The 70,598-nt window shown below is 46.1% G+C and overlaps 6 protein-coding genes and 1 long non-coding RNA gene across 7 annotated transcripts in view; 6 read left to right on the forward strand and 1 right to left on the reverse strand.

Annotated features, from left to right (window-relative positions):
- The window catches only part of LOC129590836 (thioester-containing protein 1 allele R1-like), a 3,957-nt gene extending 3 nt beyond the window's left edge, over positions 1-3,954 (forward strand). The window contains exons 1-11 of the mRNA XM_055486259.1: positions 1-190; positions 272-344; positions 766-1,044; positions 1,138-1,189; positions 1,254-1,363; positions 1,507-1,609; positions 1,670-1,760; positions 2,162-3,019; positions 3,080-3,392; positions 3,469-3,629; positions 3,709-3,954. The exon at positions 1-190 is cut by the window's left edge and continues 3 nt beyond it. Coding sequence (XP_055342234.1) covers positions 12-190; positions 272-344; positions 766-1,044; positions 1,138-1,189; positions 1,254-1,363; positions 1,507-1,609; positions 1,670-1,760; positions 2,162-2,321 — 1,047 coding nt within the window. The 5' untranslated portion in view covers positions 1-11 and the 3' untranslated portion in view covers positions 2,322-3,019; positions 3,080-3,392; positions 3,469-3,629; positions 3,709-3,954. The remainder of the gene's footprint in view (positions 191-271; positions 345-765; positions 1,045-1,137; positions 1,190-1,253; positions 1,364-1,506; positions 1,610-1,669; positions 1,761-2,161; positions 3,020-3,079; positions 3,393-3,468; positions 3,630-3,708) is intronic.
- Positions 3,955-21,335: 17,381 nt separating this feature from the next.
- Positions 21,336-23,369, forward strand: LOC129590839 (uncharacterized). Its single transcript, XM_055486262.1, has 2 exons — positions 21,336-21,422; positions 21,612-23,369. The coding sequence occupies exons 1-2, from the start codon at positions 21,354-21,356 to the stop codon at positions 23,073-23,075; spliced, it is 1,533 nt and encodes a 510-aa protein (XP_055342237.1). The 5' UTR covers positions 21,336-21,353; the 3' UTR covers positions 23,076-23,369.
- A 1,330-nt stretch (positions 23,370-24,699) lies between these two features.
- Positions 24,700-29,815, forward strand: LOC129590840 (uncharacterized). The gene is made up of 8 exons (XM_055486263.1): positions 24,700-25,286; positions 25,367-25,439; positions 25,843-26,121; positions 26,191-26,242; positions 26,448-26,557; positions 26,724-26,823; positions 26,895-26,985; positions 28,258-29,815. The coding sequence occupies exons 1-8, from the start codon at positions 25,267-25,269 to the stop codon at positions 28,286-28,288; spliced, it is 756 nt and encodes a 251-aa protein (XP_055342238.1). The 5' UTR covers positions 24,700-25,266; the 3' UTR covers positions 28,289-29,815.
- LOC129590778 (uncharacterized) lies at positions 28,715-31,232 on the forward strand. Its single transcript, XM_055486151.1, has 8 exons — positions 28,715-28,831; positions 29,265-29,285; positions 29,977-30,132; positions 30,198-30,263; positions 30,369-30,445; positions 30,665-30,801; positions 30,893-31,009; positions 31,067-31,232. The coding sequence occupies exons 1-7, from the start codon at positions 28,715-28,717 to the stop codon at positions 30,913-30,915; spliced, it is 597 nt and encodes a 198-aa protein (XP_055342126.1). The 3' UTR covers positions 30,916-31,009; positions 31,067-31,232.
- A 1,534-nt stretch (positions 31,233-32,766) lies between these two features.
- LOC129590850 (CD109 antigen-like) lies at positions 32,767-34,909 on the forward strand. The gene is made up of 4 exons (XM_055486277.1): positions 32,767-33,992; positions 34,062-34,390; positions 34,470-34,640; positions 34,777-34,909. The coding sequence occupies exons 1-3, from the start codon at positions 32,916-32,918 to the stop codon at positions 34,621-34,623; spliced, it is 1,560 nt and encodes a 519-aa protein (XP_055342252.1). The 5' UTR covers positions 32,767-32,915; the 3' UTR covers positions 34,624-34,640; positions 34,777-34,909.
- A 1,541-nt stretch (positions 34,910-36,450) lies between these two features.
- LOC129590858 (uncharacterized) lies at positions 36,451-37,388 on the forward strand. The gene is made up of 4 exons (XR_008690779.1): positions 36,451-36,512; positions 36,589-36,671; positions 37,054-37,174; positions 37,261-37,388. It is a non-coding gene; the product is annotated as an uncharacterized LOC129590858 (long non-coding RNA).
- Positions 37,389-47,949: 10,561 nt separating this feature from the next.
- On the reverse strand, positions 47,950-51,181 carry LOC129590822 (uncharacterized). The gene is made up of 3 exons (XM_055486230.1): positions 50,822-51,181; positions 49,163-49,356; positions 47,950-48,966 (listed from the first exon to the last, which is right to left on the reverse strand). The coding sequence occupies exons 1-3, from the start codon at positions 50,952-50,954 to the stop codon at positions 48,307-48,309; spliced, it is 987 nt and encodes a 328-aa protein (XP_055342205.1). The 5' UTR covers positions 50,955-51,181; the 3' UTR covers positions 47,950-48,306.
- Positions 51,182-70,598: the final 19,417 nt, after the last annotated feature.

Below are 70,598 nucleotides of genomic sequence, written 5' to 3' on the forward strand. Positions count from 1 at the left end.
AGCTCCAAACAATGCCGGCTGTGCGTATACTCGTCATCGTGCTTGGTCTTTGCTCGGGTTTCGTAAGCGGACTCGATTATGTCATTCTGGGACTGGGTGGCGTTGAACCTGGCAGACCATTTCCCGTCTCAATTTTGGTTTTCCATGCTACGTCGGATGTGAAGATTGACATGGCTCTAGTCGGACAGCGGTATCCGAAAACTTCTCTTTCTATTAACTGCTTGGTGCTTACGGGTTGCTAATGGAAACAACAATGTTTTTTTGAAAACAGGCACGCCGGCCAATTGGTGTTCTCCTCTTCCGCCCTAATACAGGACGAACGTTTGACCACGCTAGAGATCAGTGTACGTGATTGTGTGATTAATAAGTATTTCATCAGATATAACCGACTCGCATACCTCCCTTTGTTCGTTCGTGTAACGATTAACAACATACGCTAAATCTGCATATTTCTACAATGTTGAACAATAATGAGCTTGACCCTTGCGCAGTGCGCAAGCGAGCGTTCAATATTATAAATTAGAAAAAATCAGAACTCGCATATAAAGCGTACGGAATCTACGGATACGCGACAAGCGGTGTCGCACCATTGTCGCAACTGCTCAGTAAACCGGTTTATTTATGCAGTTATCGTACTTCATATGTTCAGTCAATTATTGGTTTCCTAGAACAGCCTGCACTGCATCGTACTTGCCACGCGCCATGCAACTTCAACCGTACCGCACATCTTCATTTCTGCTTACGAAAAGTGTTTCCTTTATTTAGGTGGGTGATCTCTCCGCTATGACAGCCGATAATATGACGCTATACATTAACGGAGCTGACTCGTCGGCAGCCTTTTCCGCCGCATATCCAAATATTTACTGGAACGCTGCAGTGCGCAAACCTGTAGAAGACCGGGACGCATTGTTCCCGAAAATTCTCATACAAACGGACCAGCCGCAGTGCCAAGCAGGAGATACAGTGCGCTTTCGCGTTGTGTCCGCCAGAAGCGTGGACGATCGGCAACAGCCTATGTTTGTGCGGCTTAACGTCCAGATTGTGGTACGTACTAGGGTTACTAGTTAGTACTATGGTTAACGAGCGATAGTAACTAGGCATAGCGTCCACTATGTTATCTTTTTTGGCTTGTGACAGGATCCGCTTGATAACGTGGTTAAAGAGTTCAACAACGACAACGGCTCCGAAGGTTGATAGTTTGAGCTGGATCAACATGAAATTCACTTGCAAGTTTGGCTTTCTCCTTTTGCTAGCTACTGGTTATTTTGCCGGCGAGATGTCATTATCCGCGGATCCCCTGTTGGGCGAGTGGAGAGTTCGCGTGGTGAACGCTTCCGTTGGTGAATGTCCAGCTCCGGAACCGGTAAAAGGCAGATTCTTGTTTTATACGGTTGTATCCATCATTTTTCCTTAGAACATGCAAATTTTCTTTTTGTTTCGTACATTTTCATTTTTCGTGCAAATTTAGAACCACATGAAATGTTATAAAAATGCTTGACGTTATAGACAACACCGGCACCATCTGATTGTATGAACATCTTCGGATGCTTCATTCCTTATAACAAGAATCCCATTCTGGCCATCAAACCATTCTTCGTTTACGAATTCAGTAAAGTTTATGTAATTAGCCGTCATTCCTTGGATCAGCTAAAACTTTAAATTATTTTAGTTTCCTCGCGATTTGAAGTTACAATTACCGACGCCAAAACCAACATCGTTCCGTCGGTGGATAAGGAAATTCGTTTCAAAGTATCGGCAAAGTAAGTTTCCGTGTCCTGGTTGCCGGCCGCTCCTTAGGTTACGGCTTTGAAACTCTAATTTAACTCTCGATAAAATAGTGGATCCTTTGGTAGTTCTGTGTTGTCCTATAGCTGGTCTCGGATACCTATAGGCGAAAATTACGGTTTATGCAACGCAAAAGCAAAGCTGCAGTCATAGTTGATACGGTATACACATGTTTGTGTCCTGATTGCTATATCACATGATTGTTTGTGTCCATATTACCGGCAGTTGCGCACGCACTGTACGTAAGCTAAAAGGCACTCTTTGGACAAAAGCAATGGTTAGCGGGTTACCAAATAATATAAGAACGAACCGCAATATTGTCGTACTTTGCCTAGCAAAAATTATTGTATTGATAGCTAACTTCGAATTTTACAAGGTACTCATCTGGCAAGCCTGTCAAAGGAATTTTTGATGTTGCGATTGTCGTTTGGCATCGCAACTACAGTCATACCACATCAGAATTCGACGTTCAATACGTTATATGGCTGAAAGGATTCATTCCAGTTGGTCGGACGCCAATTCAGATTTTGCTGTAACCTTAACGCGCACGTCACCAACATTTTCCGGCATTATGTTAAAGATAGCGACTGCTGGTACTTCTGGCTGAGAAGCGACATGTTGCATGAAGGACGCTGTGGTGTTGTCCGGATAGTGCATCTCCAGCATAACAGTGACATTTTGGTTTTTTGCCATGAAGTTATACATGACCACCTCGATAGTATGGTTCTGCCGGCGTACGATGGTGGACGGTAGGTAACATCGCGGACGATCACAATGACTTGTGACGTATTTCTGGAACCGCCATCGTCGTTATTTCGTTTCTGCAGTACAACAGTACTCAGCCGCCGGCAGCATTGAACTGGATAAGACCTTGCAAAAGGCAGTCAAGTACCTGGAACTGCAACTGGAATTTATTAAAAACGATTCGTACACGTTGGCTGTTACCAGCGATGCCCTGACTCAAGCCAACAGTCCAAAAAGGGCCGATGCACTGAGCCTGTTAAAACAGCGGATGGTGCATAATGAGTCTAGTAATCACTGGACTACCAACGGAGCTAACAATGATGTCGATAAAGACGCAGCGAATTCATATTCTACCAGTTCGAAAGATGTCGAAGCTACAGCTTATGCTCTCCTTACATTTCTAGCCAATAAGGAACTGGACGCGTCATTGAAAATTGCAGCCTGGCTCGCGCCGAAGCAGAACGCCGAAGGTGGATTCTTTTTCGTCACGGTGAGCATATTTGAAGCAGTATTTAGAAAGATTTACTGTTTACGACAACATTCTTTGTAGGATACTCCCCTCGCACTGGAAGCACTCTCCAAATTTGCACAGGTTCTGCATGGTTTGCCGTCATTAGAAATCGAAGTGATAAATGGCATTCAAAAAAGCGATTTTAGTATCACAGCAGAGACAGCTTTGCTGGTGCAGAGCATGAAATTTGCGGAAAAGCCACAAGAAATTGCTATAAATGTCAAAGGAAGCGGGTTGGCCGTGGCAGATGGACGTTTAATACGCTGCAGCCCAAAGAGTATGGAACCTTTGTCATCAACGCCACTCTAATTCCATCTTCTTCCAAGAAATCGCGTCTGGATCTGTGCATTAAGTAAGGACGATGCTATATCACCGAGTGTGTCACTTTTCGGTTTACCACTTGTTAAAAACGTTTTTAATGTATTCAGATAGGAGAAATATGGCGCGAGTACGACGGTTGTCGAGGTCAATGCACTCTCTGGATACGAATTTAACGGGGAAGCAATATCCATCTTCGTCGAACTGTGGAAGAATTGCGGAAAACCCAACTGGAAAAAACGAACACCGTACTGAATCTGTATTCCAGGAGGTACTAAGTTACCAACTAAGTTCTACCGCGTGCTCATATGCTAATTCAGTAACTTCAGTTCGACTTCATTCTTTTGCAGACAACTTCGAAGACAAAGTGCTTCATTCTCAGCATGTACCGCGTTTACCGAGTGGAGCATTTGAGAATGCAGAGCATTGTCGTTTACGATTACTACAGTTCTCAAGAACGCCGCACAGTGTTGTATGAACCACGACAATCTCGCGAGTCTGCTTATGCGGCACCCTTCACAACGAGCGAATAACTCACAAAGCTTTTCTCGTTACGATACCGCCACAAAGATGTTAGTTGAAGTGTTCCGAATGCTGTAATTTAATGTTGGTGTTAATAAAGCGTTGAGGTTTTGATACACGCAAGTACTGTTAATTAGCGTTCGGAAGTTAAAAGGGTTGACAGCTTAATTCTAATAACTTCCGCAACCACGATCACCCGGATATCTGCAGCTAACGCGTTGGTAATTAAAGTGACGTCAAAACATATATCGCTTTATTGCTACCGAATGATTGATAAATGTTCTTGCCATTTCGATGAAATGCTGTCCTCTAGCAAGTTGTCTCATGCATGCTTTCTTACCGTTGACCCCTTTGAGTGAATGTATTTTACCGATTTTGCGATAATTAAGTATTTGAAACTGCGGTACAACCGCAATACTATTATATCACGGTGTCAAGTAATGAATATATGAAAATGGGATCACAAATTAATCACAATCATATCAATAATAAGAATGTTTTCTGTTTTCACCAAGTACGTAATACACATTTGTGACTGTGTCAGCCCCATTAGTCAGTCCACTAAATTAATTATAGGTAGTTGTCGCAAGTTCTGCCAGTGGTGCAGCAATTCATTATTTTCGTGTTACCGGAACTGTGATGTATGTGAAAGTAGTATGTATGTACTGCATCGCGAAGTGCAGGGTATACACGATATACATCACATTCCTGATTTACTGTTAACCACCAAGGAGCAGAAGAAAAAATCAACAAAGCGTTCGCCAAACAAAATTGTGTGCCCAATGGGGATTCGCTGGAACGGAATGAGCCGCTTTTACCTGCTCGATAGCAAACATTAAACTGATGCCACATATGACCCTAATCATATTATGTCAAAGATGAGTAGTGTCAGAGTGCTGCGCATATAGCACAGGATATTGGCACATGCGCCTCACCATCATTGGCTCGGCTTGCCATCCGCCAGCTTCTCAAACACGACTGATCGTGTTTGCCATTCGAGTGCCAGCTTCGGAACCGTTAACATCGATTCCTAGCATATTTTGGTTTCATGCCTTTTTTCCCTTTATTTCGATGTTGATTAGCTTTTATTTCGGTGAAATAAAGCGATTATTTCGAGGAGATGTTGTTTCCGTTGTCGTTTCTCTGTACAGCGTAGACGCTTCTCCGAGATGGTGGAGATGCCTCAAGATTCCTGTCATCCTCTTTAGCTTTTCGCACTCGATAACGGCGTTACACTGAACACGCCATAACACGGAAGTTTGCGCGATCGCGCTGGGTTTCCTCACCTCCAGTGGAGACCACGGTCCATCAGCGATAGCCAGCAAAGAGCAGCAAAAGCAGGAGAACTCTCCCACAGAACCGAAGCACGAAGCGTCGCTGGTTCGGAAGGCACGCGGCCGCCAGCAAGGAGAAGAACCCAGGAACAATTCGATATTGTAAGCATACTGTGTTATACAGTACGGATATCACATGTAGATTATTTCTACAATAACCTAGACGTCCACGTTTCTGTAAAATAACGAGTTTCTCCCGTATAAGGGAAGGATATAAATCTGGTTAGATTATTGCCATAAACTTTGGAAGGTTGCCCTGTAAAGAGAATTATTTCTCGTAAATTGTCCTTCTTTAGGGGTCATTAGAATTGCAGTGGTATTTGAACGGTTGTTCTAATATTCCTTTTAATGGAACGACAATGACGGAACCCGCGATAATTGTCGTTTTTGTGCAACCATTAGTCCGGTATATTGACGATATTCTAGTTGTGACGGAACGACCGTTCCGCAATCGGAAAAGTCAAAACACTCGCTGATTTTATCAGCAGATATTTTCTTCGAAAGAGAGAGGAGGAGAACAATAGAGCCGAGCCGAGCAGGCTATTCATAGCCGCCCAGGCCAAATTTTGGTTACAGGCTGCAAAGCAGCGACACGTTGAGATACATTGACCCACAATGCAGTGGGGATAGTGCGTAAACTTGCTCGGAAATAAGTCTAGAATTTAACCCTGAGTTCTACCTTTTAATAGAGATAGATGTTAACGGCATAATGCCCGTAAATCGTTCACCGCCAAGAAAACAACCAGCTATTGATCGGCTGAAACAGGGCGTAGAGGACGTCCTAAAATCAGCTAGTAAAGTACTGAAAGGGATAACCCACGATCCAGCAAAGGCTGGCACGAGCGATACTGTACAACAAGACAAAGTTACCCGCAGCAAAACAAATCAGTTGAAAGGAGCAGGTGTGGAAATCACCCATAAAGTCCTTGAAGATAAACCTCGTAAACCGAGGAAAGCTACCGTAATGGATCAAGGAGATAATCTCCTTGACACACCATTAATGCAACCGCCGGAACAATTGTTCTTTAGGCCGTTAACTCCAGATAAAGTCCGACAGGTTAATCCCGATAATCGGGAAGAGGAACGCGCAGCAGCGCCAGAGCGATCAGATAGTACAACAGAATCGACGGCCACAACGGGGTCGTTCTCTCAAGTAAGCGAAAGTGAGCTCAATAAGTCCGCAACGACGGAAGAAGAAGACGAACCCGTGACAGTAATACCGAGTACATTGCGTAAGGCGCAATCATATACTGCTGATTTAAACGAATTGTGTGGAAATCACCCATAAAGTCCTTGAAGATAAACCTCGTAAACCGAGGAAAGCTACCGTAATGGATCAAGGAGATAATCTCCTTGACACACCATTAATGCAACCGCCGGAACAATTGTTCTTTAGGCCGTTAACTCCAGATAAAGTCCGACAGGTTAATCCCGATAATCGGGAAGAGGAACGCGCAGCAGCGCCAGAGCGATCAGATAGTACAACAGAATCGACGGCCACAACGGGGTCGTTCTCTCAAGTAAGCGAAAGTGAGCTCAATAAGTCCGCAACGACGGAAGAAGAAGACGAACCCGTGACAGTAATACCGAGTACATTGCGTAAGGCGCAATCATATACTGCTGATTTAAACGAATTGTTGAACTCTGCGGCTAAGTCGACAACAGGTTCCCGTATTGTAGAATTGAAGCAAGCGACCGAAACTATTACGGCGAATCCAGTGTTGATCAAAGATCTGCAAAGGAAGTTAGAAGTAGCCGAAGATGAGGCACAACACCATAAGAATCAGTATCAACACGCTCATAATTCCTTTAAAAATATGGAGAAGATCGTACTGGGCTTACGAGCCTTAATAGGCAAAAAGGATACGGCGATCGCCGAATTAAAGGAAAAAACAGATGAATTGCGCGCTAGAAATTCCGATTTGAATCAGCAATTAGCTGAAAAAGATACAGCCCTAGACCAAACGTGGAAGGAATATCAAAGGGTGAAAACTGACAATTTTCATCAAAAAGGGGAGATAACCCATCTGCAGTCTATGCTGCACGAGAGCCAGACCGAACATAAATCCCTAATTGGGAAATTTAACTCTCTAGCAAAGGATTATCGAACGTTATACGATCGACAAATGAACCCAGAAGCCGTAGAATACGGCGAGCGACCACTTAGCAGGGCATACGCCGCAAATACCGAAGAGACGCAATTGTCTCGGGCACAGCATACACCCTCGGCAATGAACGAGAGTGGTTCCCGGGAAATGCCGAGTGCTGATAAACAGCAATATCTCCGCAGTATTTTGCGGGAAGAGATTCAACGAGCAGGCATCGCACAAAGCAGGACGGTAAGTCCTGTGAGGAAATCGGACTTGGCTGAAGTGATGCGACAGCCCGTGCCGCGCCCGAGCTACAATGCGAGCAAAGAAGACATCGATAGTTTTATAATTAAATTTGATCATGCAGCCACCGCTAATCGGTGGACTACAGATGAGAGAAAAATAACGGAGTTGGCATATTGCTTGAAAGATGAAGCCATTGTGTGGTACAACGGGTTGATCACTTCAAACGCTGCACCCACAACATACCGTGAATGGAAACAGCAATTAATCGCCAGATTTGGCGATTCTAAAAGATCGGTTAACGCGTTAGCAGAGCTAACAAATCGTAACTACCGCCCTGGCCAGGAAACCCTGGAAAGCTACTATCAGGCCATGATGACTTTACGCGATCGCGCTGGGTTTAATGGCACGCCTGAACAATTCGTGTCATTTTTTATGCGCGGATTAAAATCACATGAAAAGCTTCACGATAAAATGGAAGTCATGCGACCTGATACCCCCGAGAGATTTCTCGAGATATTACGGTATTTGTCGTCTAATAATCCGGAAAAATACGTCATCCCAGTCGGGAATGTCCGACGCAAACAGGATAGAGATGCCGATGTAGTCAATGTGCAAAACTGCACAAGTCCAACCAAAATCGTACGCGGCAGCGGCGGCTAGCCCGCCGCGGCCAAGCAGTAAGAACAGTGGGAAACCGAGTTATGGTAACCGTAACAATAATACCGGCAATATTCGTAGTAATATCCGCAAAGCTGAGAACAGCGATAGCCGAAATAACGGGGAAGATAATCGTGCGCCGTCTCGTAAAGAGCAGTGGGCGAACAATATCAGTAGAATCCAGGAAGCGACCGATCGGTCACCGGCCTTGCAGAAAACTTTGCGCGGCAACAGAGTAGTGAAGTACTGCCAGCACTGTGATTTGTGCGGGCATTACTTCCGTGAATGTCAGTTTCGCGATAAACCGCGATGTGAGAACCCAACCTACCTAGCCTATCACGATCCGAAGACTGGAAATCGGCGATATGCCGCCGATTTCTACCAGCGCCGTAATAGCAGCCAGTCAGGTAGCGAACCTAATTCGCCGGCAAGGCAGAGAAGTAGTTCTCGCCAGAGTACCGGCCCAGTAGAAGATCGGATACGTCCGACACCTGGATCACCGTTGCCGGATAATAATCCGTTCTCGGGCCTGGCCGATCAGGAAAACGAGGAGGGGCGGTAAATTCCGGCTTTACCGACCCGATTCCGCCCAAACCGCCGGACAAAATTGAAACAGTCGCAATCAACGGATTGCGCATCGTTGAATCTGATGAATCATCAGATAGTAGCAACGCTACGATTAACTTTTGCAGTGCTGTAATAAAAACAGCCGAACCTAGACGCGCACGTCCATTAATGTTGGACGCAACTGTAAATGGGCACGAAGTACCCGTGATGATCGACACCGGGGCGGAAACATCACTAATATCTAGTGAATTCGCCAGCGAAATAAAAACAGCTAAAATACCGCTGGTTAAATCGCTCCACATCCGCGGCATTGGCGGGGTGAGAGGATTTCTGGTGACACATTACTGTAGAATAATCGTAAGTATCCGAGATTTCGAAGCCATACATTCAGTTTATATTAAGCCTACAACCGACGAAATCAAAGTGTTATTGGGGCAAGATTTTTTGCAAGATACTTTTTTTGCAGTACGAAACAACAAGTTACGCTATCTAGAATATCAGCCAGAAGGGCAACCGGGAACAGTGATTTTTAATAAATCAGTTTCTCCCTTTGTTCAAACTGCCGAAGCTATAGAAGTAATTAGTTTACCAGTACCTGCGACGGCAGGAGAAATAGAAATAGACGAACCAGTGGAATTCCCACAAATGGACGATGAGAGTGACACCCTGTCAGAGGGAAGTGAAATCTTCCCGATACCCGTGGCAACGGGAGAATTACAGGCTAGTGAGCCAACCGAGTTATTAAAGAGTGCTAAAACTATACCGAAGGGAAGCAAAGTCTTCCCGATACCCGTGGCACCGGAGGGAAGCGGACCGGTCCCATTAGTTGGGGAAAATCTAAAAATAAATGTAGTGAGATCCAACGAAACTAAAGCTTTTAAATCAGTCTTAAAGAAGTCGATAAAAAGCCGATTGGCTACAAAATCGACAATTCGTCGCTTGTGGGGCGAATACAGAATATTGGTTAAGGAGATTCAGGAATTGGTTAAAGCCAAAGAAAATGGTACAAACGTGATGCATCTATTTATGGACGATTCAGCACCAGTACCTGGTATTGACTCTGCAAAGGCAGAGGAAATTGTCCGCAATTTAGCGAAACAATATAAAGAAGAATATCTCGCCCTGGAAGAGAAACAGCGCCATTTGAATGAGATATTCAAGTATTTTAAAATACCATTGCCGTATGTATTACGTACATCCTTGCGCGTATTAGCGCAATTAAAACGGCGACAGCTACCAGTATTACCGTATCAATTAGCGGAGTGCAAACCGCTAGATAACTTTGTAAATTGGACAATTCCCAAAACACTTGCGACTCACAATCGGTCAGTAAGTTTTGCGCCAATGGCGCGTGTAGTTGAATTCATAACAGACGATCCGCCTACCGTAGTGAGAAAATCTCTTAATACTGCCACTACTAACGAGACTAATAATAATTTAGTTAATCAAACTAGCATCGAAGTAGTACCGGATCCTAGCAATTTAATTATCGTAAATGCAGAATTGGTAGGGCCCACTGATTCTGCCGAGATCACTAATGAATCTTCGACTTGGGAGTTTTCCCAGTCCCCGAGCATTAACCCTTCTTACCGCGGTACACGCGCTAAGCCTATCAAAGTCTTCGCCGGCGATAAACTATTAATTAATCCGGGTACTAATTGGGCGACAGTGAATGTCCATTTCGATGCAGACGAGCAATTCGATACTGACAAATTTTTATTTCTTCCTAGTCCGCATATGTACATTGAGCGGCGTATACGGCCGATGGAAGGAGTGGTTAAACCACTGAATAATAAATTTGATATGGTATTTGTCAACTTTCAACACCAGCGGCAGTCAATTAAGAAAGGCCAATTTATTGGCTATTTAGAACCATACGAGGAAATTCCTGATATAAATATCCAAGTTAATGCCACAATGTTGGCAGAAATGGCACCAGAAGAACAGGAAACTATTAGAAAAGCCGTAGATGAGTTGAAAATCAACCCTAATTTAACTGAACAAGAAATTAAGGAAATCAAGGAAATTTTCCTTGAATATCCTGGCTTATTTGCTACAAAAAATTGCCCATTTGGCGATGTACAAATCGTAAAACATCAGATCGATACTGGCGATATAGCGCCAATTAAATCTAAGCCGCACAGAACTTCGTGGCGCGGCCGTGAAATCATCCAAGAACATGTCAATGACATGTTGGCCAAAAAATAATTCGAAAATCGAATTCTCCTTGGTGTTTCCCGGTCGTACTCGCAAGCAAAAAGAATCCCGATGGGACAATTGGTACGCGGTTTTGTGTAAATTACATAAAGTTAAATGATGCTACAAAGAAGAATAATTATCCGCTTCCAAACCCGGACAAGCTTTTACAAGCCGTCGCGGATAATAAGTATTATTGCGGCTTTGACTGCAATGCAGGATTCTGGCAGGTGCAAATGCACGAAGACTCTATAGAAAAAACTGCGTTTATTACGCAGGACGGACTGTATGAGTTTTTGAGAATGCCGTTCGGTGTTTGTAATGGCCCTGCAACGTTTCAGGAAGCCATGAATAGGACATTGTCGGACGTTCATTGCGAAAATATTTTCGCTTATTTAGACGACATTATTGCCGCCGCTAAAGACTTTGAAGATCTTAAACGTAAAATACGTTTAATGTGCGAGTGTCTTTTGAAAACGGGTTTCACGTTGAAACCGAGTAAGTGCCATATTGGCGAGACGGAACTGCATTTCCTTGGACATATTGTGTCTAAGGAAGGAATAAAAACAGATCCCGATAAAATAGCGGCTATTGAGAAATACCCAAAGCCGGAGACTGAAAAGGATTTGAGGTCATTCCTCGGACTCTGTAATTATTACCGTAAATTCGTTAAAGATTTTGCCGGTAGAACGCGCCGTCTATACGGTTTATTAAAAGGGGAAATTGATGTGAGAGCGAACTGGTCGATTGACCATGACAGTGAATTTGCTGATTTAAAATCAGCAATAATTAATGCACCAGTATTAGCCAAGTTTGATCCCAGTAAACCAACCGTGATTGAATGCGATGCATCGACAATAGGAATTGGTGCTATATTACACCAAGATGGACATCCGATTATTTATGCGAGCAAAATGCTCACTGATGCTGAGAAAAAGTACCCAATTACAGAATTGGAATGTATGGCAGTAGTTTTTGCGTGTCGGAAATTTCGACACTTTATCGAATACTCCCATTTCTCAGTACAAACTGATCATCAGGCCTTGACTAATTTATTGAGATCAGTTTCCCGCAAAGAGGGATTGAATGGCCGTTTGACACGCTGGGCACTCCAGCTTAGTAGTCGCAAAATGACGATACTGTATAGACCGGGAAAACAGTGTGACAACGCTGACGCATTGAGTAGACACCCGGTGGGAGAAGCTACTGAATGCCCAGACGATGACTGGGATGAGTTCAAAGATTCAAAATTCAGTACTCCGTCCATTCGTGTAGTAACGATAAGGGACGAAGCCGAGCATGACGAAGAAGAAGACAGTTTTAAGTTCTATAGAGTAGAACAAGAAAAAGACCCGAATATCGAGCGAATAATACACGCGTTAGAAGGACGCGTGGAAAGCGTCCATTTGCTTAAACGCCCCGGTTATTCCGGTTATGAATTGTGGAATGGTGTACTGCATAAAATATCGGAAAAAGACGGCCGAATTAATCGTCGGTTCGTTGGGCCAAAGCACATGCGCGTATCATGCATGCAATGCATGATGCACCAGCTAGCGGTCACCAAGGCCGCGCTAAAACTTATCAGGCGATCGCCTTGCGATATTTCTGGGAGAATATGGTCCCTCAGATAATTAAGTATGTTGATCATTGTTTTGCATGCCAGCATCGCAAGACACTGCGCAAAGCGCCACCCGGCAAACTACAGCAGATTGCTATCGGTGAGCCGTGGTTTAGAATGCAAGTGGATTTGAAAGGGCCATTGCCCAAGACAGTACGCGGAAATACTTATATCGCTGTGGCGATAGACGAACTTACAAAATTTGTAATTGCTAAACCGATATCAGACGCAAAAGCGGAAACTGTCGCTAATTTCTTAATATATGATGTGTTCCTGCCGTACGGAACTCCGCAAATTTTAAATACGGATAGAGGAACGCATTTTCATAATTATTTAATGGAAGCAATAAATAAGAGACTAAGAATACAACACCATTTCGGTGCTGCGTATCATCAGATAGGACGCGGCCTCGTTGAACGGCAAATGCAAACGATTGCCGACTCACTCGCAATGTACGCCAATGATGGCCGGGAGCGTAATTGGGACAAAGTCCTGCCGTTTGTAATTGCCGGAAAAAACCGTGTGGCAAATAAGACGACGAATATGTCGCCGTATTTTATGCTGTACGGTAGAGAACAGGTTATTCCTGCGGATACAGAGACAAAAACCAATTTGCCGTCAGACCACGCGACAATTCGCGAATATATGGAGGAACTGCGCTACAATTTGAATCGCGCCCACGATATAGCAGAGTTGCATATTCGCAACGAATTTGAGAAAAATGCCGAGCGTTTCGAAAAGGGTCGATCGGAGGACAATTTTAACATTGGGGATCTGGTGATCGTTAAAATAGAAAAGAAGAAAGGAGAGACGGAGTCATTTCGTCGCAGGTTCGAAATTGAACCATGGGAAATCATCGGATTCCCATATACTAACGCCGTAGAAATCAAACGGATAAACTTCGATAAAACGGAGGAAATACGCATCGTTAATTGCGAACGGATAAAACCTTATCGCACTACCGAGGAAGATAGGAAAAACGAAACCCTATTAATTAGGGATTTATTAGAGAATAACAATCTTAATGAACTTCCTGACAAACAGGATGTGCAAGCAGTTGCAGATAATTCTGCGAATAATTTCCCCACTACCGATGTGGTCCGTACCTCCGCAGACAACGCTGCCAATAATTCCCCCGCAACCGACACGGAGGAATGGGAAACAGTAAACGAGGATGGAAGTAACAATAAGCGCATTGGCGCTAATAAACCAGTGCCCAAAAAGCGATTTCGGCTCAAGCTACGCAAAAGCGCTAATGGATACACTAGAATTAATCGTCTAGTCGTAGAAATACCGCGCAAAGCGCACAAATAATAAGTCTAAATAAACGCCGTATTTGTCGATAGATTTAATCGAATAAATAAATCGATACCGGAAAATACCGTACAAAAATCCACAATTATATTGTGTATTTTTTTTCCCATTGCAGATATTTCCGCAATGGACTGCAATCAGCGACCGACCCGACCAATTGGCCGAGGTAATCCTCGATTCTTCGCCCCACCCGTAGCGGGAAGTCAGGCATATCGCCCGACGCAGCGATTTGCTGCCCCGAATGTCCAGAACGTTCAAATCGCCGGTAATTTGCCCAATGTGGCACCAGAAGTAATCCCAGTGACTATGTCACGTAGCACGCAAACTGATCCCGTAATAGTAGCGTGATAGGCTCCATATGAGATCAGTAACCCCTTAATGTCCAAGCGTACGCATTTTTGCGCAGCCTACAACACTGCTACTGTAGAACATCAGAAAACGGGTGTACTGCTCTGATTAGTGATGCAATGCACTTGACCCCGTTGTGCCCTTGGCGAACACTGCGAACGCTGCGATTATAGGAAAACGACCTGCCACATATAGTAGTGCAAAAATTATGTCTATCCTTTGCACTGTAGGACACAATTTGTAGGACATAATATTGTAGACGCTCTTGGCAAACCGCAGCAATGTTGGCTTCGTAGTACGTGAGAACTTGAGCGTTTTGGCCGTACAAAAAATTTTTATTACTAATTGTTATTACTAACATTAATATAAGTACTTATCAGTTATTCATTGATACGACCACCGTGCTGTTGTGCATCTGCTACAGACTACTTTAGTACGCAGTTTACACATATTTGTTATAATGGGATTTAGTTTACGCTATCATACTGTTTGTATAATCGTTATTTAATTTTATATCTTGTTTATTTTCCGAATTATGCGGTGATACATACTTAGGCTATTTAAAGTATTATTGCTCATTGCTTTAATCCCTACTCAGCATGATTATTTAAAAATTAGTACCAAGCAATTCAATAATTACAAATATATTCGTATTACTTTGTATTAACTGTAGCAGTGGCAGTACTAGTACTAAGTACATACGCTAATGTCACATAAACTACTGTCCTAACCAGTATTCCAATATTCGCACGTATTCGCCAGATTCGCCAAGTTCAAATAAAGGTTACAACTTACAATGTATCCAGGATACGATAACATTATTACACATTTGGTACTCGTACGTAAATACGTCTAACCAATTTACTAACAGATCAATTTATTGATTAACCACGTCAAATACAGGTTTCGAAAGAAAATCCGCACAAATTTTTATAACTGGATCAGCAGTAAAAGGCAGTGCTGAATTAGCAATAAACAGCAGTTAGCAGCCACCTTGGCGAGATGTCCGAATGCTGCGAATATGGGAAAATCAAACCGGTATATCTACACTGACTTTAAGTGTCACCTTGGCGAACTGTGTGAATGCTGCGAATATGGGGTAATCAAAACCGGCATAAATTCAGTGACCTTCGCAGCCTCCTTGGCGAACTATGCGAATGCTGCGAATATGGGAACATTAAACGCGGTATATCTACACTGACCTCAAGTGCCACCTTGGCGAACTGTGCGAATGCTGCGAATATGGGAAAATCAAAACCGGCATATATTGAGTGAACTCAACAGCCTCCTTGGCGAACTGTGCGAATGCTGCGAATATGGGAAAATCAAACGCGGCATGTCTACAATGACCTCAAGTGCCACCTTGGCGAACTGTGCGAATGCTGCGAATATGGGGAAATCAAACGCGGCATATCTCCACTGACTTCAAGTGCCACCATGGCGAACTGTGCGAATGCTGCGAATATGGGGAAATCAAAACCAGCATGCATTCAGTGAACTCAACAGCCTCCTTGATGAACTGTGCGAATGCTGCGAATATGGGAAAATCGAAACCGGCATACATTGAGTGACTTCAACAGTGACTTTAACAGCCTCCTTGGCGAACTATGCGAATGCTGCGAATATGGGAACATTAAACGCGGCATATCTACACTGACCTCAAGTGCCACCTTGGCGAACTGTGCGAATGCTGCGAATATGGGGAAATCAAAACCATCATGCATTCAGTGAACTCAACAGCCTCCTTGACGAACTGTGCGAATGCTGCGAATATGGGAAAATCAAACGCGGCATGTCTACACTGACCTGACTATGCTCCACTGACTTTAAGTGCCACCATGGCGAACTGTGCGAAGGCTGCGAATATGGGGAAATCAAAACCATCATGCATTCAGTGAACTCAACAGCCTCCTTGACGAACTGTGCGAATGCTGCGAATATGGGAAAATCAAACGCGGCATGTCTACACTGACCTCAAGTGCCACCTTGGCGAACTGTGCGAATGCTGCGAGTATGGGAAAATCAAACGCGGCATATCTACACTGACCTCAAGTGCCTCCTTGGCGAACTATGCGAATGCTGCGAATATGGGAAAATCAAACGCGGCATATCTATGCTAATCTCAAGTGCCACCTTGGCGAACTGTGCGAATGCTGCGAATATGGGAAAATCAAACCCGGTATATCTACACTGACTTTAAGTGCCACCATGGCGAACTGTGCGAATGCTGCGAATATGGGGAAATCAAAACCGGCATACATTCAGTGATCTCCGCAGCCTCTTTGGCGAACTGTGCGAATGCTGCGAATATGGGAAAATCAAACGCGGCATATCTACACTGACCTCAAGTGCCACCTAGGAGAACTGTGCGAATGCTGCGAATATGGGGAAATCAAAACCGGCATACATTCAGTGATCTCCGCAGCCTCCTTGGTGAACTGTGCGAATGCTGCGAATATGGGAAAATCAAACGCGGCATATCTACACTGACCTCAAGTGCCACCTTGGCGAACTGTGCGAATGCTGCAAATATGATAAAATCAAAACCGGCATACATTGAGTGACTTCAACAGCCTCCTTGACGAACTGTGCGAATGCTATTCTGATGGCTGCAGGCATCATTGCATTATATCGACGACGCCGAATAATTTAAGCGCTAAGAAATGCTCGAGTAAGGCCGCCCACATAAGGCACCAATTACGATCCAGTGTTGAAACATTAAGAATAATTAATACCCTTTATTATGTACTGCGGTAAAATAAAGGGTGACACTATAGGCACCCTAAAAACCCCCGTTTACTATAGGCACCCCTTTTCCGCACCCCGTTAATTAAAGGCACCCTTATCTTATTAATTGATTCTTTCGTGCACCCTGTCTTTTATAGGCACCCCTATGAAACTTTAGCATATTATACTGTAATTGTAGTGTTAGAACCTAGAGTAGGGTAGATACGGTAATGTTGAAAACTACTGCTTGTACGCTGTTGTTGTGCAAGATCGCCACGGGAAAGGTCGACCAGTTGCACTTTGTTTTATGCCATACGAAAGAAACCACTATATCGACGCGTTTTTCACCGCTTTTAAAAACTGCCACAAAGACTGGGGGTAAGGGAAAACTTTGGTGTCCGAAAAGAACCCAAGGAGGCCACCTGGTGTCCGAAAAGAACCGACAGAAAACCGGCTTCCAAAATTACAATTGCGAAACGAAACATCAAACTTACCGCCGACGATGCCATCCTCATTAGATCTAAGATAGCAGATTAGCCTCACCGCCCATTCATCGAATGGAAAGCCTGATTCTGTCTGTATGCGAGTATCTGTATGAGACTGACGCACGTACAGTACATGAAATCATTTTCGAGTTCTGTATCCGAAATATGCTATTAAAGGGTGCCTATAAAATACACTGACAGGGCGTTTCTATTTAATAAACAGAAAAGGGTGTCTATAAATTACGGGGTGCGAGAAGGGGTGCCTATAATAAACGAAGGTGTAAGGGGGTGCCTAATCCTATAGTGATTTCCTAAAATAAAACTTAACGTAAGCAATTATTATACGTACGTATGAAGTACTAGACTCGTGCATCACCAACAACATAGCCTAGATATCGTCAAATACTCTTTGCAGGTATTACAAGTACATAATCGTAAGCGTGATAAATACGACCGTTTTCTGGAAGTACATGCCATATGCGTTAACATATGGCACGTATCCGTACACGAGTATCGGACTTTCCATCCAACCCTTCCGAAGAGGATATCGGACTTTCCATCCAACCCTTCCGAAGAGGATACCCGTTGCAAGAGTGAAGAATCTTCACCGACCCTGCCCTTTCAAAGGACCTGATTTCGATCGCTTTCCTATAATTCACGAAGAGGATGTAATAACAGGTTATGCCTTATAATACCTAACAATGTGTTAGGAAAATGTGAAAATCAGATCTGGCGTGCCGTTGCGTTTGCTACTAAGATTTACCTTTGAAGCGATCTTGGCGAACGCTGCGAATGCTGCGAATATGGGAAAATTAGACCCAGCACGCAGTTCGGTATGTTAACTAAGATTATTCTTTGAAGCGCTCTTGGCGAACGCTGCGAATGCTGCGAATATGGAAAATTAGACGCAGCACGCAGTTCGGTATGTTTACTAAGACTGACCTTTGAAGCGCCCTTGGCGAACGCTGCGAATATGGTAAATTCAGACCAGGTATGCCGTTGTGTATGTTTACAAAGGCTGACCTTTGAAGCGCCCTTGGCGAGCGCTGCGAATGTTGCGAATATGGGAAATCAGTTCCGGCATGCCCTTTGGTATGCTTGCTAATACTACCTTTCAAAGCACCCTTGGCGAGCGCCGCAAATGCTGGGAATATTTAAAAATCAAATCTGGCATATCTACATTTCACAGTAACCTCAAAAGCCGCCTTGGATAACTGTGCGTATGCTGCGAATATGGAAAAGCCATACCTGGCATACCTGAAGAGACTTAAACAGCAGCCTTGACGGACTGTGCAAATACTGCAGAGTCTTGATTAATTTAAGGTCTGACTGCCAAACTCATCTCAACAGTTCAACTCATCTAAAGAAACTCACCGCGCAACTGGCAAGCGCCAAAACTGCCGTCAGCCATTGACATTGTTAATGGCTGAGTATAAACCGAAAGACTCATTTACACTACTACCTTTTTCCAGATAAACGCGGATTAGCTCTCAAGAGATGCACTGCTGGCGCTGCTACTGCAACTTGTGTTACAAATTGCGTACGTAAATTGCGTACGCTACCTATATGGGGTTACTGATCTCATTCTTTACCGCGTGATATGCTGAATATGAGCTTCTGTTGCGAAGTAATCGGGAACGCGACTTGGCATCGTATAGACACTCACTGGCAGCGACGGCTGCCCCACCAGAGGAGATAGCAGCAGTTGATCAACTGCATCTCCGGAAATTCCGGAACCAAAGCCAGATGGATCCCCGAAGACACCGAGTATTTGCTCGCCAGTTCCTAGAATGTCGCCATTCCCAGTAAAGACTGGACCGTCGCAACCACTGAAACCGGTGCCTAGTGAAAAGATAGCTGAAGCAACGGCTGTGACTCTGGACATTATAAATGATGTCCGGAAAAAGGATAAGATGGCAGCATTTGCCCATCTGTTACAGAGATATAGGCAGATTATAGCCCCGCGATATATCGACACCGAAGAATATGGGACGATAGTTAAAGTTGCCGCAGAACGCGGTACATTAGTAGAAGTGTACGAAAACTGGATACCGACAATGAAATACGCGATAACCGCGACTCGTAAAAGCCGATATGTCGGACTGAAAATAACGAACATGCAGGAGATGGTAGAAGCAGCGACAATCGCTATCAGGGACATCCACAACGTTCGTGGATCGACTATTGACGAGATTGTTAGGTATATGTACCTAACAATGCCGTTAGATTCAGTTAATCCCGAGCAGCGTTATTCCGATGTTAACGCCGCAGTTAATGAGGCAATAGCCACAGGAATAATCGTAGATGCGGCGTTGGCCGGGAATAGTGGGCGATACGCCTTAGCGGAGACAAACCGCAAAAGAATTGCTGAATTAACCGGTCAGCATATTGAAGAAATACCGTATTTACCCGCAAAGCGCGTTCCATTCGGGCGGAAGCCTATAGCAGTTGATGAGCCAAAAACCTTGTTGGCACAACCGTCGCGTAATGAGTTGGCAGTTGCCATTTATAAAATTGAACAGAGAGGGAAAAATCCCACTGCACAGCGGATAAGTGAATACTTCAGCACTTATCAGCCATATGCAGTACAGTCTATGCTTCGTACGATGTACGAAGACGCACAGGTAACCCGTCGATATAATGGTGAAACCTCACCTTCTTATTATTTCGGACGCAAAGGACTTTCTTTTCTACAAAGAGTACAGTTTGACAAGGTCCCGCAGTGGGACGAGATCGTTGTGAAAACGATCGTGGAAATTGGTGATCCCTCGGGATCGTCGCCTGACGAAATCATACAGTATATCAGGACTGTATGTCCAGCAATAGCTGACCAAGTGGATGATGCCGTGACTTTGGCGATAAGTCGCCTAATTACTGATCCGAGAATAATCGGATTGAATGACCCGCATCGCGGGATGGTATTATCCGTGGTTTTAGACCACATCATTGAAGAAGATAATTAATTACAGTATCTCCGACGTGGTAGATGCGTATAAATACGCAGTCAATCGAAATGCCGTAATTACTGCATAATTTAATTATTTTAAATTAATTGCAGATAACATGGAAGAATTACCGTATGCCTATGCGCCAATGCGCTCCTGTAGAAGGTGCCAGCATAACACCAATAACCGGAAATGTGTGGAATGCACACTTGGACCGAATTTCCGATCGGAAAATCCGCAGATTACCGTATCCCGTCTGTACGACGAAGTACTGCTGCGCAGTCTGGATGCCTACCGTACTGTTACATTGCCGGAATATTGGACAATAGTCTGTGCAACACCGTATTACTATCGGGGTATTTTCGATAGTGCTGTGCAGTTTATCAGCGAGGACAACGATGCGTGGGCCTACGCGGTCCATCCCGAGAATTACGGGCGATGCACAGCGGATCTGATGAAGCGCATAAGTGCGCCACCAAATCAGGTAAATTTACCTGTTATTAGTGAATGTGGGAATTTTGAAATATTCCCTTTGAATAGTAATATTCAGTACTTACCGGGCAGGGATAATTCCCATAATTTACAGAGTTGCTCGACGAGTACCAGCGGACAGCAAATGTCGTATCAGCCGCAACAAGGCCAAAGGCAACCGCCGGTCATGTTTCAGCCGCGACCATATCAGCAGCAAAGTCTGCCAACAACGGGATATCAGCAGCAAATGCAACCGCCTATCCGTTATTCGAATATGGCATTGCAAGTGCCGTCGGGTGCTTTGCCACCGGAGCATATTGCTCACCTTCAACAGAGCCTTCCCAGTGGAAGTTACCAATACGATCCGGAAACGCGGATGATAACTTCGTGTCCCTGGCCAGCTGGGACAGCACCGAAAGAACCACAACAACGGCAATCCAACCCGTTGTTAGCGAATCTTCCGCCGTTGACCAGGATGGGACCAGCGAGTCAAACGCCGTATCCACAACAAACGTTGCAAGTACAGCCTACGACTTCCAGAGCCGTAAGTGAACCAGTTGCAAATTCAGAACCGAATTCAGGTGCTAGTTATTCTAGCAACACTAGCAATGCTAGTGGTACAACACGGCATAAGATTACTTATCATTCACCGAACGTGGGGAAAACCCCAGATAACTCGTTCGTAGAAGGTGATATAATGCCTGGTAAATTGAATGTGGCTGCTAAATTTCAGAAGAAAGCAGCAAATTGGAACGTTCGCGCAACGCATGATAAACTAGCACAGTATAAGCCAGATGCATCTGTATTACTGATGCCAGAGCGACAGACATATCCGCAGCGTATCCGCCGCGATATCGACGCCATCCGTCAAGACCTGGATCAATACATTGATCGTGTTGCGTCGGTAATTGGCACCGTTAATGCTGATCAGAGAACCGAAATTGGCAAAGCCATTACTGATACCTTGGACTTGTTACATACCGTCGGGTATGATCTACGTATTCGGAATTCGATCAATATGTATAAGATCGATCTGTTTCGGCAAATGGAAGTCCGGCGATACGAGACGCCGCGTCGTAATGGACTGCGTAGTGCGCTGGATATCTCCCAGCTTAAAGAGAAACTTATTGAAATCACCGTGGTGGACTGGGAATTAATTTCCCAGTTTAAAATTCTATTCACCGAAAATCCGGAGGAATTCCTCCTTCAGTTTATACTACCGGACACGGATCCAACAAAGTTCTGGTTTTTCTGCCGTGCCGCATGTGCGCTTCAGCGTAAAATCGCCCCCATGAAAATTACGTGGGATGCGATTAGTATCGGATGGGGATTAAAGCAATATGTTTTGGTTATCCTATCCGCGTTGATGGGTAATTGCCATGCCCATCACTGGGCCCGGACTTATAGGCAGGTTGAGCAAAATCGCCGTCTGAAAAGTTATGTTAATCGCTTGGGTGAGCCACTTAATGAGGAACAACAAGCAAAAGTGCTGAACGATCTTTTGCATGTGATGCAAGTCGATGGACTTCAAACCGATTCCATCTGTAATGGACATTATGATGGGATCTACGATCTCGTCAAACGATTTGCGGAACGTCAGGGCCAGGGGAAGCGCAAGGTCGCTCCAAATTCACCTGATACTCCGACAACGAGCCAGACAGTACAGCCAGAACCGAAAAAAACGGTAGTGTCAATGGACACTGAAGAAACTGAGGAAACGCCGGAGACAGCTAATGCTGCACCAATCGCAGTTAACACTGCAACCGCAGCGCCGGCTGCGAATACCGAATCTGCAGTGATCACTGCGCCGCCTGGCGAAATTCCGCGAACGGATGTCGTGGCGTCGGTGGAATCACTGACAATTTCGGGGAGTGCGCAGAAACTCCTTGAAGAGGCAGTAATGGAGACGGACGAGAAGCCGTCCATAGAGAATAATTTCCTCTATCCATCTCGACAAGCCCTGCGGGATAGACAGTACGAACTGGAAGCAATGGGCCAGGACTCGACTTTTACCGATGTGGACCATCTGATTTTTGCGGTGCACATTCCGGATAATGAGACCGACCCGTTGTATTATCCGGGAGGAAACGGAGGAGTGGATATGTTGGACGATAGTACCGAAGTTAAGACTACGTCTGCCGTATTGAGCGACGCTGTTAATGCATTAAATGAAGAACCGCAGATAGAATTGCCGTAAAAGCATTAAATGCTAAAATTTAACCGCCGTAGTACACAACGTGTATACCGATATTTAATCGCCGTAAAAGCATTACATGCTAAAATTTAATCGCCGTAGTACACAACGTGTATACCGATATTTAATCGCCGCAAAAGCATTACATGCTGAAATTTAATCGCCGTAGTACACAACGAGTGCACTTAATTAATCGCCGTAAAAAGCCCAACGAGCGCATCAGATTGAATTTATTACAATCATTACAAAAAATGAATTGCCGTAGTGCATTAATTGCATAAAGACAGATGAGTAGAATTGCCGTAGATGCATTAAGCTGCAACGATGTCGTGGATCGACGCAACAATGCGTATGACTGGAGGAAAACTCCGGAATGGATCGGAAAACCTGCAGAATAACAAGGATTAACATGCGGGATTGGATTTAACCGGATTGGAAATTTACCGGAATAATTTTACCGGATTTTGTTGCGAGTTTAACTCGTTTGATTAATTTTACGCCGCATTTAGCAGCGTGTGTTCTCACTAACCTGTGATGGAATAATTGGCACATTTTTTTTTAAATAAGAATTGCTCGCTATGTTGCATTTAACATGCATTTTCTCATTTCTTTTTTTTTCATTCCTGTTTTGAGCCTCAAGGGGCTTCGGCATCCCGTCCCGTGGCATGTCAGAGTGCTGCGCATATAGCACAGGATATTGGCACATGCGCCTCACCATCATTGGCTCGGCTTGCCATCCGCCAGCTTCTCAAACACGACTGATCGTGTTTGCCATTCGAGTGCCAGCTTCGGAACCGTTAACATCGATTCCTAGCATATTTTGGTTTCATGCCTTTTTTTCCCTTTATTTCGATGTTGATTAGCTTTTATTTCGGTGAAATAAAGCGATTATTTCGAGGAGATGTTGTTTCCGTTGTCGTTTCTCTGTACAGCGTAGACGCTTCTCCGAGAGTACGGATGACATCCCTCGTTTGTGTGGGGATCGCTAGAATGGCGTCCTACCCCATGTTGACGACGCTAATTTTTAAGTCGCAGCTGCGACCTCCCGGGGGTTCGGAGAGAATCAGGTGATATACATCCCGAGACAGTACTGGATGTTAAAAAGTTTTGCCTTGTCACCGATTAGCTAAGGGATGACGTCGATTTTTAAACGAATTTTGGGCGCACGGATGGCGACCACGGTAGACGGGTCGGGAGGTACAGCGAAGCAGGTGGCGTTCCAGTTCTGGTGTAACTTGTCAAAAAATGCTTACTTATTCTCAATCTTGGGTTCAGATGATGCAGGAAAGGAATTGTGATCATGGTAAAATTAAATAAAAATTCTAAAGTCTGTTGGAAATTTTTAATAAATCATTAAAGTTTTGGTGACAACTTATCGTGTGCACCCTGTACATGAATTGTAGTACTGTACCCGCGCGAGTTTAAGGGACAGTAAATTCCCCTGGACCGCCCGCACTAGATGTCAGTTTCTTTGATGTCAAAGAAGCCGACGCCTAGTGCGGGCGGTCTGGGGCAGATTTCTGTCCCTTAAACTCGCGCGGGTATGCAGTAACTGCATCATAGCGTTGCCATGACTATGCATATAAATGCAGCTACGCTGGCGTTGCTAGGTCGGTAAAATTACAGAATCTCGAGAATCTCGTGTACATATGTACATGTCGTAAGTACACTCGTACATCACAGAAACAAAACAATAAGCACGTACGTACAGTGCTATTCGTGTACAGTGTCAATGGTCAATGGTCTTAAGCGGTTCCGGTTTCCACAGCTTTTCTCGGTTCATCATGTTGTTCATTTATCAACCTTAACCGGTTTTTAGGGTGACTAAGATGTGCTAAACTGCTAATGCACAGAGACGGAAGAGTAACGCTAAACACGTACCGGATGTCATACCGGAAGTTGAATGCGCCTTTTACTGCTAGACTTCAATCAGAAAGAATCAGAAAGAATTTTTCCGAGTCAGCGTTTATAAGGCGGCTGCAGAGCGTTCAATCTGTTAGAGAATGGCAGCCGCAAATCTGTGCTGTTTATCTGAGTTGAGAGCAATGCTTGGGTTTATAGTTCTGATTGCTCTTGGCGCCGGTTGCGTGGACGGACTCGACTACGTCATCCTGGGATTGGGCGGCGTTAAACCCGGCAGCGCGTTTCCCGTCTCTATTTGGTTTATCATGCCACATCGAATGTTAAGATTGACATGGCCCTAGTCGGACAACGGTATGTGTGCAATCTTCCTTATACCAACTGTGAACTTACCGATTTTTAGTGTAAACCCGGTTCATTTTTTTTTGCAACAGACGCATCGACCAGTTGGTGTTTTCCTCGTCGGCCTTTATCCAGCCTGAACGTGTTACCAGACTTGAAATTCATGTACGTTAATTGACTGTTGCCCACATGATCAATTGAACAAACCCTAAATTCCGAATTTAACATCCGTATGGTTTAAACGCCCCCTTTCGTAAGTCCGATATAACAGACGCCCCCCCCCCCACCACCGAAATTGTTGTCCTGGGGCGCAAAATAGTTTCTAACAGATCTCTTGGTGAATAAAATGACAGTTAAGAGTTAGCAGAAATTAAATTATCCCTGAATGCGCGTTCCCTGTACTCACCGGCACCGGCGCTGCTCCGTGTGCATATTGCTAGCTTTCTGCATATTGCCCCTAGTTTTCTGCTGCATCATTCTAACGCTCGTTTACATATACTTTACTTCGTATTTCTTACTCCCTGCTGGTTTTTCTTTTCGCGTTTACCACCCAATAGTTTTTCATTAGGTGGGTGATCTATCCAGTTTGACAGCCGATAATATGGCGCTATACATTACCGGAGCTGACTCTTCGGCTGCTTTTTCCGCCGCATATCCAGGAATTTTCTGGAACAATGCAATGTGGAAATGGGAAGACGACCGGCAGGCACTGTTTCCGCAAATTCTCATCCAGACCGAGCAGCCGCAATACCATGCAAAAGACACAGTAGGCTTCCACGTCGTATCCACGAGAAGGGCGGTAGATCGGCTACAGCCGATAATTGTGCCGTTCAACGTCCAGATTGTGGTACGCAGCAATGTTCCTAAAAAGCGTTCCCAAAAATTTTAATTATTCAACATTCTCGGTTTTGTGGAGGATCCGCTAGAAAACGTGGTTAAAGAGTTTAGCAACCCTAACGGCTCCGAAGGTTAGTGGTTTAAGCGACCATCTATGTAGTGTTGTCATGTTGTACTTAGCAACAGTTGTTTGTAGTAGCTGTATCTCCTGCTGTTTTGTACTCAGTTCTCATACTGCCTGGCCAGCGTTCATGTGGTATTAAAATCCCTATTATTTTGTAATACGTGACGAATCTACATGTATAAATGTACTTACAAGTTTGCACTTCTCTCTAGTTACTGGTTATTTTGCCGGCGAGATGGCGTTATCCACGGATCCACTTTTGGGCAAGTGGACGGTTCGCGTAGTAAATGCATCCGTTGGTGAATATCCAGCTCCGGAAACGGTAAAGACAGATGTTCATCTTTATAATATGGTTGCATCCACTACAGTACTTTCATGCATTCAGAACCCTAATGTGCTCCTGATTTGGTTTGCTGCTGGTGACTACATACTGACAATAATCACGTAACTTGTGATACATATACTTGACGTTATTTTGTGCGTTAAAGAATACACCAACACGATTTGCCCGTTGTATCTTCGGATGCTTGTCCCCTTACAACATGGGTCCCGTTCTGGCCAGCAGACAGTTCTCGGTTTCTGAATCCAGTAAGCTCATATACTGTAGTTATATGAGACATTGTGTCCGACTATCAGTTGTAAAGGTCTATTTGCTTCAGTTACACCGCGATTCGAAGTCAGGATCATTAACGCTAAGGAAAATATCGTTCCATCGGTGGATGACGAAATCTGTTTCAATGTGTCCGCAAAGTAAGCTTCGTGGTGCTTGTATCAGAAGGCTGGGATGACGTTGTGGGTAAAACCACTTATGTACCTCCGTTCCATAGCTGTAAAAAAAGGAGAAAGTTACTGCCTGTCAAGTATTCACTACTGCTTATTAAATAAATGAACTAAAAACCGGTTACTGTCAAAAGCCCCGTCTGTGGCATTATACCGGCAATCCGAACTGTACAAAATTCGCTTCCCCTTGGAACTGGAAACCTTCCAGCCTGGGAATCCTTTCACAGTTAACGCACGAATAATAGAAGTGAATGGTCATCCGCCGCCGACCAACCACCGCGCAGCGCTACTCATGGTGCGTTTTTACGGTTATGTTCCATCTCGAAAGGGACTGTATTCAGAATGGGGAACGTGGAAGCCACTATCGGCCAGTGGTCATGCGACCTGCTCGAGGCACGCAAAGACGAACGAGGATACATGGTCTGGTCCCCCTTACAGTAACAAGTTTGGCGATCGTTATGGCGCCGAGTTGACATCTGAAGACGGCTGCGAAGCGGACGCGGCTGTCATGATGCCGGTGGATGTCGCGGACGCTGGGACGATCAAGGTCGCTGTCGACACTCCCAAGCAAGCCGACGCATTGGTCGTCAGTATTTCTTACATGAATTTGACAAGAATCGACGCTCCGGTCCACGGGAAATACTCTCCGTCGGGGAGCTTCTTGGAAATCAGGCAGTTGGCGATTGAACTATAAACCATGGCCGAATTTGACATTATCACTACAGCCCGATCCAACGAACCTATTTATCTTGTGGTACGCGAAACTATATAATGATGGCGTTGCCAACATAGTTTTTTCATGATCTTAGTTCATATCTTGTCTTACTTACTCTTTATTTATTTTTCTTTATTTATTTCTATGGATGTTTAGATTTTACAATTTCGTTTAGCATTTAAATGTTATGTAAGGGCGGGACGCCCCGCCCTCCTGAGTAGCTATTCGCTGTTTCTGGGGATTTCCACCCCGCACATTGCTGCGCTGTTTTGACGGACCTGCAGCACAGTTGCACTGGCTGCAGGATCCTTCCTCATGAGTCTGGTGTTGCTGCGCCACGGTGCGCATTAGATTCGGCAATAAAGCCTCATCCGGGTTCACCGCTGTTCGCTGTCGAGGATACGCGTGGCGCCCATACGGCCCCGCGTCATATGGTCGCAGATCATGGTTGCGAGCCAGGCCGTGCGCGCTGCCCGCGCGCACGGCTCCTCTGATTATTTGAGCCAATTTAACCCCCATGTGTGCAGCTACAAATGCCCCCATTCCCGCGGAACGTGATGGATTCCTCTCCCAACTGACGGAGATGGACGCCTCCCCGCGCCGGATGCCTCCCAAACTGGACGGAGATGCCGCGGAGCGAGAAACGCCTCCTGCGATGCCGTGGAGCGAGAATTGCCTCCTGCGATGCCGACGGCGAACGCGACCCGGACCAGCGGGAAACCAGAACGGATACACCGCCAACAGCAGCACCAACTCCGATCCCAACGGCACGGATCGACCACCAGCATCACGCCGAAGAATTCCCCCACCATAACACTGCCCGAACTTCCTGGGACGGCGACCTCCCCCCGGACGGAGCAGTGGATTTCACCGCGGATTTGCGTGCGTGTCACTTCGTGACCGAAACATTTCATGACCAAGTCGGAACTTCTATTCCGCACTTAAAGAAAAGTTAAGTTTTGTAGATGTTAAGTTTTGTAGATGATGTCGACAAGCTCCGACAAGAGCAACTACATGTGGAGTGACTCGATCTTTGCACTTGGTTCGCGCGTTACGGCCACTGTGCCCATTAGTGAATCCGTCCCGGGATTATCATACAAGGCAATCAAACGTTGGAGATTGTTTCGTTTATGTAGAACAAAATTAACGCTTTAATATTCTACGTTGAGGTTGGCCATATGACCTTGGGGCAGATTTTCCTCGAGTTAAATTTTACCGGTGAATGAGTACTATGCAGGTATCCGGGTACTCCGGCGCAGATATCCTGTTGAGACCCAAAACGCAATCCGCCTCTGCATTCAAATATTTCTTGCTGTTTGCAAATAAGTAGTTCATATGCAGATAGTCTGAGATAAAGCAGCATAACGTCAAAAACGGCAAGCCAAGCACAATGCAACGCGATCATATCCTTATTATTGCTGCTGATAATTACTGCGATATAGGCAAAAGTAAAAAATAAATTACGACGAAAAAGATATCGGGAGACGGCTAAGCGATCACAGTTAATGTTTACTTGATCCTGTGGCTGGTTTAGATGATCATCAAGAAGCTACAGGTATGTGAAAAGGGTCTTTACTCTTTATACAACGTGGTTGCCAAAAAAATAGCACAACTGTAATTTTTTTATCTAAATTGCTTTTGTGGTATGGATGGTTTATGTCGGCGTTCATATCGGTTTATATGCGACATTAATACGCCACAATTCTTAGCGTATAATAATGCACGATTTCAACAAAAAGATTAATATTGGTTTTTTTACGTGTTTTATATAAATTTCTGAAATTTGCAGCGGCTAAAACGGATAATTTTGTCTAGGGTTTGTCTGCTCAACGATTAGACTAAATTAAACCAAACTACGAATTCAAAATGTTGCTGTCGGTCATGAAGTGTTACGGTTGTGAAAAGTTCTGGTCATGAAATGTTGTGGTTGCGAAATGTTGTGGTCATGAAACGTTACGGTTGTGAAATGTTGCGGTCATGAAATGTTACGGTCATGAAATGTACGTTGTGAAACGTTACGTTGTGAAATGTCGAGTTATGAAATGTCGTGTAACGGATAGGTCACCCACAAATGTAAGTCACGCAAAGACGGGCGGTCAAAGAAATTGAACGGTCTAGTGTATACTCAGTATACTGCACATTATTATCGCCGCAGCAGTACAGTAATCGCTGGTTTTGTAAACGAGTTGACCAGTTATAATGCTTAGTTACTACATAATTATAATACTTAATTACTTACGGCATAGGTTGCACTGTCGGTCGCGCCCAAGGGAAATGTGTCCTACGTTCGGCCGGGCGACGAGATCTCATTACGGGCGCACACCGCTCCCTCGGCGCTGGTAACTTTTCTGGGGAACGTCGATAACAGTCTGGGGAAATCCAGCGACGATATAACTGGCACCGTATGTGACAACATGAGCATCCAACAGATTTATGGGCTGATACGGACTGATCGAGTGTATTGCAGAGTACCTTGCGAACTACCGCCAAAACGGATCCCGTGTTCTTGCTGTCGGCGGGGGACTATTTCTTCGTATGTTGTTATTACATATGTGATATCTGTACACTGCACAGCCTTCACAAAGTCGATTCAACACACGCTTGGTAATTTATGTAAGAAAGCATTCACTTTTCTCAGTACCCCGCGAATGACGCTCGGGCACAACACTTTATCCTCACCAACACCAAGCTGGAACCATCTATTTTGGCCTACAGGTTTGTTATCAGTTAAGACATCCGTCCGCTGGATGTTTAAGCCGCTTTACCGGCAAAGCTACCCGGTTACCATACGAAAGTTTGAGTAGGGACGCGAAATGTTAAGGACCTAGAGAAATAAATTTTTCGGAAATCAGTGTTGATTCACGGAGGGTTTAGCCAACTGTAACGACCACTGTGCCGTTTTAAAAGCTACCCTTTTTGCCCGGTTATTTACAGGACCTATAAGGACAGGACGATGAATACTGGGAAAGCACCATTGAGCATCGTACCAGCGATAGAGGGTCTACTCATCTACCCGATCCAATCCGCAAAGATTCGCGACAAAGTGTCTTTTTTGGCACCGTTCGGGCAGAGTAAGTGAGGCACTGCATGCACTGCTAAATTATATTTAGCGCAATAGCTTCAACTTATTACTTAATACTAAAGCAAGATTAAATTTAACAGCCGAAATGGTGATGTCCAACTGAAAGGCAGACTGCCGGATGCAATGGCAACATGGCAAATTTCGCCATCAGCCTCAGTGATAACAGCGGATTAACTGTCTCCACCACACCGCTCCTGGTGGGTGCATCTGGCTTCGCCAGAGCAAAATCAGTTACTGATCTTGTGCTAATGCAGGTGGAAGCGTTTCAACCGCTGCGAGTGTCAGTACTGTTACCATACAGTGTTATCCGCTCCGAAAACCTCACTGCGAAGGTTTTGGTTAGCAACCGGATACCGCATCAGCAGAATGTCACTGTCACCTTGTCGGGAGTACGTACGTACCGGTACGTATAGTGCTTTTCGTTCATGTTTTGCCCTTAGGGCCTTTTTCATTCATATTTATACGTATGTTGTTCATTCATTTGTCGGTTGTTCTGGTTTTTTGCTCATTAAAAGTATTTAGTTTATTTTCATTTCGTTCGCTCTCGTCGATTTCCCATCAACGAAGCGTGTCGTAGCGCTTCCTACGACATTTGGAGGTCGTACCGCACAAAGGTCACGGTTCTCAACTTCGATTGTGCCCCTACCATAATCCCTTAGCAACCCGCTTTGCTATATTTTACGTCCGCAACAATCCCATCGCCCGTATTTACCGTAACTGCCCAATTGTCCCGGCATTCGGTGAGTGCAACCTGGCGCCTAAACCGCGCACAACGCATAATAGTGCCGATACACGCAGCACCAAGAATATTTTTGAACACGCGTACGAACAAGAACAAGAGGTTAAGAAAGCGCGAGAGGAAGCATTAGCAAGGAAGCGTAGCAAGGTTAACGCTCAGTCACAGACTGCAGAATCAGATACCGATTTAAGTGGTTTGGATTCCCCGATAAATCAGTCGGTAGAAGGTTTTGTCTCAAACCGGTAGTCAGCAACACACAGCTGCTAATATCATGGACGCGGACCAGTTTAATACGATGATTAAGACCATTACTGATGCCAGTAGTACGGCAAATACGGCAACTAATAACCTGCTCGATAAACTGGTGGAACAGGCTAATAAAACCGCAAAGTTGCAAATAAAAGATTTACCAACGTATCATGCGTATCCGCACGAAGATGCCGTTGAATTTATTGGCCGTTTTGAGGGAGTACGTGCGTACGTACAATGGACGACAAAAAGAAGTTGAACCGACCAGTCGGTCCGCGGTTCAAAAATAATCTCGCAACGACACGCCACCAGTAAAACTTCGACGCTTACTTCTTTCGTTGCACGTTACTTTCAAACGCTCGCGCTCCGTGAATTTTGGAATGCAACTATACAAATTGCATATCAAAAGGCGCAGAAAAAAATTCAAAACTTTTTGATACTATACGTGTGGCTGTTTATGGCAAATAACACAAATTCTAGCCATTCTGCCTTCTCGTAGGCACAGCAAAGAAACTGTGCGCAAAATCGTTTGGCTTTCGACCTATGCTTAAGTCAATGAGAAAAACAAACACTGATAATTTGTTCTGTTTCCCATGAATTGCTACTTATTTGGAATCAGAAATTTTGTAATTTTTTTCTGGATCTTTTGAGATATTGGCTGGGCAATTTTATTTCGCAGTTCATGAGAAATGGTTGGTAGAACAGACTGTACGACGCGCTCGCCTGCACTGGGCCTGAACAGAGAAGCGCTTGTTTGCGCAATATATTTTAAAAACCAGCCATCAACTTCTTTTTGTCGTACATTGTATAGTGCTTTTCGTTCATGTTTTGCCCTTAGGGCCTTTTTCATTCATATTTATACGTATGTTGTTCATTCATTTGTCGGTTGTTCTGGTTGTTTGCTCATTAAAAGCATTTAGTTTATTTTCATTTCGTTCGCTCTCGTCGATTTCCCATCAACGAAGCGTGTCGTAGCGCTTCCTACGACAACCTTGAAGTTTACCAATCCCGACAACACCACTTCGACTTACGTTAAAACGGACGTTTTTGTTAATTTAGATGACACTATAGCAGTATCATTCGAGACTACTCCGCAGCAGATTGGGGAACTAAAGATGTCTGCCACCGCACAGTCCAAGTTTGCATACGCTCAGATGGAGGCAAGCTTGCTCGTGAAAGCGGAAGGCGTTGAGCAGTATCGTACGCAAGCCGTCTTTATCGATTTGCGCAATCTGCCAATGCCGCCGACGAAATTCCTGCTTCAGCGGGATCCACTTGGGAAGGTCACTGGTTCGGATAAAATAGACATAAGCATCACTGGCGATATTTTGGGCCTTTCCATCCAGAACTTGGAAAAACTAATTAAACTGCCGTACGCTTCCAGTGAAAGCAGCATAGCCCTGACGGCTTCTAATGTGGCAATTCTGAAATATCTCACACGGACCAACAAACTAATCGATTCGCTAAAGAAACGGTTGATCAACAATACCGAACGTGGATACCAACGGGTTCTGGAATACCGGCACGCCGATGCCTCGTTTAGTAAATGGGGAAGCGCTGAAACAAACGGCTCCACATGGGTAACTGCGCACGTGGCCAAAGCTCTCTCCGCAGCTTCCGTCTTCACTCCCACTATCAATAACAATGTCATCCGAAAAGCGTTCCGCTTCTTAAGAAGTCAGCGAAACGCAGATGGATCTTTCCAAGAAAATGAGGATACGAATCGATATGGGGATTTACAACGCGTTTCCGTAACTGCCGTCGCTGCGCTTTCGTTTCTACAATACAATAGTACATCAGCAGCCGGCAGCGAGGAGCTGGATAAGACCTTGCGAAAAGCAGTCAATTATCTGGAAGATCAACTAGAATTGATTCAAAACGATTCGTATGTGCTGGCCATGACAGCCTATGCATTGACCAAAGCGAACAGTCCAAAGAAAATCGATGCACTGAGCCTGTTAAAAAAGCGGATGGTGCACGGTCAGTCCAGCATACACTGGACTGTTGATGAAACTGTCAAAGATGGATACCAGATGGCAGAAAATTCCTATTCAACGAGTTCAAAAGATGTGGAGGCTACAGCTTACGCACTTTTGAATTTCCTGGCCAACAAAGATCTCGATACTTCTATGCAAATTGTATCATGGCTTATATCGAAGCAGAATGCCGAAGGGGGCTTTTTCTCTGCACCGGTGCGTGCTCCAGTTTTACAGTTTGACCTTCAGTAATGCCAGACCTTACGGCGTTGTTGGTTTATTTAGGATACTTCTGTCGCTCTGGAAGCTCTTGCTGCATCTGCAAAAACTCTTACCAGTCCGCCCTCGCTTCAAGGAGAGGTTGCAGATGGCACAGATGGCATGCGGAAATACAAGTTCACAATCACCCCGGAAAGCTCCTTATCGGTGCAGGATATGATATTTGCGGAGAAACCAGACGAACTCAGTGTACATGCAGAAGGAAGCGGGGTGGCAGTAGCTTATCTGAGCTCCACATGCCATGTACTGCAGCCCAGAGAGAAGGTCTCCTTCGACGTTAACGTCACCGTCAAAACGTTTTCACTCAAGAAAAGTCGATTGGATATTTGCGTTAGGTCAGCTAGTTGTTTCCGACCTTTTGCTGAATTTTATTATTCTCCACTGTTGTTTGTTGAATGATGTGCAAATATTCAGGTATCAGAAAGATGGCGCAAGCGGGACGACGGTTGCTGAAGTCAATACACTTAACTTTCCGGATACCAACTTGATGAAGAAGAAATTAAAGATCTGCCTCGTTCGATTGAAGGACTGCGGAAAACCCAACGTGACAGAAAGAACACCAGACTGAATCTGTATTTTGACGAGGTAATGCTTGACTAATCACTACATATTTTTGGCTAATTCCGTTTTGCTGGTGTTCGATTGTCGCTATTGCAACACAATACTGCATTGCCAGCAGTACGTTTGCACTTTCCAACCTAATTTTGTGCTGCTCTTGCAGATGACCCCGACGATGAAATGCTTCAGCCTGAATATGTATCGCGTTTACAGAGTGGAGAATTTGAAGGAGCAAAGCGTTGTCGTCTATGATTACGACGATCCCAAAGAGCGACGAACGGTCTTCTATGCGCTGCAGCTGTATGGCTCATTCTCTGATGCGGTATTCTCAGTAGCGGACAGTTAGGGCAGAGTGCGCTAAGCTCCAAAACCGATTAAGAAACCGATTAAAAACATGACCGATTAAGAGTTTGCCCGAGTCACTGAAAGTGACTCGACTCACAGAACGCTGCTATTGGCCAATTTCAAGCCACCTCCTAGAGAAGTTTCTTAATCACTACCGATTGAGAAATTTCCGATTTGCAAAATTCCCGAATTTCCTTAATCGGTCCGATTAACAAACCATTTAAGAAGTTGTCCGATTAAGAAATTTCTCCGAGGAAATGTCTTAATCGGAATCGTAATCGCTCTGAATTGCTTAGCGCACACTCCCCTTAATTGACAAAGTGTGTTTTCTACGCTTCCAACTTACGTTTACAAATATTGCGGCATATTTCACCAATATAAAAACCGTAGTTGACATCTGGTAGTAAAAAGACAAATTGATTATGAGACATTAAGCCGACCAGAAGATTCAATACTTCGCAAAATTACAAAAGAACCGCAAGGTCTCGGTTGTTTTGTTTCTTCTGGCACAAAGCTGGAGCCTTTTTGTTTCGGTAAAGAGTGTAGTGTATAAGATGGATGTACTTTGGATGTTTGATTACTAGTAACAGCGAAAACGGAACGTTAGTCTGGACGGCAAACTGTTGAACGCAGTGAAACTTGGCGAATTTTGGCCTTCAGTTTTAGTAAGTAGATTAACGGCCTCCAAAAACCGCTTTTGGTTAGTAAATAGCCGGCTTCTTTGGGGTCAAAATAGCATTAATTCTGTCATGCTGATGCAGGTAAAGATGTTTCGACCATTGTTGGTCTCGTTGCTATTACGGCTGCAGCCGGATCCGCTCCGAAAACGTGTCAGGAGATCACTGCTTACGAAAGCGTTTTGATAGGCTCTGTTCGGATATCTCCAGCTAACGCGTTGGTAATTTAAGTGACGTCAAAACATATAATATTAACTCTAGTTAATTATTGTTAGCGAATGATTGATAACTATTATTGCCATTTCGATGAAATGCTGTCCTCTATCAAGTTGTCTCATGCATGCTTTCTTAACGTTGACCCCTTTGAGTGAACGTATCTTATCAATTTTGCGACAATCATATATTTGAAACTGCGGTACAACTGTAATATTATTATATCATGGTGTCAGGTACCTGCATCGAAATGGGATCACAATAATAAGAATGTTTTATTTTTTCACCAAGTTTTACAATTTCGTGACCGTGTCAGCCCGATTAGTCGATCCAATAAATTAAATGTAGTTGTCGCACGAAACTGGCAACTGAGCATGAATCGTAGTAACTTGTACAGATAGATAGGAGTGCGTCACAGCGTTGCTAGGTCGGTAACATTGCAAAATCTCGAGAATCTCGCGTACGTACTCGTACATTCGTACGTTCGTATGTACACTCGTACATCACAGCTAGGAACAAAACAATAAGTACTTACGTATCGTGCTATTCGTGTTCAGTATAGGATTATACCTAATGGTCAATGGTCTTAAGTGGTGCTGTATATTTTCCACAGCTTCTCTCGGTTCATGAGGGTTCCGTTTAATAACCTTAACTGACGAATCCAGTAAGCCCATCGACTTTATTATCTGGGTATCCGGTATTGTGTCCGAGTATCAGTTACAAAGTTCTAATTATTTCAGTTTCACCGCGATTCGAAGTCAGGATCATTAACGCAAAGGAAAGCATCAGTGGATGACGAAATTCGGTTCAATGTGTCCGCGAAGTAAGCTTACAGACTCTGTAAGTGCTTGGCTCACAAAGCTGTGGCTTCAGACGGTTCTGTAGTACTGTAAATCACGAACAAGCTAAAATCCAAAGCTGAAACTTACAGGTAGTCAGGTACTACTTACTGAGTACATGTATTGCAGATTATTGCTCCTTAAACGAATTAGCTAAGAAAACTGTTTTGGACAGTTTAATGTTAAGCTGCAGTAGTACAGTATACTGCTCCGCGGATGCCCTTATGCGTACGCTTCTTTGTTGAGCTAAAAAACCGGTTTCGAGCAGCAAGATTCGTTCTTTTACGTTACTCCATAATCTTTGAGCGAGTCAAAACTGTACTTCCACTATTACACTTTGATATCGAATTGTGATTATTATATTAGGTACTCTTCCGGAAAGCCCGTCATTCAGTGTTGCGACTGGCTTCGATACATACGATTATAATAAAACCACATACAATCCATACAACGATACGTGCCAATCTGGAATACGTCAGCACCTGTGGTAAGAGTTTACAGCCTGCAGTAAAATTTATACCTTTAAATATACGCTTTTGGTAATTTATTTACTCTTACAAACGTCTCGTTTAGAACAACCAGGGCGAAGCAGTCATAGTTGTTCCACTGCAGCCAGTGCTAAAGGACTTCCAAGATCGAATGCGCGTCAGTATTCGGGCCAATTTCACCGAAACCGGAACCGGTCAGATGCGGAGCGCCACACCCGTGACTTTATACCTGCAATCCGAGCTGTACAAAATTCGTTTCCGTCTGAAATGGAAACCTTCCGACCTGGATATCCCTTTACAGTTAACGCACGCATAATTGACGGGACGGTCGTCCGCCGCCGACCGGTCGCCCCACAGCTCTCCTCGAAGTGCGCTTTTATGGTTATAAGCCATCACGCAGGATGATGTACTTAGAAGATGGATTGGATTCAGAGGGACGCAGGATCCGAGTATTACGACACACGACACGCCCCCTTTCTAGTGGTCTCTGTTACAGTTATGTGTGTGTGTGTTGAATTGGTATAAATTGTGAAATGTTAAACGCTAACATGTGTCACTTGCTGCGTAAAATTTTTTATGCCGGTATTTTGTATACCGACTGTGCAGCAGCATTTTCGTATAGTAGTTTCGTTACCTTTACCATTTACGCGCCATTTCGAGCGTCTTTTTGTAATAGCTTGCAGTAGTCTTTGAGGCATAATTCGCATCAATTCGTTATGTCGGCATTTGTTTATGCATGTATCTTGTGTGTATCAGTTGATTTTGTCGGACCAGTTAGCAAGAAGAAGTTGGACCGCATGAATCGGCAACACGTCAAACGCATCATCGTTATGTGGAACGAAAAACTGCCCATAACCGGAAGATGGAAGCGAAACCGGCTTTTGGTCACTGCATATATTTCGCACAGCTAAAATGGTTTGGACGCAGGTTTTTGGCTTAGGCCTTATGCCAATTTGGCGGAATTCCGCCAAACCTGCGCATCCCGACAACGCGTATGTCAAACCCGTCCAGGATTTTCGTCCACCGCCCACACATTTTCTTCACCACTGGATGATCCGCCGCACGCACTTTCCCGGGATTGCCTGCGCAAACCTTGCTGGAGAGACATCGCGCTGCCTTTTACTCCGAAAGCCGGTAAACCAGTACCCCTTTAAACATGACCTGTATGATGTTCTTGGAGAGTTACTTCTGTCTAGTCTTCGCTTAATTGTCCTGTAATCATCGAGTCGTTACCGCTTTTGCTGCCATGACCTGTTTGCCTCTCACATTCCGGATCCTCGACCCTATTGTCGTATTGTGCATCCTTCACTTGGCCTTGAACAATTCTTTACTTGCGGAACTGTTTTTTGCGGTTGACCTGTGGAAATCCCAAATTACGTTTTTGTTTTGCTCTAATTCGTAGGATGCGATAGGAATTCCATTGCTTCCTGCTTTATGCACAAATTTTGCAGTTGTGTGCGAATCTACTGCATGATGTGAATTCCACCAAAGAATCACTTCATCTTCCAGTTTTGCAATACTATGTCACGTTCACCTTGTATAGCATCGTTTTCGTGGTTGCCATTTGCCTTATGTCGTTGCCGTAGGATGCGACCGGAATTCCGTCGCTACCTGCTTTGTGTACGCGATTCTTCAATTGCGGGCATTTACTTTGTGAGCCGTGCTCTGCTTGGTGTGATTTCCGCCAGAGCAGCACTTTAATTTATTAGCATTCAGTCGTGCATTTAGGTCAGTCTGTGGAATTCCCAGACGAAATAAAATCGTTCGTGTGCCTTGCCTTATTGCCGTCGGATGCGCAGCACTTCCTTGCAACCGGCTTTATTACGTTTTTCGTGCAAACTCTTGTACTTCGCTTGGTGGAATACCGCCCTAAGCCGTGCTGATTTGCTATTTCTGTGGATCAATTCGTTTGCCAATGATTTCGTGGTTGCGCAGGGATGTGCGGAATCCTGCACTTCACTAGTCGCGCTCATGTAACTGTTTCCCTTGAATCCAGGGAATCAGTCTTCATAACCGTTGCAACTGATCCTATTAATTGTCGTCATCATCACGCCGCATCGGATCATCTACTGTATTCTTTTCGTGTTTTCGTTTGGCTTTTTGGGCTTGGGGCCGGTTCCGGCCATGTTCGGCATAACTGCCCAAAGGAAGTAAATTCCGAGTCCACCTTTGGTGTTCTTGCGTGGCGTGTAGGAGCAATGGATTGGATTCAGAGGGACGCAGGAATCCGGGTATTGCGACACACGACACGCCCCCTTTCTAGTGGTCTCTCTGTTACAGTTATGTGTGTGTGTTGAATTGGTATAAATTGTGAAATGTTAAACGCTAACATGTGCCACTTGCTGCGTAAAATTTTTTTTGTTCTTGTTGTCTTTGTGATGGCTTGGAGCCGGTTCCGGCCATGTTCGGCATAACTGCCCAAAGGAAGTAAATTCCGAGCCCACCTTTGGTGTTCTTGCGTGGCGTGTAGGAGCATTGGAATATGGGAGCCACTGTCGGCCAGCGGTCATTTGACCTGTTCGACGCAAACAAAAACAGGGAGTATACATCGTCTTACTCTCTTTACGGTAACACGTTTGTCGGTCAGCAGTTGAAAACTGAAAACGACTGCGAAGCGGACGCGGCTGTCATGATGCCCGTAGATGTCGCAGCCGATGGGACGATCAAGGCCGTTGTGGACACTCTTAAACAAGCCGACGCGTTGGTCGTCAGTATTTCTTATATAGATCTGACCAGAAGCGATGACCCTGTTTACGGAAAATGCTCTCCGTCGGGGAGCTTCTTGGAGATCACGCAGTTAACGGCACAACTACAAGCTGGAACTAGGGCGAATTTTGATATCATCACGACAGCCAGACCCAGTCAGAATATTCACCTTGCGATACGCTAGACAACTTCGTTTTACAGTTGCCAAAATAAATTGCCCGAGCTGGTTTACATACGTTAATTATTTTACGTTAATTAACGTATAAATTTAACCAGCTTATGCAAATCTTTTTATTAGTACTTAATATTATTACTAGAGTATTATTTATGTATATGTTTTACAATATAAGTTATTGTATAAGTTTTGTAGGTGATGTCGTCGAGCCCCGAAAAGAGTAACTACCTATGGAGTGACGCCATCTTCACATTTGGTCCACACGTAACGGTAACCGTGCCCATTAGCGAATCCATGGGACGAGAGGGACGTCTGGCAGCATATTACATCCGCAGCGACGGTGAACTGGTCGGCAGCATTCTTGGCTTGGTAATAGACCATGACAGGTCACCAACAAACGTAAATGACATGGAAAGGATTGGCCAGAATAAATAGTATGATAGGCAACAAATACTGTCTCAGCGTTACCGTTTTCATTTGTTCCTTAATCGCGTTCATACTATATTCTATACATATCTGTATAGACATACAGATACTACAGTATATGCTACATCGTGGCAAAAAATGATACGCATAATATTCCATAGGTTGCGTTGTCCGTCGTAGCCAAAGGAAGTCTGTCGTATGTGCAGCCGGGCGAACAGGTCTCATTGCGGGCGCACACTACTCCCTCGGCGCTCGTGGCTTTTTTGGCCGTCGACAACAATATGGGGAACAACAATTACATAACCGATGGTAGTGGCACAGTATGTGAAGAACCAAAAAACAAAATGGGTGTTTAAAAATTAATTGATTGCATTACAGTATTTGAACAACAGACAAAACAAATCCATACTTACTGCCGGCGGGTGATTACTTCTTGGTTTGCTTTTTTTTATGTAGTATCTGCCGTCTTCATACAGAGGTTAACGATCGTTATCATACTTGTACCTTTGATGAATCATGTAAAGGCAACACTCCCAACACGCCCCTTTCTAGTACCCTGCAGCTCGGATGCGTCATTTCACCCTTACCAACCCCAAGCTGGCACCATCTGTTCTGGCCTACAGGTCTGTACTTAAGTAGTTAAGACACCCGGACGATAGCTTGATATCGAAGCCGTTGAACCGGCAGAACCATTCGGTAATCAAACAGAAAACCGGTTGGAAAGTTTGAGTACAACTGGTCCGGTTGATAAGGCACTCGAAATGTTAAAAGCCTGGGAAAGAAACTGTATGAACTGGGAATCTGAGTTCGTGGATGGCTTTGCCGGTGGAGCTACCAGTGCGTCGCTCTGCAGTTTCACCGTTTTAGCCCGGTTGCATAGGTTTTTTTATAACAACAATCGATGTATTGGCGGGGATGTTGGACCGGGTTGCGGAGGCATTTCATTCACGCGGCCGATGGCGAAAAGACAGTATTACGAAGAATTTAAAAATTATCATCATATCGTCGTGGAGTCACTAACCTACCCGATCCAAGCCGCAGGGATCCGCGGCAAAGTTTCTTTCTTGGAGTTGGAACCGGTCGGGCAGAAAAGCCGCTCGGGCAGTAAGTGAACTCTTTCAGCTGGCCGAAAACTGCGCAACCGGAAATGGCTTTTTAAGAAGTACAATAATTTTGACATAATAATATTATGGCAAGATTACTTACACAGCCACAACGGTGATGCTCAGCTGAACGGAGAACGACCGCACGCAATGGCAACATGGCAAATTTCGGGCGTCAGCCTTAATGATAGCAACGGATCAACTGTCTCCAAGGAACCGCTCCTGGTTGATGATTTCGGCTACACCAGTGCAAAAATCGGATAACTAATGTTGTAATAAAACGTGGAAACGCTTCAACCGTTGCGGGTCTCATTACTCTTACCATACAGCATTGTCCGCTCCGAAAACCTGACTGCAAAGGTTCTGGTTAATAAGCGGATGCCGCAGCAACAGAATGTCACTGTCACTTTAAAGCTGACCAATCCCGACAATACAACCTCGACTTTCGTTAAAACTGGCGTTTTCGTTAATTCAAATGACACTATAGGCTTGTCATTCGAGATTATTGCGCAGCAGATTGGGGAGCTTAAGATGTTTGATACCGCACAGTCTGTGTCTGCATCCGATCAAATGGAAAGCACCTTAATCGTGAATGCGGAAGGCGTTGAACAGTATCATACGCAGGCCGTCTTTACTTTGCGCAATCAACCAATGCCGCCGACGAAAGCTTCCGCGTGATCCCCCTGGAAAGGTCATCGGTTCGGAAAAAGTTGAAGTACTCGCTTATAGCGAGTGGCGACGTTCTCGGCAGCTGCATCCACAATTTAGACAAACTGGTTAAGCTGCCGTACGGAACGAGTAAAAGCAGCGTCACCCCGATGGCTTCCAACTTGGCTATTCTGAAATATCTCAAACAGACCAACAAACTAAGTTACTAACCACTTCGTGGAAACGTGGCCACGCTAAAGGATCGGTTGATCAACAACAAAAAGCTGAGTTACCAAAGGGTTCTCGGATACCGGCATAACGATTCCTCTTTCAGCAAATGGGGACGTTCAGATACAAACGGCTCCACACGGCTAACTGCGCACGTGGCCAAAGCTCTCTCCGCAGCTTCCGTCTTCACTCCTGTTTTCAGTAATAACATCGTTCGTAAAGGGTTCCGTTTTTTAGGAAATCAGCGAAACGAAGATGGATCTTTTCAAAAAAGCGGGAAAATTACGAATCGATAGGGTGATTTACAACGCGTTTCTGTAACTGCCATCACCGTCCTTTCGTTTCTGCAGTACAACAGTACACCAACTGCCAACAGGGTGGAATTAGGTAAGAACATGCGGAACGTGTTCACGTACCTGAAAGAGCAACTGGATTTGATGCAGAACGACTCATACGTGCTGGATGTGACAGCCTATGCGCTGACCAAAGCGAACAGTTCAAAGAAAGTCGATGCACTGAGCCTTTTAAAAAGGAGGATGGTGCACGGTCAGTCCAGTATCCACTGGACTGTTAACGGAGCAAGCCATGATAAATTTGAGATGAAAGGAAATTCCTATTTGACCAGTTCGAAAGATGTTGAAGCCTCAGTTTACGCACTTCTAACTTTCTTGGCCAACAAGGATTTCGATACATCGATTCAAGGTGTATCAGGGTTGATGTCGAACTAGAACGCTGAAGGTGCCTTTTTCTCTACAATTTTCCTTCTGTTTCAGCCTTTAATAATACCGGAAATTACAACATCGTTGGTTTATTTAAGATACTTCTGTCGCTCTGGAAGCTCTCGTTGCATTTGCAAAAGCTTTCAGCGTTCCTCCATCGCTTCAAGGCATTATAGATGGCATGCAAAAGCACAAGTTCACATTAGCCCCGGAAACCGCCTTAATGGTACGCGATATGGTATCTGCGGAGAAACCAGCTGAAATCACTATGCATGCCACAGGAAGCGGGATGGCAGTAGCTCATTCGAGTTGGACATACCATGTACAGTGAAACTTCTCTATAACATACATCCTCCGTTCCAGGCTGTCTGAATGTTACAGAGAGGTGTATGTTATACAGGAGCACTGCCCCCCAGGGGCACTGCCCTCAAGGGGTCGGGGGCTAAGCCCCCGGGGGTGTTAATTAACCAAAAAATTAACAAAATACCGGAGTGTGGACATTATTCGGTCTGAATGTTGGTTGTGCTGCGCTTTTATATGCTTTGGACGCTGGAAGATCCTGTACTGAACAGATTAAAAACAGAAGCCTTCTTTCAGCGACACCGAAATGGTTTCTTTTCACCAGCCAAACCAACCGTATATTACACAGGGGTTGAATAAGCTGGTAAAACTGTTACCGGTTCCATAAAAGGTGTATGTTATAGCTGTAAAGGGGTGAATGTTATGCAGAGAACTGCCCCTGTGTTATAGTCTACCGGACGGTTTGGTTCCCAGCCTCGTGTATGCAGTAAAGGGGTGAATGTTATAGGAAGGTGAATGTTAAGAGGAGTTTCACTGTACTGCAGCCCAGAGAGGATATGGCCTTTGACGTTAACGTCACTCTCAAGTCTCAATACATTTTCGGCCAAGAAAAGCCGGTTGAATATTTGCGTCAAGTAAGGCCCGACTTATCTATTTTAATAAGTGGTAATATTCGTTAAATTCATGGCGCGAGGAATATTCAGGTACTTGAAAGGTGGTGCGAGCGGGAAGACGGTTGTAGAGGTCAACACACTTTCTGGATATCAACTTGATGAAGAAGAAATGAAAGATCTGTCTCGTTCGGTGGACGGACTGCAGAAAACCCAACGTGACAGAAAGAACACCAGGCTAAATCTATATTTTGACAAGGTAATACTTACTACGTTACTTTTGGCGAATTTGTTTGCTGGTGTGCGGTTCTCGCTGATTACCACACAATGCTGCAGTGCCAGCAGTTCGTCTGCACTAAGTTTTGTGCTGCTCTTGCAGATGACCTCACCGATGAAATGCTTCAGCCTGAGTATGTACCGCGTCTATAGAGTGGAGAATTTGAAAGAACAAAGCGTTTTCGTCTGTGATTACGACGATCCCAAAGAGCGACAAACGGTTTTCTACGCACCGCAGTTGTATACCTCTTTCTCTTATGCGGCATCCTCAGTTACGAACAATTAACTGACAAAGTGTTCTGCGCTTCGAACTTGCACGTTTTGTACCATTCAAACTTTAGTTTAACGAAGTACCAGAATAATTTTCACCAACCAAAAGTCATAGTGGACATCTTCTAGACCGAGACAATTACGCTATGTAGCTGTACTGTTGGTCGTCTTGAACGTAACAGAATGATACTACCGTACGTACTATCAACCATTTGAAACGATTTGGCAAAGTATAAGACGTACCTCACAGCACAGCTGACCGCTGTGCTTACTGGGCTCGATTATGTTATTTTTGCACCGGACACCGTCCTCTTCAACAGCGTGTTTCCCGTCTCCGTGGTGGTGTGGAACAGCACATCGGCTGCGCAAATCAATATATCCCTCATCCTACAACGGTATGAGCATTTTCACTGTTCGTACATTGCGAAAACAGTTGCTTAAGCAACCCGGTGTTTTCAGCCCAGTAGAGGAACCTTATGACGACTCGTTCACGTTCTCAACGTCGGCCATTATCCAACCAAATGAACTGGCCCAGCTCCAAATTTATGTAAGTCTGCGTAGATTAGGCATTCAATGGCAAATTGTAGTTGCGGGAATCGTCCCGAATTGCGGGATACACAAACAAAGCATTAACAGTTTTACGGTTAGATGAATGCAGTTTTCCGTGGCAAGCAATTTGCAACGGTACACGCAGCGCGTTGAGATGATTTGTCCTGCCAATCTGGTTTGACCCAGAAATGGCAGGGCTTCTTATTTTGATCGAAAAGGCTTACCAAAAATTACTTTGATCTTATCAGTTATGTGGTTTCGCCAGACTGTTTTTACGTGTTGTATAGTATAGACTTATTCATAGTCGCTAAAAATACACGTGCATATTGCACAGTAGAGTTATGTACGCTTATAATTATTATGAAAAAAGCGTTTAATATAAGTGTATGTTATGAAATCGTAATTCTGTTAATTAATATTTTCGGGTAACTGCTGTAAATTACGTAAAATATAATTATGATGTCTACACGTTGTATAACATTGTCCATGTTTCCATGCAAAAAATAAGTATAGACCGAATACAGGCTGGCGCTTACCGTACAAGTCAGACATTCAAAATACTGTATATAATGGACCACTGTAACTGTGTGCGTGTAAAAAACAAGCAGTACTGCCAAACTATGGCTCCTTTACCTTGTCGCCACTTGTAGTGTTGATAACTTGATAGTGGTCGATAGAATCATAGAAACCAGAAGGTACAGTTGAAAGTCATAGTATCGATGCAGAAAATCAGTGGCAGGCAGTAAAATAAAAGCACCTTTCGTGTTCACAAGCCATTTGAAAGCAGTGGTACATTTTGAGTAGGATAGCTTCTGGTTATGATTAACAATGATTAGTGCATCTACAGGCGGTAAGGTAGTGTACTGACAACGTATTGCAGATGGACACTGACTAATAACATATTCTTAAATTTTTGAATATCAACACAATGGCCGAATTCGGGGATTTCTGTCCGCCTGCCAGTGTTTCAATGCACGCTGGTTTTTTCTGCACAACGCGGAGCTTCTTCATAGATACCGACGCGTACGGGTAGTTGACAATTTGCGTGTTGGTAAACTGCCAGAGTTTACGCACTCACGCCAAAGACTTTCTGTAAACGCTCCGGAAGTCAATCACAATAGACAACAACCGAAGGTCAGACAACAACTCTCCTTCGGTTATGTATGTTCCTTCCTGTTTTTTTGTTAAATGTTTCAGCTTGGTAGCGGCTTGGTCAAGTCATGGTAGTTTTGAAATTATTAGGTCTGGCAGTACTTTTATAGGTCACGGACTGGTCGAAAAATCAGCTTTCCCTTGCAGGTCCCCCAGGTCACCATTTTGGCAAAACATACCGGTTAGGCCATGGTGGCACGGGAGTGAACGGGACGAAAATTCCGGACATTTTTGCCAGTCACACATGGCATCCAGGGTGACCAGTCATATGAATTTACTTTTTTTATTGTGTTATTTAAAACACCACAGTAATTTTCCATTACAGCCATGGAAGCTAACTTCAGTCTGCAACTCTATTGCGTTCCGGCCTGCTAATGCCCCGTTCGGTGCATTTTCCTAATTTACACTGAGAAATTATTATTCTAAGGCAATATTATTACTGTGTCACGAGTACGACTAGTAGAAGTACATTATGTATGGACAGTCATACTGTGATTTGGTTTGCAACGGAAGGAAGTGGCCAGAAAGTATCAGCCAATTAGTATTGTGTTAAGTGTACGGTACTTTGATCCTTCATAAAACAATCAATAAATTGTTGACTCATGGTTTGTCTATGAGTGCTTTTGAGTTGAAGGCGTGTTCTCTCATCTTTCATATTTTGGATCAGAAATCGCTTCTGAGTGCTTGAGGGAGAAGAACTCCTTGTGAATGAATTAATGTCATCTTGCATGGCTAGCAGCTCTGGAATATCTGGTCTTAGAAAGTTTTCTCTAGAATGTCTTCATAGCCTTGATGTTGTTGCAGTGTTAGCTTCAATCAGTTTACATAAAGGTCAACGTTAGCAGAACGATTGGGTTAGCGTCGTGTCTGTAGTCGTTAGTCAGTAAAGGTCACTCACCACCATAAACCATCAGTAGCTTTACGCTATCTGACAACTGAGTAAGTTATCTTCTGTCTCTGGCGTTAAAGAACTCATTGTCTGAGTGTAAAACACCTGTCCGCCATAAAGAACGTTACTACCAAATGAAGTTGAAGAAATTAGCCGGGCTATGTTTACAGAAATAATAATTTATGCATTTCTGCTACGCCTCGGTCATGCACCGCCCGCCAATAGTGAGTGCACTTTCTTGGTAATGACATCTACTGTATTTGTCGTCTGAATGTTTGCGCCTGTATTAAAAAATTGTAATCAGACAATTACACAAAGCACTTAGGAAAGTTTAAATATTTCTTACGGGAAAGAAATCTAACGGGATTCAGGGCTTTGTGAGCTGGGACACAGAACTTTTTCACTCAATTTCAATTAACTTAATGGTTACAATTTGAATTAGGTGTCACTTTCTCAAAGCAAACTTTTGTATCCAGTAAAGTTGCCTTTCAAATGAGTTTCAAGCCATTTCCGGTACGGCGAGTGGCTTATGCGAAACAACCGGACAAGAGTAGACGCCCATTTACATAGTTCAGCCACCCGGTATGTCATGTCCAAGGATGATTATGATTCGTGAATGCTTTTTCATAGAACTGTTTTCAACACCGCCGTAACAGAAGTTCGGCAACGGACTGAATTATCCCCAATAATTCATTTCCTACAAGAAAGGCAATGGAATGTAACAAAGTAATTGTCACTTGAGGTGGCGGCATAATACATATATTATGAACCACCACTGAGGGCGCAAACAACCAACTGATTGTCGACAACATAACAACAATGGCATGCTGCTACTGCAGTTGCCATGCTGGACACCAAGGTCACAGAGGACAGACAATCTCGTGGCATCGGTGCCACTGCGCTACGCTACAGTAATAAATACCAACGAGTCAAAAGCCCTGCTTATTCCCGAGTCAAAACAATAACGCTCCAACAAAAAAATCTTGACTATTCCAACGTAAAAACGAACTGTTGCAGATTCAGAACAACAAGATCTATGTACACGCGTTGCCGAACCGCAAGCTGAATGGTGGCTCCGGTTAGATAACGTGCAGGTAGGCTTCTTGAACGATCCACTCGTCGAGGCGATCGTTGATGCGGAACCAACACTCGTACAGTCCGGCGTCTCTCCATGTGACACGGTCGATCTTCAAGGTGGAGTTGCAGCGACCCTGTTGATCCTTGCCGAAGTCAACACGCCCATAAAATCCCCACCATGACCCGATCTTATCGGCCACCTCCGGAATGGACTTAGCCATCAGCAAGTAGTTTCCGGCGCGCCACAGGAACCGGTTGGTGAGATACCCTGGGAGGAAATTGAAGCGCACCGCGCAGACCAATTCCGCCGGGTCGCCGTATCGGATCGTGAGGTTCTTCATGGGCGGATCGAAGACCTTGTTGCGGAAGAGGGTCGCACTAACCCAGTAGCGCTGCGTCACCACCAGCTGGTGCCCATTGGAGTGCAGGCACTCGTACAGTCCCGTGGCCGCGTACGAAAATTTCGGTAACGCAATGGAAAAGGCACTCGTGACCAGATCGTACACTTTGCCCTCCACTCCGTATTCCAGCGGATTGTTACCATTCGTGCGGTTGCAACAATAGTTCACTTCTTCGAACCCTCTTCTGGCTATCTCAAAATCTGAAAGGGGGATCAGCACTCCGTTGCGTCTGAAAGCCGGCGGAATGTCGGAGTGGAAAACCTGCTCAAAATGAAGACAGTTACACCACAGTTACAGTCAGGTCAGTCGCGAGGGCGCTCTCCCTCAGAAAAAAGTGTTAAATTTCTTAGACAAAAGCCGGAGAATCGGGAACTGGCGCAACGGCAACACTGTTCTTGCTCGGGGCGAACAATGGCGCGCTTCCTCCCATCCGAGCTCGCGACGGTCCAGTACAAACCTCTGTGTTGTTCGTGTTGTGGCTGTTGTTGCAGAAGATGACCAGTGTGCCACCCTCTGGCGCGCGAATAATCTCAGTCCCCGGCGGCCATTCCGCTATCGGATATTCCTGGGACGTCGGACCGCGGCCGTAACCCTGAAGATGCATGGTTCCGTTCCCGTTACGTTGCTTCGCTTCGTTCAAGATCCGATTAACTACAACAAAAAAATAAGCTGCATTTGTTAAAATTAAATAAAATGAGCGTACCAGAAGCAACTGAATGATCCTCAAGCTACACGAAGCAGGGAAATCGGCGGTTATAATCGTATTTTGTACTGCACATGCATTTTGTGTGTTATCGAATGTGTTTTGTGTATTATTAACTTCTCGAATGTGCAAGATTAAAAAAATTGAAATCTGTTGAGAAAATGTTAGAGGGGTCTGCCGAAATATAAATTCGTATTTTTATTGAAATTTCTGAATTTTTTAAGGCAAAATCTGCCGTCGTCTTCGCGCTTCGCGCGACCTGATATAAAATACTACATCGCACTTTGACACATTGGTCGTCGCGCAATAAAGCCGCCCTAAAAAACCCTCATTTTTTGAAACTGATGACTCTGCTGGTTGAAATCTGAACATGCCTTCGGTTTGCCTGCATCTTTGGTAAAAACCCAACTTTAAAAACCGGCCTTATCAGCAATAGCCGGTTCATTTTACGTGAATCGGTATATATACCTGTACTTTTACCGGCATTAATGCATTGGATCCAAGAGACAGGAGACTCGTCGCTTTTCTGCCGTTATCAAAACGAAACTCTGCACCAAAACCCCAGCAAAACAATATTTTAAACGATACTTTAGCAAAATAGTTCGTCGGCTTCGCGCTACGCGCGAAAGCTTTTTTCTCCACGTATCACGAGGTTACTTGTGTGAGGTTCCTTAAATGCGCAGCTAGTAGCTACTTAACAAAAACATACTGGCCCCCTATCCCAGTCATCTGGGGGTTCCTGGGACAGTCCCCCTGGGGTGCGGGGGAGTGTGTATTATTAAATTTCCAGACTCAGTATTTTCCCAAAATTTCAGCGCGATCTTCTCTCAAATTTCACCGGTGCACCGGTGAAAAATGGTTAAGAAAGACAAACATCGCACCGTTAACAAAATAACAACCCCAGTGCTGCTGATGTGAGGCAGCTGGAGTCGGACGTTGCTAACGTAATTAGTAATGCCTGCAAATTGAAATATGGCTAAACCTGGCGCGACACAGAAGCGCCATGTATGGCCGCAACGTCATACTCCAGCTAGCTGAAACAGCAGGACACTGATTACTGATCCGGTTTTCTACCTCTACATAATGAGCAATGTTACGCGCTCCACTTCCACATCCTTCGGCTCCCCAGCTATTTTCTCGTTACACGAAAGCTTTATCTCCTTTATTTTAGCATAATTTTTAGCATAATAATAATCTACAAAAAAATCTAATGATCACTGCATCATTTATGAACTGTTCGAAGTTCAATCCGCGATTCTAACTGAGTGCCTGTTTTACTCACTGTTACACGACAATTCTTCGCACGTAAGATCCACGCAAACTTCGTGCGCATTCTGACACAAACCAAAGTCGTATGCGTAATTTTATGTCAGCAGAGAAGAAAAAGCAGGACTGCAAAATTACCAAACTTACTTTTCTCCACGCTGAGTCCAGTTTTAGCACACGTGAGGGTGCCAGGTATGCAGCAGGCCAGCACAACCGCGGCAGAAACCAGGAGAAGATGACCCATTATCGAAGATTTGCCAGGAATAAAAGAAGGAAACATTCCGAAACAGTAAAAATGAAACACTCGTGTCTGACAGTTCAATGAAACGATAATTGTATAGTTTCAATTTTTCATCCACTTTAACTCTTGAATCGCGATTTTAGAATTAATCGAATGGAGTGGAGCGTCTGACAGGGACCGAAATCGTGTCTATGCATTTTGTTCACCGTTCATTTTGTCCACCGTTCATTTTGTCCACCAATCATTTTGTCCACTAGTCATTTTGTCCACCATTCATTTTGTCAACCGTACACTGCGTTCACGATACAATTCGAAAAGTACGGTATTTTTATTTTTTTATAAGACAAAGCTAGTATGAATGTAATAAACTCGCATAGTAATCCGATAAGTATTACGTACTATGAGAGCGTGTACACACATTCAAAACTATGATTTCAGTTTGTATGGTAGATATTACAATCTTTTATTGCAAAATTCTGCGCCATTGCTGCAACAATATCGAGTGCGGTAATTTGCATGTAATACAGTAATACTGCTGCTCTGTCTAGACTTCTGCACAGCTGTTATGTTATGCGTTTCGAAATTCAGCGGGTAAATAAGCAAACGGTAAGCAAGCGATACCGATGAGCTCGATTTATGCACATAATACAGCGCGCATCTAACTGCTTACATCTTACGCCCACACCGTGTGTATTGTGTGTTTAATTTTATTGTAACTAATATTAAATTTTGGTAAGTGGTAATATTGTATTTAAATTTAACAGCGTAGATCAGATGAATGGTGGACAAAGTTATCGGTGGACAAAATGATTAGCGGACAAAATGAATGGTGAACAAAATGAACGGTGGACAAAATGAATGGTGGACAAAATAATAGGACGCCGTTTTTTTCTGCGCCGAATATGCAGTCCGGCAGTTCATTAAACCTGAGTCTAGAGTGACACGCCCGCTACTTACTATTCTTCTGCAGTTCCTGCTGCAGAGTTCGGCCACCCGGTATTTACTGTTTAGTACACAAATCTTACGTGACCAAAGATGGATACCGAAACCGCGTGGTGTAAATCTCAGCCATCAAGGACTGGCCGCGTGTCACAAGCTCGGTGACATTCAGTTTTACACGGATTCGACAATCCCCTCATTCAAATTTCAACAAAAATCTCCCGACAAACATGCAAAACAAAGAAAACTCCACGAGTAATATTTTCAGCAAGTAATATTTTCAGCAAGCAAGTTGCTTGCTAGTATTTAAAGCGAAAAAGATAAATTATGCACGGTTGTGATTTCTCGTGCAAGCCGCATACATGCTGCCGGTTGCCGCATGTGCGCGCGTGCCAGACTGCCAGCCAGACGCCGCAACAGGATGGCGCCATTCGCGTAAATCACTGATTCCCACAATTCCTAGCAAGCCTTATGCGAACGGCAAGGTCATGTTTACATATTATTGACGCGAATCGTTACAAAGTCACAACGTATGGAATGTCGCAAACTCGCAAGTTCGCAACAGCTGTTTTTCGTAGATTCAAACTGTGAGCGTTTACTGTTTGCTGGGAAATGGGAATGAACATTGTACAGTCCGCCTATTTTGTACGAATGTTCCTTTCACGCCGGATGGAAAGGATACTGGATTTTTGCCGGTCATGTACGTAAGTGTATCGCTTGTAAATGCTTTGCAATGACAAACTACATAATTATTACATCGAATCTGCGTTTGAGCTTGTTATCCGTTGATCATTAAAATAATGTTAACAGCCACTAAAATATATTTATGTGCAATGCAATGTACGTACCAGTCTAACACTCGTAGACAGTATAGGGTCCGTGCCACGAGCCGTTGAAGGACGATCCTGTGCTGTGTCTAGGAGAACCCACCGCTTGATATCAAGCCAAGGCCCAAGCTGACATGTCTACCTTGAAACCAGAAACCGCATTCACTTCGAAGACTGAGCGCTCACATGATTAGTGATTATCAGTCTATTGGCTACAATGAAGATAACTTTAATCAGTGTGTTTAACAAACGGCAACGCCTTGCGTTCGCATGATCTAAATGAAGAATCCTTTCCAATTACCATGGGACGGAACAGTTCCTAAATACGCTGAGCATTAATACGTTGAATCTCAAGACTTAATCGCTGAAAAAGAAAACAGATAGAGCGGCTTTTACTGGCTAAATTATGCAGCTAGCTATTGTTAATAACATTTCTAGAACTTAGTACATCAACAAGCACTAACAGAACCATAACTCCCGTTTAGCTAGCTTAAAAGCAAAAAGCAGCTCGCATGTCGAGACAGTGATAGTTATATTCTGTGCGCCACCGCCATGCGCATTTTATGTAGCTGTAGGAACTGCCGTTATAAATGTTGAAATAAATCTAATGGCGACAGTTTTTTTTTAAAAATTAACAACCAAGTGGTATTTTACAATTAATAGCGGCCTTGCAGTAGTACAGTACAATGAGTCTTGCGGGATTATTACGTATCCGACGACATCGTACGGGGGAGCTTCTGTGCTGGTTCCGGAGTAGCGTTCCAGATCCTCAAATACAACCTTTTTTGGTTTTATTGCTTAGCCAATTTGGCTTTAATATTGTAGAACAAAGTGACGGTGGACAAAACTAATTGCAAACTGGTATGGGATAAGCAGCAAATTACTCGTAGACAAAACACCGATGCCACTTGAACTTTTTTGAGAGTGAAACTATGAATTGTATCAGGTTTCTGTAATCGTATAACTTGATAAGCTGTACCTTTATTTTTATGTACAGATACTCGGTAGTACTTACTTAATTAGGAGCTAGCTGTATCTGGAGCTTTGACGTCAAAATTAATTTTGGTATCTTTGTACTACACTATTTTGATTTACTTTCATGCACGAACGAATTGTTTACCTGCGATCCTGCATAGTAATAGGGTTTTCTTCGGAAGCTGTAAAGTCTACATGTCTACATGCTAAGTTGTCTAATACATTTACAGTTGTCTAATACATACATCTAATACATCTGTACATTACGCTAAATTCTGATTTATTTTTGACATCCATTTACGACATTGATTTTTCGAAACATTTAATAGTTTGAGAGGGAATAATTTTCAGTGTTGAATACTCGTTGATACTGACAATGTGGGGGCGCCATTTAGTCCATCCTATGCCTTTTCCTGTCAGCGCGGTACATCGCCGACGACCTTATTCAGTTCGCCTGCTGAGTCTGCTCGACAGCGGACGTGAATGCAATGCGCAGTATTGTCTTGGAATTGGACGGCGTGGGCTGGGGATTACTATAACTGGCCAAATGCAAGCCGGTATTTTGGGACCGTGCTGGGCGCGTAGGGCAGTGGGCTCACCGACATTTCGCAGATTAACACCCGGTCGACTGTCACAACGAAGTGACGGTCGACGAAACGGCGGGTTACCGGTGTAGTGGTCCATTAGAGTTTCCGTACTTCTCTAACCGTTTTACTTGTTATGAAATATCAACAATAGCTAACAACGAAATCCATAAGGAAATTTGCTACACTCCAAGACGTTAGTGTTTTTCTTCGAGATTTAAGTGTTACCTGTGCTCACAATAAATGTGGATATCTGTGACCCATGACAGTACTCAGCACGCAGCAGCATAGTTAATTTGTGGATTTGTACCACTACCCGTAAAGACACTTAAGTGGGCCACTATGATAAGTGAATAGGCAACATACACTTAAGTGGGCCACCTTCAGTTATTTCTCTCCCAAACCGTATTTCTCTCCCAAACCGTGATAATATTATCAACTATCATCGGCCTCATTGCTGTCGGTACAGCTGTCTACAACGGCACAATAATTGTCGCCTTTATCACATTTCGCAAACTCATCACGCCCTTTAACTGTTACATTCTAAACCTTTCCGTCATTGAATTATTAGTCGCTATGGCGGCAATGCCGTGCTACATTCTACGCGTTCTGGACGTTCCGATGGTTTCGTTACTATATCAAGGCGGGACCATCGAAGGCCATTTCGCCACCAAAAGCGTCAGCTGACCAAAGCCAAGTAAGAACGGGCCCAACGGCCGCCGTTCCGACAGCATTGACAACCATGCCAGCCAAAGTAGATGACATACCTGTTGGCCAACCCGTGACTTTCCCTATATCAGGGACATTAGAAAATTTAGCGTTTGGCGCATCGGTGATCTACTCGGCTAACTCACAACGAGCTAAGCAGCCGAGAAAGGCCAAGAAGCAAGAGAGGGCCAAACCGGCCTCTCGCCCACCCTCCCCTCGACCGAGTGGGAGTCAGGCGCAAAAACCACGGCCCGTGGAAAACCCGGAGGTCAAACGAAACCGCCAGAAGAAACTGGCGGCCAAGGATAAAGAGAGCTGCGATGCTGAGATCGCCCAGCTCGAGAAGCGGCTGTCAGGCGACGAAGATGTCCTAGTCCTATCGGACACTCCGGACAAACCTGGGCCATCACAAACCTGGGCAATCTAGGATCATCACAACCGCTAGGCAGAGACCACCATAACCCGTTATGGAGAGACGAAGATTTTGAACCGGTCCCCGAGGGAGACCCGCCCTCGGAGGAAGTCATGCTCCCATCACCCTGGGACGATGAAGCTGTACTTCCCGATCCCGGACCGGAATCCACCCATGTCGAAATCTCAACAGGTTACGTGCGCCAATGGGAATCAGCCGTCAGGATCATGAGGAGAGAAACGGGCCGAGACCTATACCAGTGTCTCGTCAGCGTCCTCCGAGCCTGCATGGCGCTCGGTGAAGAATTCAGAGGATTCCCGCTACCGGACCGTGTACATACGGCACCCTTTATGCGGTGAGTGGTCACTCTCATCCTCAACTTAGGCCTTCTGGTCCGCACCCACCGTGATTCGACCAGCATGACAGAAATCCACGTGGCCCACCGGCCAGCTGGACTCTCGCGCAGTAGCGACACATCTTTCCAACAGATCTGCCGGACCATAGGTATTTACATGACCCAAGAGGCTCCAACTTGCTGGACATCTCCAGGACAATTGGCGCCCTTTATTATAAGGGACAGATCGATCCCGTCCAATTAACAAATCAACTGGCAGACGAACTGATAGCGCTGGTCAGAGAAGGAGCTCAGGAAACCGCCAACGCCCATCGTGCCGAACCTATACGCTCCGCTGTCCCAGGATTTATCCCACAGAAGGTCCAACGATTTCTGTATGTGCCGCACGACATAGGCACAAAATGGGACTCGGGCAGGAAGAAAACCGTAGGACCGAAGGGAGACACCTTGAAAGGCAGGGCCAAAGAGGCATACGACATGGCCCAATTGGCCAACTCCCGGGTAGTTACCGAAGAAGTTACCCCAGGAGAAACCCACTCGACCATCGGTCACTCGGAGGGAAGTCGCTTTCCGAAAGGAACAGGAGGAAGAACGAATGCGTGCGACCAGAACCCGGCCCTCGCCTCGGGACACTGTGTCACTGCCCAACGCAGCTGCCCAGTCCCGACCTCCTTCACCGGCCCCGTCAGCCAGTTCAACAAAGAGCCGAAATGCTACGGCAACGAAGGGGCGTGGGAAGAAACCACCCACACCACCACCTAGCGACTCGGACTCTGAGGGCTCTCGACCTGAGAATTCAGAGTCAGAGGAAGAAGAGGAGGACGAGGAGGACCAGGAAGTGGAATCCCAAAAGTCCGACTCTGGCGACTCCGATGATGATGACCAGAGCCCTGGTAAACTGACCACGGATGTCCCACCGGACCACAGCATGGAAATCTCTCCAGGCGACGAAAATCAGGTACCTACCGGTGACCAGAGCATGGAGGATCAGGGCGGCGGTGAAATTGCCCAACCCAGCGACCAGGGTGGTGCGCGGGCCGACTTGGCCAACGTGAGGGACACGTTTCCCCAAAATCGGACTATGGTGAAATCAACCATACCCTGCCAGACCCATGCCCGGAAAAGCCGCGCATTGAATATGTCTCGCCGCCAAGATCAACGGTGGCCAGGAAATACCCAAGCGGAGCTCCTTCCCAACGGATGAAGATCTCCAGAACGGACAAAGGATGGGCATACGTCAAGGCCGCCCTACAGGCGCTGTCCCAAGCGGGTACAACTTACGCCACGGGAACATTGGCCTACCAGCTCATCTTGAAGTGGCAGGGCCCATGGTTGTCCAAGTCCAAAGTGATGAGGGACATCCAGATGGCCTACAGCGAGGGTGAAATCTCAGGACCAACACGCCCAACGGCGAAATCTTCTACACGTTCCCACCGGAAAATCGTGCGGCGGCTCCTCAAGGATATTGGGAATGGCGTAACGCTATTCTCACCGTGCTGACCACAACACAGCACCCCCTCGGCCTCACACGAGGCAAAATGGCCAACCAACTCCAAGGACGCTACCAGTTGGAATACTTGGCGCACCACCCACAACTGGTCAATGAAACGGGATATGTCTCGGCCAGGGCCGGGACATGGGATTGTTCTCCATCTTCGAAGACGTCAGATATGTCGTTAAAAAGATGTTGCGCGAACGCTGGCTTGAACAGACTGTCGACGAGCCAGAGGCCCAGCAGCGGTATCGGATGCTGCGTAATCCACCAGACCGTTATGGCCCTCGTCCTGCCGATACCCCCACTCTGGCCTCAACCAAGAAGAAGCAGAAGCGGAGGCTATGTCACCAGTGACCAGCGCATAGAAGTTGCATATGGTCTAGGGGGGGACGGGTTGTAAATTTTATAGGGACATAATTTAATAGGGCGCAATTACCATATGGACCTGTCCTAGAAGTGGAATCCATCATTTGTTCTGCATATTTCATTTCTGCTACCACATAGAATGGAACTGACACCGCAGCAGAAGTACGACCCCGGATGCCGAGACTGCAAACACAACACTACGGACCAGTCAGGCCGGAAGAACAACTCTCAACGTGAGTTGTTCCCTTGCACATACCATCTGCGACCCGGCTTCTGCGTTGAAAATGAAAGCGCGTATTGCTTCTACCTAGAAGTAGTCAGAAGCAACTTCGACGCTTATCGCCACACGACGGCCGCCACCTGTTCCCCTTATTGAGGGACCACGAGCAGATCGAAATCTACGACCGTACATGCAACGCTCTGGCGCCCGACTTCCCGGCTGGAGCAACCCTGAAATCCAGGAGCCCCTTCTCACCCTAACGGCGCGAGAACGGAAGACGGAACGGGACCAGGAACGTAATAGTCGGCCTCGTAGTACGGGTGCTGACCAGTCTGCAGTTCGCGGCCCAACGGCCGTGCCGAAAACTTATGGACAGCAGTCGCACCAGCAGCGGCCATCGTCACGCACTAAGCCCTACGGGTATGAGTTGCCACAACAGACGTCGTACGACCAGATCATGGCCAACATCAATAAGACCATGGTTGATCAAGTGGCCAAGCAGCGAAAGGAGGGTGGACTGTTGGAAGCCTTAAAAGGCTAGTATGACCCGGCAGTACGCGCCACCGGCACCGCTACCGCGGCAGCCAGATGACCTACGCCATTACATCGACAAATGACACCAGGACCAGACCGGCCACCAAAATCGTAGCCGTCCTCAGGAGCACCCGCAACAAACGCGGATCTCACCCGAAAAGCGGAATGAGGAAGAACCGAGCCTGGTTGTCCACCCAACCAATAAGAGGCCCGAGCGAATCATCAGCTCCGTGGTCCAGAATGCCATCATCCATGTCCCTAGGGACACGGATACCGCACCGCCGTCATCGGACCCACCGGCCCGACGTGACGCAGGCACCAGTGCGACAGACTTTGACCCATATAAATATGCCCAGGACCAGGGCATAAACATCCGTCCGCGTCCCCATCGGGAAGTCACGGACTATATCTTGTCGGCCATCCCATACCCAAGGGATAAATGGGCCCAGATCGACGTCCTTATCCAAGACCTGCAGAACTTTGTCAGGTCGTTTGGACTTGAACGGGACTTCCAGCGGAAGGACTGGCCCCACACCTTTAACATGGCAGACCACACCGAGAATCGCGAAGGCTACCCGATTGTCCGTGACAATGCACTATCGTGCACGACGGATGTCAATTGTTGGGAGAGCCGATTACACGTCCGGACTGGAATGACTTGTGCCAACTGCACATTGCGGATGACCAACTGGACCATATCAAGTACCTGGCTCAGTTCGTCCTACCGGAAGCGAACGCCAGTTTTCTGGTCACAGCCGCAAGGGCCGCAATGCGAATCCCGCGAAGACCGGAAAATTACCAGAAGGCCCCAAGGAGGACCTACATATACACATGGAGCGGTACGGTCATTCGTATCTTCGCAGCCAGACTCGGCCACCTACGGTGCCATTGGGAACTGTAAGTCGCCTACCGGCAAGGGAAGATTATCCCCCAACTCATTACCCATGTGGCCCTGCTTGGAAACCAGATCCACGAGATAGAAGCAGGAGTCAAGGTCCAGAGCACCCTCAACTTTTATAGGGGCCGAGCGAAGAGGTACTGTTACCGCCAGCCGGACGATTACGAAGACGGAGCGGAGGCGCTCGTTAACCGAACGGCCGTGCGAAACTTCCAAAACAGTTCCGCACTCAGCGCTCAGAAACATCGTCTTCGCGTAACCAGACCCCGGCCGAACAATCCGGTAAAGAAGCCCACCCGGCTGGCACTTCCAGCCACCAGGATCAAGAGACCGAACGGGAACTGGCGAACATGGAAGAAAGCGTCGTCGACCCACTACACCCAGAAGGGGGCGACGAGTACGATGATCATGAGCATGCGCAGTAATAGGCCAACGGCCATTCCTGCATGTCGGCCTAGAAGTGGTCCGACATTGGCCTAGAAGTGGCACTGTCGCTAGAAGTGGGACCATAATGCGGAAGCGGAACTTGACCACCTTAATGGGTACAATCCATCGGTTGATACCCTCGCCCAACAAACGTGGCCTACGGCCATGTAACGTCTACCTCATCGGATTCCCTGAGTCTCAACCGGATTCCCCGGAATTGCTCTGGCTTAGCGGCTGGGACCATGAATTTGGCCTGGCCATCCCAGACCATCCGACGGAGTCCACCGGACCGAACATGGCGCAAGGCCCAGGTCCCCGGCACGGAAGAAATTCAGCGCCCAGAAGGCGGCGACGGCTAGCATAGAAGTTGCGACAAGCCGTGGAGAAGCCCCGGTTCATAGAAGTTGGACCAGGCCCCCTATGTGTCCAACGGACCATAGGCGGCTCACAGACCAAGTTGCCGTACCAGGTAACTCTGATCAGTGAATTTATGGGAGCCACATAAAAGTTGTGGCACACCCTTGGACGGGCACACCGCATTGCCCCGGTGATGCAGTCAGAAGGACCAGATCGCCCAGAGGCATTGTCAGAAGGACAGCGGACCCGCCAGGTGACGTTAGAAGTACGTCTGCACGCCAAGCCCGAAGACCTTACCGACCGCCCAGAAGCAAAACCGAAGATTTCCAGGACCGGCTCCTCGTGGTAAACGTTTACGGGCGCCCACAACTTAATTTTGGGAGTTTGGCCCGGCCAACCTGATGTTTTCGTCGGAGCCAGCGTTTGGACACGAGCCACCACTTTGGTCTCGACCAGCGTTTAATTTTCTGGCCACGGTCCTGGAAAGAAAAAGTCAGAAGACCAAACCGGCATGCAAGGCCAAACCGGGAGGCATGACCCAACCGGGGCGCATGACCTAACCGGCATGCAGGACCAAACCGGGATGCATGACCAAACCGGCAGCCAGGACCAAACAGGCAGCCATGACCAAACCGGCAGCAAAGACCAAACAGGCAGCAAAGACCCAACCGGTATGCATGACCCAACTGGAGAATCTAACCGGAAGACCAAACCGGCATGACCAAACCAGCCATTTTGGTCCATCATCCACTTTGGTCCATCATCAACTTTGGCCCACCAACCGGTGTGGTCCACCAAAACGACAAGTTCATTTGGAAAGAATCCAATAGGACTCCTACTCCCGCCACAGTATGGACCGCCCCAACGGGATTGGTTCATTACACCATCTTGGCTACAGGAGCACCACTCCTGTTCAGAGGCATTACTCATAAACCTCTTATGGACCACCCAACCGGGACCGGTCCATCTTACTCGTGAACCAGGAAGGGGACAACAGTGCCTTCCATAATTCACACAGCTAAATTTACTGTACTGGACACTGTGGACATCTCTGGGAACCGTCGCCCCGGATACACAAGACCAGACCAGTCCAACCGGACCAAACCGTTGACTAGGACCCCTGTGGACAACTTACCCTGTGGACCAAGCCTAGTCGGAATGAGTATTTTTGCGTCTAGTTTTTTAACCACACCTGGTTTTTCTAGACTTATTAACCAAGGAAATTGCTGTTTTCATCCAGCCTACTAACCAAAGGAATTGGCTTTGGGATCTCTAACTATGATCTTACTTTAATTCTCATTGGAATTGTAATTGTTTTTTATTTTGATGTTTAACAATGAGCCATATAATACTTTATTTTTCTTACTTCATCGACCGAAGCCTCACCGGACCACACTGGAACCCCCAGCACACCGAGTGCACTCCAGATTTCGGCCGTTCGGTGCACTGCACCGCGGGTCTGGAGGCAGCGGCCCTATCGGGTTGAGAGACAAAGTGGCATCCGGCCCTACCGGGTATCGGATCCTGGCACCCTACCGGGTTGGCCAGGGGCAGAGTCGGGAAGGTGCTCGCAGGAGCTCCCACTCCCGCCCAGAGGCATGTCAGAGACCGCACACTCGAGGCGGTAGACACCTCTGTTGGCTTGCTCCGTCGCCCGCACGCAGGTGGCCACGCCACTCGTGCCGCGTTATTACGCTGCTTACTCAGCGTTTACTTTATCTACGCTGACCAATCAACGTGGCTGTTGCACTCGTGGGGGCGATACCCAGCGCTTACGAGCGATTCCATGCTTTGCGGCCTGAGCTGATACGCAGCTGCAGCACGCCGCTAATTATCACGATTTTCCATGAGCTAGCTGGCAGCTACTTTTTCCTTTGGTTTTCCGCATGGGTTTTCTGTTGGTTTTTGAGGTTGCTTTATTGATACTCAATAAAGGTGGTTGCTCCCTTTTCCTCGTTGCTTCTGTGTCACATCTGACACTTGTAATGTCTGTGCATTAATCACCGCCACCGAATGCACTATGGACAGTGGTATTTGTTACCGGCGGCACACATGCGGCGTGACCGTATATACTCGCAACACATGCACCTGATGGTATCTATCCGTCGGTCACCACATATAAAATTTAATAGCCTTTTATACGCACGGCTATCACCAGCCGTGGTGTCATTTGTCTGGTACCGATGCCCTTTGGTTCCTTTGCTATACATATTTACAAACTGTATGCAAATCAGAAAGAAGTCATAAATTGTCTGAGATTCTAATTGTGAGTTCGGCATGAATAACGCTACTGCCACAGCTTAAGAAATTGGCCGGGCAAAATTTACGCAGTTTTAGGAACAACAAAATGTCCACTAGTCCGGGCGGTTTATCCGTTATAAATTTTTTATGTATTTCTTAATGTCTACCTTAGCAAGGTAGATGTTACGAAGTACAGCAAAAATCAATAACCGGTAAAAGCACCCGGAAATGCTGGACTTAGAAATATCGTATTTGGAACTATTTATAGTACTTAATGCTGCAGAGCTGAAGCAATATTATGAAGTCACTTTGCTAAATTGCGGCAGCTCTGCAGAAGATCAAGTACTGCAAATAGTTCTAAATCGATTATTGTAAACACCTTAGAACGAATTTATTCCCTCAACGACCTAATGCGATTTATCTATCATACTGTATAGTCCTGCTATGATTCGGTCATGCAGTGCCCGCCAATAGCGAGTGCGCTTTCCTAGTACAATGCGAGCAAGAAAGGAAGCTACGGGTTTAGGTGTGCGTTCTAGCGAAGACAGCGAAAACCGGTTTGTACAGCTCATACGCGCACAGACAGCCACACTCATACGCGTGTAAGTGAATGCGAGCGGATTAACCAACTCGCACACACATGTGCCGATCGATCGATACAACGAGGCAGCATTCCGCTTGCGCTTTCTGGCAGCACTGAAATCCTCTGTCTTCGGTCTATTTATAGTCACAACAGAGAGGCTGCATTAATCAATCAGCCTCAGCGGGCAAAAAAGGCTGTTCGCAGGCTTTTTAACATAGACCGTAGCCTCCTCAGTTAGTCAGATTGTATGTGTTTGTTTTATGAACAATGAGGATTCTATGAATAGAATTCTATGATACATTTAATTATAAACCTTCTTCGTTTAGTCAGATCTGATTTAAGATAGAATAACACAGAGCTTTTTCCGGAGAACAAATTTACAGCTGGCATTCAACGTGTCTGCAGACATTTTGTCTTACAAATTATGCGGATTGAGCGTTGCAAAATGTTCAGTGAAGAGTAGGTCTGCAAAGTAAAAATCTTGAGGTATGGTCAAAAGCTTCAAGCCTTATTAATTTTTTATCGTTCACAGAGTGTGCTCATCCTGGAATACCATTTTATCGCAAAATATGCAAAACTACCACGTGGAAATCAACTGTCGATTTCAAAAAGGCGGTTATGTACCATATGATTTTTGTCGGTACAAGGAGGCGGAAGCGAAACTGCCGATTATGCTTCAAGCAACTCTTACCAGTCGCACAAAGATCCTCACACTCCGCCACTTCATTCCCAACCATTGTCAGATTCGTCAGCTACTCAAGATCTTCAAAAACAATGGTGTATCGTTGCTGTTGTTGTGCCTGAAAGACTGCGAACTGGACACGGAGTACGCCCTGTATCCGTGGTTTTGGCATCGTATCGAAGAAGAACTACCCGACAACTGGCATCGCGGCAACAGCGGGGAAATTCCTCGAAGTCTGCAATGGGAATGCTGCCGTAATCATAAGTGCAATATATCGCTGCGGTGGAGCAGTCAGCGCTGCCGTTGGCTGCGGCTGGACAATTACAGGATCCGCAACGTGGCCGATTATGAGACGATAGGCGCAGGCAGCTGTCACTTTGGCAGTCCTAGCCGTCTTCTGCCCGTAACAATCGTCCGCACTGACGTGGACTGCCATGCGAATCAGAAGGTTACTTTGGCGGATTAATTACGGTTCTGAGCAATGGATGCTCCGGGGTCAACGATGACACCCGGCAGAGGGTGACAGCAACGATCAACGGCTGTTTAGACTACTGCCAGAACGGAGGAGATAGATCGAGCTATCGTGACTTGCTAGTGTTTCGATGTGTCGTCAATGTGTAAGTAAAGTGTACAGCAAATTTAGGCTCTCGAGATAGGCTCCGCTTGACCAGTGTTCGCTTCGCTGTCAAGTGTAATTACGCCGAAAATGTTGTTGAAGGTTTCAAAACCAGTTTACGGAACCCACACTTCTTATATATCGCGGCAACTACAACGAATTGCGATCGTTGGATGTGAGTAACTTCAATCGTTTGGCGCTGGCTGTTTTGGATGGAGTCTGCGACCTTATCGCTACCGATCGGTATCGCCGTTTTGCCGGTGTAGCTTACCAACCCTAATACCGAATACGCGCCGCCTAAGGTCGGATGTCGCAGATGTCCTCCTGGACGGTTGCCAGAGCTGGCCGAAAGCTGCTGACATATGGAACTGGCAACCTCTACACGCTTTAAAAAGATGTTTTTCATAATATGCTGTACAAGCCTCATTTGCTCTAGAGTTGACTCTGAAGTTTCGAAGATTTTAATAATGTTCCTGTAACAGACAAGCACGAGGAGATCACGAGTGAGCTTTATTGTACAAATAAAGTGGGAACAATGCTGCGTAATAGCAGGAAAGCAAGAACAAAGCACTGATGGCTAATAGCAAGTTGATCCTAGAAAGGTTCTTGAGCGTCTGATGGCGTGAAAGAAGCAACTGGCGGCAAGCACGTGCTGTGTGCCATCAGCTGTGTGATGATGCGCAGACTGGACTCTATCCAACGCGAGCGTATGAACGCTGAGTCATACTGCGAGAGAGGAACGAGAGAGCAAGTGTGGCTCAGTGTATGCGCTGCGTATATCCGCTTCAGCGGATGAGTACAGTGCAGCAGCACACGTACGTACAGCGAGAGAGGCGCAGTCGTACGCCTCTGACATGCCTCTGGGCGGGAATCCGAGCTCCTGCGAAGGATGCTCCGACTCGGTACCGCACCAGTACCGCGCAACTCTCCGGTTGGACCCATGTGGGGTCGCCGGTACGCGTCCTCTGGCAGTGGGAGTCCGGTGTCTGGTCGACCGTCCCTTCTTCACTTCCGAACCCATGAGTGGAAGCCACTCACGGCCGAGAAATCCGGAAGCCGCTCGGGCGTTTGGTTGGACCGGTGATGCATCTGTTGGCTGGCTTCTTGCTTCTGTTGGCATCGGAGAACAGTGTGAAAAGAAAAATGTAATGAAAGTTTATGCAGCGCGAAAGAAAGTAAATAAAGTTTAATCACAATTCTAGTGAGCAAAGGGGTTACAAAACAGATCTGTTAAAGAGATCGAACTAGAAAAATACAATTCCGTTTGTTAGGAGAAATGCTAAAAAAAATGCAAAAATCTGTCCGGGGGTCCTATTCCGACTAGGATGACGTCCACGGGGTCTCCTGTCCACTTTCATCCGGTAAAGTTGGGTCCGGGGCATCGGTTCCCGGGTTACCCGTCGTAACCGGTTACATTCTCCGAGGTCGGATAAGCACGGTTAACACTTACTTCCGACTCGTATCCGTCCGTTCGGGATAGGGAGGCACTGTTGCAGATGCAAATGCCGAGGCATCCTCTCTGAATGGGGAATAGGACCGAGGTCGGTTTGACCAAGGTCGGCCTGCCGGTAAGTCGACCGGCGGCTGGGGGAAATTCGGCTATGTTCCGAATTGCTAAAGTCCAGGTCGGAAAAAGCTGTATGTAAATCATGCGGCCTGTGTGGTCGTCATGTACAGCAGTTCCGTTCGAAAATTGGTCGGTTACAACCGTTGAATCTGCTACCACGAGCCTGGTTTGGAGTAATCCGAGTCGAACTGGCTCGAAGGTCCGATCGGAAATAATGGGTTTCTTCAACGGGAGTGTCAAGTCGACTTTCACGAGGTTGGCTATCCCGTCCGACCTGTAGTCAAGGTCGGTCATCCTATCCGCCGGTGGTCGACTAGGGTTAACCTGCAATAACATGCCCATGTGGGGCTAAACAAGTTCCTTGAAGTCAAGTTCGTCCACCGCGAACAGCTATCAATCTTCTTCCGTCATGTTGACTGAGTTTCCGACTTCCGACTTGTAGTCGGTTATGGTCGACTTCGAAAGGTCGGATGAACTGTGTGCTCATCCGTCCGAAGGGTAAGTTTTTCCGTCAGGGGGTCGGCTCTCGCCTTCCGCATGCCTTCGCCGACTTGTTGTCGCGTCCTTCCGACTTCTGTTGGGTCACTTCCGACCTTCGTTTGAGGTCGGCTATCTATATCGAAGTTCCGAGGTCGGCTGATTTCCGACTTCGTCGAGTCGGATGAACTGTGTGTTCATCCGTCGAAAAGACAAAGTTCTTCGGCTGGGAGGTCGATTTTCTACTTCCGATGGATTTTCCGACCTGTTGTCGTATACTTCCGACCTCCATCTGGTGACTTCCGACTTCCGTCCGAGGTCGGTTGTGCCTTCTGCTTGATGGTCGACCTAGACAACTTGTACCGTTACGCCCATTGTGGGGCCAGTCGGCACTTGTCGAGTCAACTTCTCTCTGACAAGAACTCTGGGTCGGATCCGAGCTACTGTTGGCTTGTTTATCCGAATGACTTGCCTCTGGGCCGCCAAGTCCTGCGAGGTAGGAGTTTCCTTGGCATCTGTTGGCCGAGTGACTGGCGCTTCGTCATGCAGATGTGCTCGCTTACGACACTAAGGGTCTGTGTGGCCCCGGTTGTCGAGCCGAGCTCTTTGGTTTAAAACTTCATGCACATGCACGTCCCTGAGGTCGTCAGATCCGATTCTTCCGTTTTGTTTTGTCGCGAACCTGAGACGCCTAGCCGCTTCTGTTGGGGGTAGACAACTCACGTCCACGGGGAAATTTTTCTTTGCCGGTGACGCTGGCCAATTGGCCGGTACTGTTGCGGGCAAGTGGTCATCGTCATCGGGGGTTCGTTAAAGGGGTGCCGGCCGAATATTCTAACTCGCTCTGCCTAGGATGTTCCATTGAAGACATGGGGAAGCAGGTCGCGGCGGAGTCGTTGGAGTGGCGGCCAAATCACCGTCGCTGTTCCTCTTCAGGGAATGGCAGCACGTTCGAGACGCGCGTAGTCGTGGTCACCGGTGAATCGGCTGGTTTACCCGATGTCATCCGGGGGAGACTGCGGTTGGACTCCAGGTACAAGTTCCTAGTTGAGTTCCTGTAGATCTGGGTTCAAACGGAGAATCCGGTTAAGTTGCCACATGACTACTGCTAGCTTCCGACCATTCTTCCTGATCGACTTCTGTTGGCCGTTATGGACGACCTGTGTGGTCGGCCCTAATGTCGATTTCCCGTGAGTCGGCTACCATATACTTAGTCGATCTGTGTGATCGGCTAAGGTAGCAAGTCGTGGTTCGGCGATCTGCATCGTTGTGGTTCCGACTTCAACTCTCTGAACAATTCGTTTCGAGTTTCCCAAAACCGATCTTTGTGATCGGCTTGCACAACCGACCTTTGTGGTCTGTTAGTGCCGCGATATCCGTTATGTCTCCAAGTTATGGGTAAAGTACGGAGTCGACCTTTGTGGTCGACTCAAGTACGTATAGTCAAATCCGAATCTTGCTGCGCTGTTGGCGGCTCGGCCGAGGGATATCCGCTGTTTACATTGGTGAAGGCTGCTCGGCTACCCGGTCCCAAAGTCGGCCACGGGTGCTCGGCAAACATGACGATGAACACGCAGCGATGTATTCAGCGCCATGTTAGCGTAATCCTCTCGGTCTATGCTCCGGAGTCGGTTGGCCGGAGTAATCTTCGTAGCCGGTCGTGGTTAATGGTGTGATCTGTACCATGTAACTATCGGTCGGCTCCATGTAACGCGGATTGGGGCTTCTGTTGGCTCCGATGGTCGCAGAACGTGGTTGGCGATCTGCTATGTTAGCAGACGTGTTTTACGATCTGTTCGTGCCATGCTGGGGAACTGAGGTCGGTTTGCTCAGTTCGATCCAGGGGATTCCTCGGAAGACGTACCAGTACGGTGAAAGAAGCCGGCTTACCAGGTCTAACCATGCGTGTCCGTGTCCGGGCAAAAAAACTTGGATATGTGTGCCGAGATTTTTGTGGCTAACCATGCTTGGATTCGAACGGTAATGATATGTCCTGAAAGGGTTTGTCAAACCGAAAAATCCGGCTAACGTTTATAGTCGGCATTACCGGCAAAGTCATCGTTGACGCCCGCTGTACATGGTTGGTCGATTTCTATGAAAAGAACAAAAGAAAGGTGTCCATTCCGAAGCCGTTTCTCGACGATGCTGTTTCCCAGCCAGACTGTTTCTCAGTCAGGTCGGTTCTCGACCATGCCGTTTCTCGGCGCCAAGTCCCCCTTGATGTTCCAAGTGGGTGATCGAGTTCCAATGTGGGAACTCGATCTTAATTCAATGGGACTTCGACGGGCTTATCGCCGCCGAAGTAGTCTTCTTCATCCTAACCGTACGGGCGAGGCCGGTGATGTGGCCGCAAAGTCGGTTCTTTGGGTTTGCAAGTCGCCGGGCCACTTCATTGGGACATATCGTCAGTCTCATCCGTTTCCTGACCGGGGCGTTCCGCTTTAGTTTTCTTTTCCTTGGCCGCCTGTCTTCGGAGCCTCAGCACATACGGTTGTGCGCCGGAAGCTATGGCGTCCGACATCCGAGTTTCGCAAGGCGACGAGTTGAATCCGCTGGGCAAAGTCTTCTTTTCACGGTACCAGCTAATAAATCTAGTCGCGTCGTCGCAGGGATCTACGTGATCCTCACGGAAGGCATACTTTGTCGCATACCGTTCGTGGGTGTACAGCAAGTCGCGCATCCAGACGGCAAGGATAACACTTCTCATCGGCGTGCCAAGTTGGGCCACGAGGGTTTCCAAGGCCGCTGGTATCATCTCAGTTTGGTACAGTCCGTACAGGTATAATGGCAAATGCAATTGCCGAGCCGTGCTGCGAAGATAAATCGCAGGAATGCCGTGATTCCGTCCGGGGCAAGGTCGATCTCTCCTTCTGGGAGATGCGGGGTTAAGTCCAGTGCTGTCCGCGCCGCGGTGATGACGAAGGCCGGGTGAGCGTCCGTAATGACGAACTGGGAGATGCTTTCCAACACGTCATGGGCGTATTCCCGAGCTCCTGGTTGGCTCGCACGCGTTCCGTCTGGGCTGTACAGCGGTACGTTCAGCAATACCGGTTCGGTCATTGACGGTAACGCATTCGATCTGATATACGGATGTTCACTATTTTGCGCTGTGTGCGCATTCATATTGAAGTCTGGTTGCCACTGATGTTGTTCCAGCAGCGTCTGGTATCCGGAACGGGCGAGGAATTGCCGAAGGTTTTCTACCATCCGCCATACTTGTGGGCGTTGTCGTTCCTCGTAATTCATAGTCTCCATAATGTGGTTCGTTCGGTCGGTCGGATGTTGCATGACGACCTCGATTCCCTGTTGTCGGGCATGGTCGTAACGAGGATCTTCTCGTGCCGGCACTTCCACTTGTGGTAGTTGTGCCATCTGGTCGGCCACCTCAACATCCATTTGCTCTTGTTGAGCTGCCGGTTCGGCTTGAGCTTCAACCATTGGTTCCGCCTGATGGGCTTCCGGCTGCTGTTCGGGTGGGACAAAGTTACGCTTCGACTTATTTGTTAAGTCGAGCGTAAGTCCGATTCCCGTTTCTCCAGATCCGCTCTGTTTTCCTGGTGGAGGTCTAGTCGGTTCTTTTCCGACTTCGCGGATTGCAGCTCGTTGCTCTTCGATTCTGTTTCAAAGGTCAACATGACCAATCCTATGTCGAAGGTCGTGTCCCGCGAGATTTTTGTTCGGTCGGCGTTGCTGCTGTTAAGTTGCCGATTGAGTCCGAGTTCCGTGTTGAGGAATCTGCTGGGAAACAGTTGGACGAGCCTGTGTGACTACTGGCGTTGCCCTGTGTGGGACTGCCATCAACTGTTCCTCAGTCGCTGGAGTAAGAGTAACCAACCGTCGGGTTCCGTCCGGCATATCCATCATCACTTTCATGGATGAATCTTTTATTGGTCGTTGGGGATCTCCGACGAGGACGTCACGTATATCGTGCATCAGCTGCTCGGTATCCGAGCAACCCTGTGTGGGTGCAAGTGACCGAACCTTTATTTCGGGCTCGTAGCAGGTCAGTGGGGGATGAACTCGCATTGTAGCCATCCGTTCCTCAACCTCCCTGCTCTTCTTCTGATCTTCCAATTGTCGTTTTAAGTCTTGCGTCTGGCGGTACTCCCACAGTCGATCTGTTAAGACTGGTGGGACAGTTCCCTCCCATCCTGGGTCGCGACTTCGTTGTCGCTAGATGGTGGCCAGATTGTCCTGTTCATGTGCCTGCAGCTGATCCACGAGAGTTTCTCGGCGGGCTATTTACCGGTACGCACTCAGGTTTCCAGCGACAACATTAATGTAAAGTGCCGCTGCCTGAGCTCGTGTCTGCGGTCCAGTGCCGACGGTCCGTTCATTCGTAAAGGAAACAATGTATTCTGCGCAGGGCAATCTGTTGTTGTCCCGTGTCGCATTATTCCTGCACTGTTGGCAGTCCACCG

This window comes from Paramacrobiotus metropolitanus, unplaced genomic scaffold, assembly GCF_019649055.1.
Source record: "Paramacrobiotus metropolitanus isolate TYO unplaced genomic scaffold, Prichtersi_v1.0 Parri_scaffold0000042, whole genome shotgun sequence".
Lineage (NCBI taxonomy): Eukaryota > Metazoa > Tardigrada > Eutardigrada > Parachela > Macrobiotidae > Paramacrobiotus > Paramacrobiotus metropolitanus.

Coding starts and splice junctions, on each gene's coding strand:
- LOC129590839 (XM_055486262.1), top strand. CDS start 21,354: ATGGGACCAGCGAGTCAAACGCCGTATCCACAACAAACGTTGCAAGTA. Junction 21,423..21,611: donor AGCCTACGACTTCCAGAGCC/GTAAGTGAACCA, acceptor GCTAAATTTCAG/AAGAAAGCAGCAAATTGGAA.
- LOC129590840 (XM_055486263.1), top strand. CDS start 25,267: ATGGCCCTAGTCGGACAACG. Junction 25,440..25,842: donor TTACCAGACTTGAAATTCAT/GTACGTTAATTG, acceptor GTTTTTCATTAG/GTGGGTGATCTATCCAGTTT. Junction 26,558..26,723: donor AATATCCAGCTCCGGAAACG/GTAAAGACAGAT, acceptor TGTGCGTTAAAG/AATACACCAACACGATTTGC.
- LOC129590778 (XM_055486151.1), top strand. CDS start 28,715: ATGTCGACAAGCTCCGACAAGAGCAACTACATGTGGAGTGACTCGATC. Junction 30,446..30,664: donor CCATCTATTTTGGCCTACAG/GTTTGTTATCAG, acceptor GGTTATTTACAG/GACCTATAAGGACAGGACGA. Junction 30,802..30,892: donor TTTGGCACCGTTCGGGCAGA/GTAAGTGAGGCA, acceptor TAAATTTAACAG/CCGAAATGGTGATGTCCAAC.
- LOC129590850 (XM_055486277.1), top strand. CDS start 32,916: ATGTCTGCCACCGCACAGTCCAAGTTTGCATACGCTCAGATGGAGGCA. Junction 33,993..34,061: donor GGGGCTTTTTCTCTGCACCG/GTGCGTGCTCCA, acceptor TGGTTTATTTAG/GATACTTCTGTCGCTCTGGA. Junction 34,391..34,469: donor CGATTGGATATTTGCGTTAG/GTCAGCTAGTTG, acceptor GCAAATATTCAG/GTATCAGAAAGATGGCGCAA.
- LOC129590822 (XM_055486230.1), bottom strand. CDS start 50,954: ATGTTTCCTTCTTTTATTCCTGGCAAATCTTCGATAATGGGTCATCTT. Junction 49,357..50,821: donor TGGACTCAGCGTGGAGAAAA/GTAAGTTTGGTA, acceptor TTTTTGTTGTAG/TTAATCGGATCTTGAACGAA. Junction 48,967..49,162: donor ACAACACGAACAACACAGAG/GTTTGTACTGGA, acceptor CATTTTGAGCAG/GTTTTCCACTCCGACATTCC.